This window comes from Gossypium hirsutum, chromosome A11 (genome assembly GCF_007990345.1).
Source record: "Gossypium hirsutum isolate 1008001.06 chromosome A11, Gossypium_hirsutum_v2.1, whole genome shotgun sequence".
In the NCBI taxonomy this organism is placed as follows: Eukaryota; Viridiplantae; Streptophyta; class Magnoliopsida; order Malvales; family Malvaceae; genus Gossypium; species Gossypium hirsutum.
Genome location: NC_053434.1, coordinates 8,772,846 through 8,840,645, shown reverse-complemented (window position 1 = coordinate 8,840,645; position 67,800 = coordinate 8,772,846). Strand labels below are relative to the sequence as shown.

The following is a 67,800-nucleotide window of genomic DNA, read 5'->3' as shown; positions in this document are numbered from 1 at the left end:
CAGTTACGTACGAGGAAGGATTAGCACCCTCGACACGCCCAAAATTGGTACTTGATTGATTATTTAGTGTCTTAATGTCGAAAATTAAAGATTTGGACAGAGTTCAAAACGCGATCTTCCTTTTATTGGCTTTTAAAACATTTAGGTAAGTCAAATGTGTATAAAGACCATCTCACCTCAAGGTAAAACATTACATCCAGTACGTTAGAACACAACATTTTTTACCCTCAATTGTGAGCTTGCCTTTAAAACGTGCGTTTTAGCTTTAAGAGGATATTCGAATTCTTTAAATACTGAACATTGCATTTATTTTGAAAATTTTTTAGAGTGAACTGGTAAGAGGATATTCGAATATTCAAGACAAACAAAAAAAGCGAAACCCAGTACGTTAGGGCACGGTTTTTCAAATTCTTTAAATATCGAACATTGCCTTTATTTTGAAAAATTTTGAGAGAAGATCAATGAATAAATGAATTAAGGACATAGATTTTTTTAAAAATGATGATAATAGACAACATGAAAATAATAATATGAGAATAATGCTAACCATATATAAATAATAAAAATAATAATAATAGTAATTAATAGAAATAATTAATAAAACAACAGTAATAATAAATACAATAATGTAATAAACATTGTGCTAATAGTATTAACAATAATATTAAAAACATGATGATAATAACAAAAAATATGTTGACGATAACATTAAATATGGGGGATAATAGTAAAAAAATTGGAATAACAATGTTAAATTAGTAATAGTGAGAAATAGTAAATAATAATAATTTGATATAAAAATGGTAACCGATAATAAACAATGGTATAAAAAAAATAATATAATAAGTCTATGTATAATAGAAGTTTATATTTAAAATAATTAATTTCGCTTAAAAATATATATATTTACATAATAAATATATAATAATAAATAAATAATATAATAATATGAAACATAACTCAAATTAATTAAATTAATAGAAAAAAAACAAATATAAAAATAATGAGAATAAAGCTCAAATTAATTAATTTAACAGTAAAATAACAAAAATAAAAAAGGGGTTAAATTGAATTAAAAATGAAACTTTGGGGCCAAATCAGAAAGGAAATAAAATTAGAGGTAAACTCCCTCTCTTTTCCCTTCTTTCGTTTGTGTAAAGAAAAAATGTGAACGCCAAAGTAAACAAAATTGAATAATATAAAAAGTTACCTTAAAAATCTGATTTGTATTCTCTTTGATTTCGTATGTGTATTCTCTAAAAAATTCCCCAAAAATCCTCTCCAAATCCTCTCCAAATCCCCCTCATACAATAGTTTTTTCATAGCTTTTATAGCTAAATTTTACAACTTATAACAAGTAAGGTGATGGAGGTAGTGGGGGTGCTGGAGTTAGTGGACGGTTTAGTAGGGTGTGGGGGTGATGGAGGTAGTGGATGGTTTAGTAAGGTGATGGAATTAGTAGTCGGTTTAGTGGGGTGTTTAATTTGAACTGGTTTGATTGGGCCCGGGCAGAAATTTAGTCCTACAAAATATTCATAATAATTTTCTATTTTTTTTAAATTTATATTTTTTCTTTTTCTTTTTAATGCAAATTACTGTTGTGCATTAAATGACGTTTAATCAAATATGAGAAAGAAAAATCAAAATCGCATTAAATTTACTCGTTGAAAGGGAAACATTGATGTTCAAACAAAACACTTGAACATCAACATTAAAAATAGTTTTTTATTGTTGCTTCTCCTTTTATTCTTCTATTTGTTTCTTATATACTGCCATCGCTTCACTTGCTTTCGAATTTCTCACTTATTTTCATCCGGCTCAGTAACCAAAGCATGTCGGTATTTTTTTTTTAAATCCCACTTGTGTTGTCAAAGAGAATGTCAATATAAAAAAATTAATTTTTTTTAAAATTTTAAATTGATGCCGACCACTTCAACATCTATATCTATTAAAATATAATTTATTTTTCTTTTTTTAATCATGAAATATCTATATTTTTTAAAGATATACATATACGAGTGCCGACAAATATAGAGTCGATATTAAAAAATTATCTTTTATTAAATGAGACAATTATTAGGGCATGATGGAGGGTGGTGCCAGCGATGAGATAAGTGACATCAAGGTGCATTGTAGATTTTAGATATTTTTGTGAGTGATTTTGCATCTAAGTTAATTTTGTAAATAGTAAAAATTTAGGGGCCACTTTAAAAAAAAAAGTCGTCAGACAACCAACAAGTAGAAAGGTTTTCCATCCCGCTAAACTAGCATGCATGCGGTCGATAATTGGTTGAAAATAAAAACATATTTAAAAGTTGAAGATATTGTTAAAAACTTAAAAATGTTCAGCTTTTACTTATTTTTTGCAAAAATATTACTAAAATATTTAAGTGTTATATGAACACACATGCAAGTTTATTGTATAAATTTAAAATAAATAAATAAATAAATCCTATATTTTCTTTTCAATGAAATTAACTTTATTAATTGTGTATAATTATGTTAAATACGATAACTTTTTTGTTTTTAATAGATTTTGAGACTAATTTTAATTTTTGAATTTGTTTCACGATTTAATTTTTCTAAGTAAAAAGTGTTTTGATTTCATTATAATTCATGCTAAATGGATTTTTTTTATCCTATTTGTTTTTAATAGATTTTGAGACCAATTTTATTTTTTGAATTTGTTTCAAATTTTATTTTTTAAATAAATATTTTTTACTAATAAATAAAAAGTTGATAAGTTAAATTGTGAAATAAATTAAAATTTTTAAGTGTATTCTATGCTAATTAGATTTTTATTATAATTATGAATATTTATAGGTTTTTTTACTTAAATAATATAAAAAATTAATTACGAAAAAGGTATAAAAAAATAGATTAAGTATTAAAACAGGCATTTGTTATAGTGTTCTAGCAGTGCCGCATAATATATTGGTGGCACTAGAATAAAATGTGATAACTTGAAATATTCAAGGACCTGATATGTAAATTTATCATTATAATTGGTAGTTGAAAAAAGGCTTTAGGAGTGTTGCTTAACAGTGTGGCGGCATTGCATATTAAAAGGTTAAATTGATTCATAAACCCTATTGTTTATTATTTTCTTTTATTCTCCTTTAACACCAAAAATAGAAAGGTTTCTTACCAATTAGTCCAAAAAAAAAATTCTACCAAAAAATATTTTTATAGTTACTTTCTTTTATTCCCTTTTAACACCAATAATTATAATTTTATTATCAATTTGATTTACAAACATGATATAAAATTATAATTATAATTATAAAAGCTTTAGAAAAATCTTATTGTGTATAACTTATAATTATTAGTTAAATTTATAGTTTTCAAATATAATGTGAGTGAAAGAAAACTAATATGAATACCGTTAACTATTATGTCAGATATAATTTGAACAAAAAAATATTTTTTGAAAAATAAATAAAATTTATTTCCAGTTAGAATCGACTTTTTTACAAAAATGTTTTTTGGACTAATTGATAAGAGACCTCTCTATTTTTGGTGTTAAAGGAGAATAAAAATAATAATAAACAATAAGGGTTTATGGAGAAATTTACCTTTTTTAATGTTGTGAGGCAACACCTTAAAGCCTAATTTTTTGCAGCCATCAATTAAAATGATAAATTTACATAGTAGGTTCCTGAATATTTTAGATCATCACATTTCAGTCTGATGCCGCCAATGTGTTAGGCGACACCGTCAGAATACTGTAACAAATACTTATTTTCGTAATTAATCTATTTTCATACCTTTTTCATAATTAATTATTATTTTTTATATTATTCGGGTAAAAAACCCATATTTATAAGATTGGGTTTCTAAAAAAATTTAATATAAATAAATTTCATAGATAAAAATTCAATAGATTCCATAAACACATTCTTATTTATGTTTAATATGGGAAATTGCATATAACATAAAATGATTTAAATTTATATATAATATCAATCATTAAATTAAATTTATACAAAACATCAAATAATTTTAATATATTTTAATTTAGACAAGAATTGCATCAAATGCAAATATTAAGTTTATAACCATTTTGATAAACAACTTAATTGAATCAAATAATTTGTTTTAGTAAAAAAAAATATAGGGTTCAATTGTATAATTTATCCTCAAATTTTCTTTTGAATTGATGGTTTAACGTACCATGTCAGCTTACTGTTACACCGTTAACGACAATTAATGCTAAATTACAACACAATAATATAAGTGACTAAAACGTAACATTTTAAATATAAATGACTAAAATGTAACATGAGACAAATAAAAGTGACTATTTTAATAGTTTACCCGCTTTTTAATTTTTTTTGTGGTGAACTTTCTTGATTTTTTTTTTTCGTTTGCTTTTACATTTTTAAAAGAAATATGAAATAAGCATTTTTCAAAGTTGTTTAGTTGATCATTTGCCTTGAGAAGTGAAAGTGTTTTTGTGTGTCTGTTGTTTAAAGGGCGTTGAATTCTCTATTTCTATTATACAATTCTTACTCATGAATGTGATGTCTTAGGTAGATTCTCATACATATCAACTCATACCTTATTGTAGAATTAACACATATTCTCAAAGTGGAGGTTCGCTTGCATGAAGGTGTGAACCTATCCTGTACGAGTTCATGAGAGGATGTGAACTCCCATATGCAAACTCTGTAGGTTATAGGTCAGTCCCATTCGGGTAATCGAGTAGCAGATCAGTAATGACGAATACCATAAAAAAAACTATTGATGATATTGTTTTAAATTTAAACCATTGAATTTATGAAGTTTGCCCCTTTTATTTTGAAGTAATTGAATTTTTTTTTAATTTTAGGTAAAAAATATTTTTCAGTCTCTTTTAATATTAATATTAAGTAAATTGATATGTTTAGAAAAATTAAAATAATTTAATCTTATCATACAATTGATAAAAGATATTTGCATGGTAATTAATTGTCTTTATTTGTTCAAATTATTTAAAAAAATTTAAAACAACCAACTTAAAGAAAAAAAAATTACCTTAATTTTTATAATAATTTATTAATTTTGATTAATATAAAATTTTTATAAACAGGACAATTAATTTGGGGTTGTTGCTTTATAAATAAGTTTATTGGAGCTTGAAAATCAAAGCTTAAATCAACTGAATTATATTTTATGAAAGGAGTTTATTCCCATCCAGCTCGGATGAACTTCAAAAGATTTGACTTTACAGTTTTGGTATTGTTTTTTTTCTTTCCTTAAATATTTTGGTATCACTTGAGGCATGGACCCTTCATTACCCCAAAACTTGGAGGAATATTCCACTTCTTCGACGACTATAAAATTTGACCGCCCCCTCCTATTACTCCGTGGTCCAATCCCGGCCGGAACTTCCAACGACCCATCATCTAGTCCATACATCCTTGCCTTCAAAGACCTTCCTTCTTGGGCCGCCGCTTACAAATCCTACGAATCCAAAATCATATCTCAATGCGAGGAAGGTGCACGAATTGGGTGCGCCATCACTGTGTTAACATTAATGGGAGACAACATTAATGGCAAACAATACAAAGTGGTGCAAGTTTAGCACCCTAAAGTTGACTTTGAAAAAGTGGCATGGGATAATTTTTTTTTGGTCCTTGAGATAATGGGCTATTTATTGTTTGGTCCTTAAACCTCAACTATAAATAGGCCTTCTCATTTCTCATTTCAATTCATCCCAACCAATCTTTCTCTCTTAGTTTTCTCTCTTCTCCCATTTGAGAATTCTTAAGGAATTCTATTTGTTTGTAATATTTTGGAGATAGTAAAGTTATCATCTGGTGTTAGTGCCCGAGGACGTAGGTATAATTTACCGAACCTCGTTAAAACTCTTATGTTCTTTTTGTCCTATTTTTCTTTCAATATTTGAGGGTATAATAGTAGTATTTAATTGTGCTATTAAATTACTATAGAAGGGATATTCTGACTAAGGAAAGACTTGGTATTTAAGAGATCCATGTGATCCACCTCTCTTCCCTGGGAATTGAACTTTGTGTGATTTTTTAGTACAATAATTTACACGCTTCCGACCCTATTGGAACAACAAGTGGTATCAAGAGCCGAAGGTTAATCGTAGTATGCTCTGTGGTTGCAGTTTAAACTGATCTTCCACATCAGAAAAGATTTCCTTAGGTATATTGAAAGATTATGGAGAAAACGGTCGGTGTAGGAGCTTCAACATCGTCCATGTGGACAAGACCGACAATTGCAAATGCAAGATTGGCCGTGGAGATCTTTGATGGCACGGGTCATTTTGGTATGTGGCAAAGTGAGGTTCTAGATGCCCTTTTTCAACAGGGTCTAGACATTGCCATTGATGAAGAGAAACCAGATGATGTACAGGAGAAAGATTGGAAGGCGATCAATCGGTTGGCATGTGGCACAATTCGATCATGCCTTTCTCGAGAGCAGAGGTATGCTTTTTCAAAAGAGACTTCTGCAAATAAGTTGTGGGTGGCACTTGAAGAAAAATTTTTGAAGAAAAACAGTCAAAATAAGCTCCACTTGAAGAAAAGACTGTTTCGCTTCACTTACGTCCCAAGTACCACAATGAATGATCACATCACCAAATTTAATCAGTTAGTCACTGATTTGCTGAATATGGATGAGACATTCAAAGATGAAGATTTGGATTTGATGCTGTTGAGGTCACTTCCTGAGGAGTTTGAGTTCCTAGAAACTACTCTACTTCATGGCAGGAGTGATATATCTCTGAGCGAAGTCTGTACGGCCTTATACAGTTATGAACAGAGAAAGAAGGACAAACAGAAAAACTCAATCAGAGATACAGAAGCTTTAGTAGTCCGAGGTCGTTCATACACTCGGAAGAAAACTCAAAAGGGGAGATCAAAGTCAAAGTCCAGACTCGGGAAAGATGAATGTGCTTTTTGCCATGAGAAAGGCCACTGGAAGAAAAATTGTCCAAAGCTGAAGAATAAGGGAAAAGCTGCTGTAGATGTTTGTGTTGCTAAGCATGATACTAGTGACTCTGAACTATCACTGGTTGCATCATCATCGTCGTTCCATTCAGATGAGTGGATATTGGATTCGGGTTGTACCTATCATATGTCCCCTAACCGGGAGTGGTTCTCTGATTTAGTAGAACTAAATGGAGGAGTTGTTTATATGGGCAATGACAATGCCTGTAAAACTGTTGGGATAGGTTCAATCCAATTAAAGAATCAAGATGGATCAACCAGAGTTCTGACTGATGTTCGGTACGTGCCCAGTTTGAAGAAAAATCTCATCTCATTGGGAGCCTTGGAATCCAATGGTTCAGTTGTTACTATGAGAGATGGGATTTTGAAAGTGACATCTGGCGCACTTGTGATATTGAAGGGCATCAGGAAAAATAACTTGTATTACTACCAAGGTAGTACAGTTATTGGAGCAGTCGCTACAGCTTCCGGTAACAAAGAATTGGACTCAATGCAGTTGTGGCATATGAAGTTGGGACATGCCAGCGAAAAATCCTTGCAAATTCTGGCAAAGCAAGGATTGTTGAAAGGTGCAAAGGCTTGCAAATTAAAATTTTGGGAGCATTGTGTTCTGGGAAAGAAAAAGAGAGTGAAATTCAGTACTGCTATCCATAATACAAAAGGTATTTTGGAATATGTTCACTCAGATGTGTGGGGGCCTTCCAAAACACCTTCATTGGGAGGAAAACACTACTTTGTTACTTTTGTTGATGACTTTTCCAGAAGAGTTTGGGTGTATACCATGAGAACTAAGGATGAAGTGCTTAGAGTTTTTCTTAAATGGAAAACTATGATCGAAAACCAGACTGGCAAGAAAATCAAGCGGCTTAGGACGGACAACGGAGGGGAATATAAAAGTGATCCATTCTTCGATGTGTGCCAAGAGTATGGTATTGTTCGACACTTCACAGTTAGGGATACACCACAACAGAATGGATTGGCAGAGCGTATGAATCGAACATTGCTGGAGAAAGTTCGATGTATGTTGTCCAATGCTGGGTTGGGCAAGCAATTTTGGGCTGAGGCTGTGACATACGCTAGCCATCTTGTTAATCGTTTGCCATCATCTGCATTAGAAAGAAAAACTCCTATTGAGGTATGGTCTGGAAAACCGGCTACAGATTATGATTCCTTACATGTGTTTGGAACCACTGCATATTACCATGTGAAGGAGTCAAAGTTAGATCCGAGGGCAAAGAAAGCTCTCTTTGTGGGAATCACTTCTGGAGTGAAGGGATTTCGTCTTTAGTGCTTAAGCACAAAGAAAATGATCTGTAGCAGAGATGTTACCTTTGATGAATCTGCCACATTGAAAAAGGTAGCAGATAAAGATATTCAGACGAGCAATACTCCACAGCAGGTGGAGTGTACTCCAAAACAGGTGGAGTTTGAGCATATGGGGATTTGCCCAGTTAATAAGTTTAATTCTCCAGCCACAATGGAGGAATTAGAGGTTGAAGAGGTTCTGACCCAAGAACCACTAAGTACACCAGAACCAGTTGCAGTTGCAAGGCCACGGAGAGAAATTCGTAAACCTGCTCGATTTACTGATATGGTGGCCTACGCCCTTCCCGTTGTTGATGATATTCCTATCACTTATCAAGAAGCAATGTAAAGCTTAGAAAGTGATAAATGGAAAAGCGCCATGGATGAAGAAATGCAGTCTCTCTGGAAGAACAATACTTGGGAGTTGGCGCAATTACCGAAAGGTAAAAGGGCAATCGGATGCAAGTGGGTATTCGCAAAGAAAGATGGATCTCCTAGCAAGAAGGATATTCGCTACAAGACAAGATTGGTAGCTAAAGGCTACGCTCAGAAGGAGGGAATTGACTACAATGATGTATTTTCCCCTGTTGTGAAGCATTCCTCCATTAGAATTTTGTTGGCCTTGGTAGCACAGTTGAATTTGGAGCTAGCTCAACTTGATGTTAAGACGGCTTTCTTGCATGGTGAGTTAGAAGAGGAGATCTATATGACTCAGCCAGAAGGATACACAGATGCTGGTGGTAGAAATTGGGTTTGTAAGCTGAACAAATCGCTATATGGATTGAAGCAATCCCCGAGGCAGTGGTACAAGCGATTTGATAGCTTTATGAGAAGGCAGAAGTACACAAGAAGCAAATATGACAATTGTGTATATTTGCAGAAGCTGCATGACGGATCTTTCATTTATCTACTCTTGTATGTTGATGATATGTTAATCGTTTCGAAGAGCCAAAATGAGATAGATAAGCTGAAGGCTAAGTTGAATCAAGAGTTCGAGATGAAAGATCTAGGTGAGGCCAAGAAGATTCTCGGCATGGAGATAAGTAGAGATAGACCGAGAGGCAAGCTCTGTTTAAATCAGAAGCAATATCTGAAAAAGGTATTACAATGTTTTGGTGTAAATGAAAACACAAAACATGTAAGTACCCCACTTGCTTCTCATTTGAAACTTAGTGCTCAATTATCTCCGAAGACTGAAGATGAAAGAGAATATATGGCGAAAGTCCCATATGCTAATGCAGTTGGGAGTTTGATGTATGCGATGGTGTGTACGAGGCCTGACATTTCACAAGCTGTTGGAGTTGTGAGCAGGTATATGCATGATCCTGGAAAAGGACATTGGCAAGCTGTGAAATGGATTCTACGGTATCTTCGAAAAACCGTAGATGTTGGTTTAATTTTTGAACAGGATGAAGCACTTGGTCAGTTTGTAGTTGGATATGTTGATTCCGACTTTGCTGGTGATTTAGATAAACGTCGTTCAACTACGGGGTATCTGTTTACTCTTGCGAAAGCCCCAGTGAGTTGGAAGTCTACCTTACAGTCTACAGTAGCTGTGTCTACTACAGAGGCAGAATATATGGCAGTTACAGAAGCTGTTAAGGAGGCTATTTGGCTTAATGGATTGTTGAAAGACTTAGGAGTTGTTCAAAGTCACATAAGTTTATAATGTGACAGTCAGAGCGCTATTCATTTAGCGAAAAATAAAGTCTATCATTCAAGAACCAAGCATATCGACGTAAGATATCACTTTGTGCGGGAAGTCTTTGAAAAAGGAAAAATTCTACTTCAGAAGATTCCAACAGCAGATAATCCCGTAGATATGATGACCAAGGTGGTAACAACAATCAAGTTTAATCATTGTTTGAACTTGATTAACATCCTGAGAATTTGAGCACCTTCAGGTGTATGGCGCTCGAGAGTGCATTTGTAGGCACTACAAAAGATAGCTTTATCGAATTTGGGGAGTTGAAGGAAGTGTGTGAAGATGTGATTATCCTAATCAAATCTTCAAGGTGGAGATTGTTAACATTAATGGGAAACAACATTAATGGCAAACAATACAAAGTGGTGCAAGTTTAGCACCCTAAAGTTGACTTTGAAAAAGTGGCATGGGATAATTTTTTTTTGGTCCTTGAGATAATGGGCTATTTATTGTTTGGTCCTTAAACCTCAACTATAAATAGGCCTTCTCATTTCTCATTTCAATTCATCCCAACCAATCTTTCTCTCTTAGTTTTCTCTCTTCTCCCATTTGAGAATTCTTAAGGAATTCTATTTGTTTGTAATATTTTGGAGATAGTAAAGTTATCATCTGGTGTTAGTGCCCGAGGACGTAGGTATAATTTACCGAACCTCGTTAAAACTCTTATGTTCTTTTTGTCCTATTTTTCTTTCAATATTTGAGGGTATAATAGTAGTATTTAATTGTGCTATTAAATTACTATAGAAGGGATATTCTGACTAAGGAAAGACTTGGTATTAAGAGATCCATGTGATCCACCTCTCTTCCCTGGGAATTGAACTTTGTGTGATTTTTTAGTACAATAATTTACACGCTTCCGACCCTATTGGAACAACACACTGCTTCCAACAAGTGCAAACCCCCTTGGTGGCAGTCCTTGATTGGTTGGAAATCAATGGACTTAAAGGAAAGAGAGCGCTGCGAAGATATTGAATTAGAAGCTTGTTTGGTTGCTGCTAAAGAAAAATGCATCGGCTTCGCCAAGGAAAAGTGTACAATGCCGTTTCTAAATGCGAGAATTGCGGTGGGGGAGAAGGAGTTAATGAATAAACGGGTTGAGAGGATGGTACACGCAGCGTCGTTGCCGGAGGAAAGCAAATGGGTTTATTTTATCAGGTCAGATAATTTGGGAGGATCCTAAGGAAGGGTGACTAATTACAGAGCTAGTCAGTATTTGGGCACCGATTCTCAACTTCAAACGTGAACCATCACATGGTTCCGGAATTTCTGTCGGTTTTTTTATTTTTTATTTTGAAGCAGTGGTAATTCTAAAGTGGACAATTAGGTGGTAATAAGCAAAACATCAAGCTAAGGTATGTTAAAACTTTGTTTGTTGACAACTTGTACGAGGTTTTTTCACTTTTGGGTCGAACATTGGCTTTGAATTTCTGGGTAGAATTTAGAAACATCTTATATTAGAAATGCATACACAATGCGTTAACTTTTGTGTCTTTTTTTGGTCATGTAATGAAAGAGACCTTTAAAAGAATTTTGGATACAACATTCAACAGAAATAAGAATAAAATACTCCAATTTTCAAAATGGTGAATTGTATTCAAAAGATGGGTTCTTTCAGCAGAATAGAAGCAATGGCCATCCTTTGACTCTGCCCATATAGCATCTTAACTTTCTCATTTTTCCCTCCATATTATGATCCGAAGAGTGCACAACAAATTTCAGCAGTAGCTTCCATCTGCATGCTTTTCACAAATACATAATACTTTTCTAAGTACTTGAGTTTTGCATGCATATTAGTGACCATTGTTATGGATGTTTTTTTGGAGAAAATTTTTTTAGGGGTTGAAATTAAATTGTATTTTTTATTATAGTAAAAATGTAATTTTATCATTTTAATAGTCTATAAGTATTAAATTTAATTTTTATCTTTTTTTAGGCATCCAATAATTTTACTTTTACTAGTTTAAAATTTTAAAAATTTTAAAAATTTTAAAGGGCTTAAATGAAAATTTTTTCATTTTAGAGGGACCAAGCCCTTGCCAACCCTCCTAGTTATGCCCCTTAAAATAATGTTCTGTAAGTTGAAATAAATATATTATATTTAACATGCATTTTAACTTTTAACCACAAGTTCTGATAGTAATTGAGAATATTAAAAGTTAACAAATTACATTTTTTCATGGGACTTTTTATCACACTTTTCAAAATCACTTATTATAAAAGGATTTTTGAAAATCACATTTCAACACCACAATAACAATGAAGAACTAGCAATAACAGTGGCAACAACGCAATAGATTAAATATAAAGAACTAGTAAGATATAAATGGCATGTCATTAGGAAAGTGACTAAGTACGCAAACGATAGTAACATTACGGTGCAAGTGTTAGTGGCACTTCAATGTATCTTATTGACATTTTCGTATATCCTATTATGTTTTATTAAGTTTACAATCGGACAATTGAGTTAAAAAGGTAAGGGAACATTAAAGTGGCAATGGTAAGTGGCTTGTATTTTGTTGAATTGATGCCATATTATAATTTTTATTGAAACAAAATTGTGCATGATGATAAAGATTAATGATAGTATTATATAAACACGTTTATATATGTGTGTATGTATGTGTGAATAAATTTTAAATATATTGTTTAATTCTTGATATGTTTATTAAGCTCTTGTGAGCTTAACGCGTACCTTTCAAATTAATTTTGGGTATTAGTTTGGCATATACATTAGGAATATGTTGGATGTATTATGGATGAATTTGATGGAAGCATTGATGCCTTGATTCATTTTGTTGATTTTGTAAATGGAACTGGAATGATTTGAAATTGAATTGAAAATTCAAGGTTGAAATTTTGTATCCTTGAATGGCTTGTTGGTTATTAGGATTACTATGAACCATGTATGCAATTATAGGCGTGCAGGTTTTTGGGGTGCAAGATTGAGGCCACGTTGTCGGGTTGTTGAAGTCGTGATGAGCTCAAGTCAGAGAGTCACGGCACGATGAAAAATATCTTGAGGTCGCGATGTGAAAAATCGTATAGTCTCGATGAGCTCTTGATGGCTTGGACTTTACTCTTTGGTCCTGAATCAATTTTTGGTCACTTAGAAAGCTTTCGAAAGTTTGTTTTAAGCTCAGTTAAGTTAGTAAATCATATTATACATGCATTATGGATGGTTAATTGATATGTTTATTATAGTTGTTTTGGCAACGAATGTGACATCCCAATATCTTTACCTGACAATCGGGTCGAGTAAGGGGTGTTATAAATTTGGTCTTCTCATCATTATCACCGCAAGCAGGCTGAGATTTTGTTGTATGTTGGACATGTGGCAAAATTTTATCTCTGTTTATGGGTTAAAAATTTCCGCTGTTAGTGTTTAAAGTTAAAGAATCGTGTTTTTTGAAAAGTTGAATTTTGCTTTTAGTTCATGTATTATACATGAGTTGTGGATTTAGTTGCTATACTTTACTTTGATTATTAGTGCATGTAATTTTTGCGTTTTGAAATTTTAGTCTTATCCTAAGTGGAAGCAATTAAATTTGTTTAGTCAAATTTTGCTATTAGTCTCGTACTTCATGGATTCTTTGCTCTCCGATTTGCTCATTTTTACTTTTTTATATTTTTTGAATTTTGAAATTTCAATCATGATTTAAACAATAACCATTAAATCTAGTAACTAATTTATGTGACTTTTTTGTGAGTAACATGTGAAAATATCAAGTCAACATGATTTATATATTTGATAAAATGTTTCTTGCACAAGATTTGGAAGTAGCTGAATTTAACAGCTATAGTTTTGATTAGGACTCATTTCAAATTTAAGAAAGTATAAGGACTAAAAAAGATAAAATTAAAGTACAAAAACTAAATCCACAATTTACACGTAGTACAAGCACTAAAGTGACATTTGGTATTTTCCTATGTTGAGATTTGAATAGAATATAACTGCTAAAAATGTTCTTACTAAGTGAACATATGTTGAGATTTGGATAGAATATAATTGCTAAGAATGCTATCACTAAGTGAACATTACAATGTTTGATATCTATACGATAGTGTTAATTAAAATCTAAAAAAAATTATAAAATTAATTGGTTCACAAACATTTTTAATAATTTTCAAACTACTATATCAAATAAAGTAAAAATGTTACTAATTTCAACCATTTTCAATGATATTTAATAACAAAAGTTAGTTTATCATGAATAAATGTGTAATTTAATCGATTCATTAGTGCGAACCTTCGTCCTTTCATGTATGTAACAGTGACCAATAACTGAACACCTTCGGCATCTATGACATGTACAATTTATTTTATGATCGGCAGTCCAAAACAGAGTAACTCACTGAACCACCTGGTTTTTATGCAAATACTACACAAAGTCGCATCAACTTGTTGAATTAAATTACTTCTTCAAAGAGTAGAGGATTGATCACTCATAAAAGGGCTTATATATTAGTAACACCAAAATGGCTTTGATCGGTACAATTTCTAACAGGGACCAATATTTCTGTAAAAAAAAGAGGGGGAGGGGGGGGAGGGGAATCGGAGCTTGAAATAAGAATGGACATCATAAATACTGAAATTTGGACTCTGAACTTGTAACAGAATAAATCAAGTTAAATAAATCTCAATTTCAACAGATAACCTTCTTGGGCACGTCTTCATTACGGGCTGCTTAAGATAAGTTTCAGCATCTGAACTACAAGGAAAAGGGTTAAATCCAACTCATGGAGCCTGTGCTGCTAACGCTTCATCTTTCACGTGAATAGATCTTTGCCTCTCTATTGGTACCTGTTACCACTTTTCTCTAATAGGTATTGCAACAAGGGCACTTAAAAAAGGTGTCAGCTATCACAGAGACAATAATACCTGCAAGGTGCAGATACGAAAACTATTGCATTGATTGAACCTAAGAAAAAGACCGATATACAACGAGGGCTCAATGAACCTACACTACTTTAATGGTATGATCTAATTGCAATTGTACAGGCCGTGATGAGCCATAAAATACAACTCAGTGCTTGGAGTCAATGGCAACAAAATATTTTTTCATTACCTGAGATACTCTAGAATGTCATAGAAGGCTTGGTCTCCTTTTACCTGCGTCTGTTCTCAATTTCTTCACGGGATTGGCCCAACCAACACTCCCACCACAACCTTTTGAGGGATGACCAGGCTGATTGGGCAAACCTTGCTGATGGCTACTCTGTTGGGTAAGACTTGCATCCTTGGAGACTGATCCTGGACCCTGACTCCTCATGTTGTGGCCTATACTCGGGGGAGAAACAGGGCCAACTGATCCACTCCTAGGCTTTGCTATAGACTTTTCCCTTTCTTTCCTCTTTTTCTTGCAAATAACCAGCTCCCCTGGATGAGTTAGAGGAGAATCATCCTGCTGATGTTCCTTGATAATACCACTTCCTTTCCCAAGTCTCGATTCCTTTTGGGGCATGTGCACTCTAACCCTTGTTTCCTCACCAGCATGAGGGAATCCACGTTGCAATGTCTTTTGAGTTAGGTCTGGATCAGATTCCACCTCATTTATTGGCTTCTGCCTCTTGCTAACTGCTACCTGTCTTGCAGAAGGACCAGAGGTCGAGGTAGATACTGGGCTAGAGAAAGAAAGAGCATTTCTAGCTTCGCGGAAATCGTTATCTGGAAATACAATCTTCAACAAGTCAAAAAACAGATCATGTACTTTCCTGGCTTCAGATCTGACCTGCAAATCCCAATTACATTTCCATAGTAAGTATACAGATCAGGACATTAATGAGAGCATTACAGAAACAGATACGAGTTCAATTGGTAGTAAGGAGATTGGAAAATTTTGCATAGTGATAAAAGCTTCAAGCGCACAAACATAAAAATCTCTTTGAAAAGCTTCCAAAGTAATTGCTTCCAGAAAGACTATCCATGGCAAAAATCACGCAAAGGCAAGTTTGTGTTCTAACATGCAAAGATACTGAAGGCCAAAGTTAATTAGAAATCATACCTCATGTGAAAACCCATAAAATTGCATTGCACTTTTTAATACTAACTGCACATCAAAAACAAGCTCTGTAACTCCACTGTACTCTAATCTGTCAACACGCTGATCAATCTTCCGCAAATCCAAATGATTACTTCCACTTCCACCCATGTAGCCTGAATTTTCAATCCTCTTCCACAAATCTGTTAAAAGTGGTATAATCTGTTGGCCCTCCTTATCTATTCTCCTCCGAAGCTTGCTAATCACATTTTTGCACTGGAAATATGAGAATTTTCTAGTCAATTAATTGATTAACAAATATCACAAGATAGCATGCAGTACATGAGCAATTAAATAGAGTATCAAGTCAAAGGTGAACCATTTCATAAAAGTTTAAAGGGAAGATATTTTGACATACAAGCGTCTAATTACTCCACGTATGCAACCTTGAAAATTCTCAATGACCTCAAGACCAAATAAAATGAAAACTGATTCTAAAAAGCTCAAACACAGATGGACACGGCAAACAACCAGGTGGGACAAATGATAGAACATATTATTAAGGAGGATCATAGCTATAGCAACTGATCAGAGCCTACTACAAGCAACAGCAACTTATCACTCAAAGGAATCGAGAGACAGTTAAAACTTTAAGGTAAAAAACAGATCACATTCCAGACACTAGCATTTTAGTCAGTTCAAGTATACCTTTCTTTGGATGCCATCAGACATCTTCACACCAAAATTTGACGATCCACTTGTATTAACCAGTTTACCGTCCCAACTTTCTCTGGTGGGTTCACAAGCATTTTCTGCAGGAGAGGCCATGTTCACTCTACCAGATTTCGGTGACGCATGCAACTTAGTTGTATTAGCTATTTTTCTTGGAGGCAAGTTCCTCCTCGTTTTAGAAGATGAATCATTTGGATCAAGCCTGAAAGCATTCCGCTCACGAGTTGGTTTTGTCTCAGTATCAATCCTTAGTTGTGATTGGTACTTTTGGTCCAGCTGTGAAGGCAACAAAGATGATTCTCCATGTAGGAGATGAGGCACTTCAATGACAGATTTCTCATCTGCCCTTTCCACGGTAAGACGGGGTCGAACCCGAATACTACGCTTTCGTTTTATCTTGGGTTGGACAACTTGTTCATCTTCACCTTCTTCACGATCATGAATCCAACTTTCAGATAGCTGGTGGTCCATGTGAGAATCTCCAGATAAAGCAATTTCACCTTCCTCAAGTTCATCATGCTGCCAAAATTAACATATTGTCAGAATGGCAGAAATCAACAAATGCCATAATTACAAATCATTATAGGAAACGAAGCATACCAGTTTTTTCGCAACAGAACCTGGTCTAGCATCTAACGCGGAGAGAGATCCAAATTTCTGAGGAGAAACAGGAGACACCATCTGCATTGGCCTTCGACTGTCCAATGATGATCCTGAAGAACCACCTTCTTCAAGTATGCGATTGTTTCTAATGTGTTCTGAAGCCTGGGCATACTCATTTCCATTATCACCTAGTGGGCCATCTTCTTCAGACTGGTCCTTATTTAGAGGGGGTGCACCAACAGCACCACTAAATTCTTCATCTTCAAATTCTCCAGTTTCTCCCTCTTCATCATGTACAGAATAACCATTTCTCTCATCAGAACTTGCTTCAGAGTATTCCCCATTGTCATCATCTATTTCCTTATAGTTTGGATGCTTTTTCCCCTTGGGTCGCCCCCTTTTTCTCTCTGACTCCATTTCATTTGAGACACCAACAACACCAGCAGTAAATAAAATGTTCTTGGACGGCTTTTTTGATAAAGTAGCCACAGTAGCATTCACTTCTTTTGTACTGGCTCGAAGCCACTTAGGTACCTCTTCATGGCAAGTCATCTCATCTGTCCAATCCAGTTCTTCATCCATTTGATCAAACAACTCAACTTCTTCTTCACTTCTTGCTATCATGCGATTTACCTGGTGCAAAGAAGGAACATCATGGACAGTTTCTTGATACCTCTCCTCATCATGCAATAATGTTTCTAAAGTCATACGTCTCTCTTCATGAGTCGTTCTCTGGTCAAAACGTCCGGCATTGATTACTTCATCAGCCATGTCAATTTTATACTGCTGAATGTTATTCCTTATGAGGCTCTCAATAGATCCCATATATCTATCCTTACCTGCAAAATCATCCTCAAAATCAACTGTACCTCCATTCCTTAGTTCATCCTCCTTCTGCTGACTAGAGATTTTGTCAACAACTGCTTCCATGTAAATGACTTTGACTTCCCTTGTTTGTCCAATTCGGTGGGCTCTAGCGACTGCCTGTTCCTCATTTTTAGGATTTGGATCAGGATCATATATAACAACAGTGTCAGCAGATTGAAGATTTAGACCACGTCCAGCTGCACGAATACTTAGTAAGAATATGAAGCATTCAGAGTCAGGGCCATTGAAGTCAACAATAGCTGATTCACGATCTTCCAAGCTAGTTGTTCCATCAATACGTCTGTAGACAAGCCTCCTCCACTGCAAGTATTCCTCCAAGATATCCAGAAGCTTTGTCATCGTACTAAAGAGTAATACACGATGCCCAGTTCTTTGCAGTTTTATTAGGATCCTGTCTAGGATCCACAATTTTCCACAAGACCTCACAAGGAAATTTTTGGATAAGTCATTGAAATAGGGGTAATTAAGCAAAGGATGATTGCAAGTCTTCCGAAGCTCCATACACCGGTTATTTAAAGTTTTGTACACCCTTGCCTGGTATAGTGGATTTTTTGAAACCCTGATCTTCTCATCTTCAGGATCAGCTCGAAGTGTTCCAGTTGACTTTATCCAATCATAAATGGCACTCTGAAAAGCTGACATTCTGCATTTTAAAACTATTGAAACCTGCAATCAGCCAATGAAATAACACCATTACAAATAGCAGTATGATAACGAAATAACATCATTACAAACAGCAGTATGATAAGTGATTATTAAAATAGAACTGCAACAACAGCAAACCTTTGGAGGGAGGGAACCTTCCACATCTTCAACACGACGTCTAAGCATAAAAGGCTCCAGGATTTGATGAAGTCGGTGGATGATGATAACCTTCTTCTCCGTCTCAAGCCAATCATCCTCTGCATTATGCGTAGGGCCTTCCTTTTGAAATGGTTGTGAAAACCAATCATGAAATGCCTTGCGATTATCAAACACTTCAGGAAGGAGAAGATTTAACAGTGACCAGAGTTCTTTCAAGTCATTCTGTGGCATAAAAGAACCTTAATGTTCAACTCATCAAATAAAAAATCATAGAAACAGACACAAACATACATAATAAAGTGAGCCTGAAGAGCCTGCATGTATATGCATGTGTAAAATTTTCAATTTCCAAACATATCAAAGAGGGGCCTTAACTAACCTGTAAGGGTGTCCCAGTAAGAAGTAACCGCCTCTGGCAGCGGTATCTATCAAGATCACGAGCTAAAACAGATTCTCTATCTTTCATTCGCTGTGCTTCATCAATTATAATGTACTTCCAATCGATTTTAGAAAGTTTTGATCGATCATACATGATGAATTCATAAGTTGTCACGAGGACATTAAATTTCATTGCCAGAACCTCCTATGAAACACGCAAACCAAAAGAAAGTTTAAACAAAATTCGACCCTTGAAAGAACAACACAAACTTATATTTCTTACTTGAGAAAATAATTTTGAACGCTGATCTTTTCCTCCAACATAATATATGCATGACACAGACGGCAGCCAATTATGCAGCTCACTCTGCAAAATAGGATTCAGTTAGTTCTGTTTAACGATATTGGGAAAATGTCAAACCTATCAACATAAAGCAAAAAGATAAAAACACTAACCTTCCAATTTACCAGAACAGCATTTGGAACAATTATAAGATGTGGACCATAGTTTCCTTTGCATTCCATTAAATAAGCAATCAATGACATAACCTGCACAATAAGGAAAAACCTAAGAAGTTAACAACAGCCCTACTGTATAATATAAGCATCTACCAAAAATACAAATGCAACTCTAATTAATCCTAACACCTTCTCCAACTCCCAAATAACATATGAAACTGCAGTGTTGCTACAACTACAATTTTTTAAAATCAAAATACCTGAACAGTCTTTCCAAGGCCCATCTCATCAGCTAAGATACCATTTAGTTTATTATTATACAAAGAAAGCATCCATTGTAAACCAACCTACAAAATAAAATACACAGATGAAATGAAAATATTAGCTAGCTAGATTAAATAGTAGCAAATTGAACGGGACAAAAACCAACAAGATGGGAGAGAAACTCAAGATTTTAAATATAACAAGCAACCTACAAGCTGATAATCTCGTAATGTTCCAGCTCGTAGCATTGATGGTTGCCTTATGACTCTTTCATTCACGGCATGAGCAAGATTATAGTACCTATCGATGAGCACAAGAAATGACAAATAACTAATATTGCCAGAAATTCAGTGGCCTTTGAGAAAAAAAAAACATGTCCTAAGGATAAACCAAAAATAAATGCTAAATCTAAATAGACCATATGATATGATAGTTATTGAACTAAAGAACATGAGAGAAGTTAATGCATAAGCCCCATCTAACTGTCACAAAATTTACATCCCATCCCACTCATGCTTTAATGACTGAAGCCCCCCTTCTGCCTTATCAAAAATGAAATGTACTGTAATAGAATTAAAAAAATTACTTACTTGCTAACAGATGAACCATCCCTGGGTGCATTCATTTCCATAAACCGATTTCTTATCATTACTTCCTCTCCAGCACAAGCTGCTGCAGCCCTAACTTCTTCTTCTGATAGACCCTTTTGTCAAGAAGTAGAAAATGAGAAAATAAGTGAACTGGAATCTACCTAAACATACAGATAGGGGAAGTATGTGTAATATTCTATTAGCTCATAACTCAGTCCAAACATTTTAAAGGAACTCGGAAGGGGAAAAATCCTAAAAAAACAAACAGAGGGGCTACAAGAGAGGGAGGGTTCAAGATATCCTGCCTGCAACCGTGCAGCAACAGCAGCAGCATTTGCTGCCTCCTCCACTTCTTGCTGATTCTTGGCTGCAGTTATCTTACTTCCCAGTTTATGAAGATACTCTTCAGTCTGCGTCAGGAATGATGAAAGAACTTCATATCTCTCTGCAGCATCACCAGGGATGTTTGTCTGCTGCTCAATCAACATCTCTCTGTACCTTTCAACATCATTATTCTTCAAGGCCTCCATCCTCTTGTTCCTGTCATCATCTTTTCTCTTTGAAAACTCCCGTAACATTCTTTCATGGTACTTAGCAACTCCCCTATTGCGAGCAGTTCTTGCATCACGGATGGCCCAGTGAGCCTCCAAGAGCTTCTTACGCCACTGACAGATGGATTTCAATTGTTTCTCTCTCAAGGCCTTCTGAGTGGCTTGTACTTGTCTGGCCAACTCCATACGCTGACGTTCACACAGGCGGACAAATTTTCTGTATGGTCTGTCAGGCATCGCCATTATCTCTTGTTGCTGCTGATCAACTTCATCTCTTAAACGTGCCTGCAGATCTACAAGTCGAAGCTTTCTTTCTTCAATCTGCAGTCGCAGAACAAGATCTGGCCTAATCCTTTTCCTTTCCAAATTTACTGCTAGTAAGCCACCAATCTTCCTTAAATTTTCTGATCGTTTCTTGCTAAGGACTTCCATCCCTTCCTCAAAGAGAAGATCTTTGACATCATATGCCAGTGTTAGATTATTATTATTGTTAGGCATTGCTGAGCCGTAAGAGTCATGCTTCCTAGTGAAAAAGGGAAAATCAAATAGTGGTCCATGATACTTTCTGGCAGGGCCAAGATCTTTCTGGGGCGCTGAGTTTGCTTCCACAGGTTTCTTAATTTGCCCTCCATCAGATGCAGCAACTTGTGGTGCGACAGACTTTCCTCTCTCCACACTAGAATCATTTCTAACTGGAATTTTTGGAAGACCAGGTTCCACTTCTTGGTCAGACTTGGCAGGAAAGACAGAACTTTTCTGCTCTTCTTTTGCGGCAGGTAACGCGGATGAAAAATCCTTGGCAGTGGCTGACACACCTTGCATATCAGCTGTTGATGCAGTTGCTTTTTCATCTCCTGCATAAGCTTCCTCTTTAATAACATTCTGTCCATCAGTAGATGGCCCAGCCTGCAAAACCTTTTCATTAGATTCCAAATGCTTCCCTTTATCTTCTATACTCTTTCCACCATTTCTGTCCTGATTATTTCCACCTAGCGGAGGAAACTGCAGCTGCTGCTGCTCAAGTGCTGGGGGTATAATGGCTTGAAGAAGTTCTTGTGGAAGTGTACCTTCTCCTTTCTGTCAATGACCACCAAAATCAGCATAATCCATTCAATTTTTATTAGTGAACTCCAAGCAATTGGTACAAAGGTGAAACATATAAATGGTCAGAGAGGCAATGATAGGGTGGGGAGAGAGGTGTTAGTATACCTTCAGGCGCCTAAATGCTAGTATTTGTGCTTTGAGAACATGAAGTTGTTGTTTAGTGAAACCAAAACGTTGCTGTGCCATCTTGCTAGGTGCTCCCCCTTGCGATGGTGTGTTGTTAACTGACCCCCCATTATTAGGAGCAGCAGGCTGTGGAGAAGGTCGACTTAACTGTTTGATATTCTGCATTTGCAGTGTTTCTGTGCCACCTAATGAAGTTTTTGCTGGAAAAGATGGATCAATGCTCTGGTTAATATTTGCAGATGATTGTGGAGGATGCATAGGAGGCATCCCATTCCCGTGCACTACTGTCTGTCTGGGAGGCAATTGGTTATCACGGCCATTAATAGCTAACTGCTGCATTGGTATGTTCTTAGCATCACCAACTGCCCCAGCACTGGAAGTTGAGCAAAAAGGGCTAGGTATAACTGTCGGCCTGGCTTTTGCAGGACCAGACTGGGCAGATATATCATTAGATGAATTACCACAGGGAGAACTCTCACTTAGAACTGATGGAGAAGAGACTTGCGGCTTGGACACAGGCACAGGTGCCATATTGCTTTCATTTGTCTTTTTCTGGGCAGCCATCCTTGACTGCATGAGTGGAATGAGCTGTGCCATCAAGTTGGCATTTGCAGGCTGTGACAGATCAATATTACGCTCACGTGCCCATGCCTGCAACTGTGCAGCCATAACGAGTTGATTGTTTCCTGAGTTTTGAACGGTTTGCTGAGCTTGTGCCTGCATTGTCCTCAAAACATTTCCAGGCATTGATTTTCCACCAACTGTAGCCTGGGCAGGTGCCTTGAGTTCATTTCTTTGCTCAGAAGCTGACTCTGGTCCTTGCTCTATCTGCTTTTCAACACAATCAAGCTGCTCGGATGTGTTCTTAGAGGATGATGCCTGAACCTGCTTAGCTACTTGCATGGAAATAAGTTCCTGCATTTTCAAGTTTCCAATTCGCGTGTCCTGATCCTTAAGAGATGCAGAGCCCAACATTGCCATCTTAGCCTGCTGCTGTGCTAAAAGTGTCTTTTGATGCTGAGCAGCCTGGTAAGCATACTGATAATATGCTTGCTGAACAGGGTTCAACATTTGTTGATCCACACCTTGACTCCTTTGCTGGCTGTCCTGAGCAGAAGCATGCGGTTGAGCCAGGTCAAAAAACTTCCTGGACTGTTGAGACGGTTGCATGGAGCCTGGAGATGAAGGAACATTGTTCCCACCCATCATACCTTGAAGACCACGGGCTTGATATGCTAGGATGGCTTCATTTCCTTCAGGTTTTCTAAATAGTTGTTGTTGTAATGACTGCAAGAACAAATTTTAACGCAAAAAGATAAAGCATGAACTTCTCAAACAAATGCTTAATCTTAAACTAGCATCCAATTGCATTGAGGAAACGAAAGGAATCGAACAATATCACAGTATGTTGTTCAAAAGTAAACTTCACATCCTATGACAGGATAACAAAGTCATAGTGGTAAGCATATCATGGAATGTGGAGCCACTAGGTAAGTTCACCATATAAACAAGAGTGCAAGGACAAACCACCCATGCTTTAATTAGGGTATGACATCCTTAAAAACTAAAAAGGTAAAGAAGAAAGAATAGTAGTCTCAGCAGGCTACCTGCTATGACTAAAGCATCTAGGAGTTAGGGCCATGGACATTTAATACAGACCAAAAAGGTAATCCATGGAACGGCATAAAATTCAGTTTTGGGAATATCCTATATGACCACTGAATAACCCAGGGAAATAACAAAATTCCTGATGAATAACTATGCACATCAGGAGAGACTATCAGGTTATCTAAACACAAATGAGATGGATTCATGATGGTCACATAGATCCTAATTGATTGAAGAGCTTAAAGAAAAGCTCCATATCACTATCTAGTACTCTCTTTCTTCTTCTTTTTGCGGTAGCCGAATGTAGTGTGGAGAGAGGGTTGAGTAAACTAGATACTTCAAACAAAGAATCATATATTCTTTTATCAGTTTTCTCAAACGGAAAGATAGAAAATTTTCAGGTGCACTTAAATATAGGGGTATACAAAAGAAATTCTGCCCCAAAGTTTGAATTCAGAGGCTTTTGTTCCTCTTCGAAAGACCTAAGAGCGGAGTACGGTTGAACCCCTTGACACTTGGAACTCAAGAGCTTAATACCACTAAATAAAACCTTCTCTGAACCCCCCCCCCCCAAAAAAAAATAATAATTACTGATAATTAACTAATCGACTTTGTGTACTACCGCAATTACATCTGAAATTGCTTCTATTATACCAAATTAAAATTCCCAATACCCGCCACACTCACCAATTCATCACAGCCCCTCGCGAAAAGATACTGAGTTCCTAAAATCACGGGTTAATTCAACCAAATGTCTATTACATTGACTGAAATTTCGTAAACCCTATACCTGCCTAGACGCTATTTGCTGCTGCTGCTGTTGTTGTTGTTGTTGTTGTTGTTGCTGCTGTTGCTGCTGCACCGAATCATATCCGAACTGAGGGGCTGAAACGGCCGATGACGAGGAAGAGGGCGAAGCTGCAGACGATGTGGACGCGGTCCGCCCTACCGGACCCACCCCAGGGTTCCGGCTGGGCCCACCTCCGCCACCACCACCAGATTGCATAAAAAATAACTCCAATTTTTTTAACTATAGTTCCCCGCAAAAACCAAATTATTACCACAAAAATTCAAGAAAAAAAAAAACCCACCAATATCACAACTCAAATCCCTCCAAAAAAAACATTATTAATTTTAATAAAACCCCTTTTTCCCTCCGATCCCAATGTTCAAAAGAAAATTAACAATAAAAAAATTAACTAAAAACAAAAAGGAAATAGTTGAAATTTGTTTTTGTTTCTCTCTCTAGAAATCCGGAATTTTCGGTCTAATTGAAAGGTAGATCTTGATGAGTTAAGTGAGAACACGAATTTGACGGAAACGAAAATTAAAAATTTTAAAAAAAATTCGATGATTCGACTCTCTGCCCTCTCACAACTGATCTCGTCCTCTCTCAGTTTTCACGCAATTTTGCAAATTCTTTTTCCCTCTGGAGGTTTAAAAGAAATTTTCGTTTTTTCTTTTTTGCAGATTTCCTTTTTTCCTTTTCTCCCCTATTCTTAGTAAAATGAGGGATGAAGGGACCTATTGCGTTTTGCCTTTCATTTATGCTCTCTGATTTGCGTTTTGCCTTCGGTGCTTATTGCTGGCTATAGGTGAGGTCCACTAGGACCTGGTGATTTGCCTACGGTTAGAAATTTACGGAAAAGGGTACAATATGTAAATTTAACCCCGCGTTTTAATGATTTTAGGTTTTATTTACCGGATATACCCCCCTACAAAGCTCAAAATTACACGCGGAATTTGACTTCACTCTCAACAAATACTAAATTAGTAATCTCATAAAGTATTCAACCAATAAATGCCTTACACGTGGCCACTACGTTTTGATTCTTTTTTCTTTCTCTGTAGTTAGTACATAAAATAGTTCTCTCTCCTTGCTTCGTGCATAAAATAGTTTTACCAGACCCAACATTTCAATATATACTTGATGACAAAATTCATGGAGCTAAAGTTATTTTACTCATGTGGATGCACCAATATATGCGATGAATTTACTTAAAGACAATATTTATCGTGTCATGAGAATTTTAGCTATTGAAGATTAAGTTTAGTATAACTAGTTTTGGCTAATTTTTTTATATTTACCAAAAAAAAGTTAATTTACTTAATTTAATGTTTTTTTTTACAATATAATGAGTAGAATGATGATCATTTCAAACACATAATTATTCTTTTAATAAATTTATCAATCACTCAATTTGAGTTATTTCACTATCAATTTTTAACTTTTAAGTTGTTTTAAATAGAAAATTATTCAGATTCTCTTAAGGTTTGATATAAACATGTAGTCACTTATTAGTAAATTTATCAATCACTTGATTCAGGTTACCTCAAACTTACGCAACTTGATTTTAACCTTATATCACTTTAATTGAAAACGTATTCAAATTCTCTTAAGATTTAATATGAACATGTAGTCATTTTTTTAATAAATTTATCAACCCCTCAATTCAGGTTATCTCAAACTTACGAAATTAAATTTTAACCATAGGTTACTCTAACTGAAAAAGTATTTAAATTCTCTTAGGATTTAATATGAACACATAGTCAATCTTTTAGTAAATTTATCAATCATCACTCGATTTAGGTTGCCTCAAACTTACGCAATCAAATTTTAATCTCAAGTTGCTTTAATTGAAAAAATATTCAAATTCTCTTAAGATTTAATATAAACACGTAGCCACTTTTTTAGTAAATTTATCAATTATTTGTTTGGGGTTGCCTCAAACTTACGCAATCAAATTATAACTTTAGGTTACTTTAATTGAAAAAGTATTCAAATTCTCTTAGAATTTGGTATGAACGCGTAGTCACTCATTTAGTAAATTCATCTATCACTCGATTCAGGTTACCTCAAACTTACGCAATTAAATTTAGATTCTTTTAATATTTGATAAAAGCACTTTAATTTCCACCAAAGGTTTATTTATAAAATAAAATGACAAATTTATCTTTATTGATTACTTATTTATTCTATTTTTTTGTTGTTTTAAATATTTATATTTAATAAATATTAATTAAAATAATTAAAATATATAATTTATTATAAAAATATTTTAATTATTATTAAATTAAATTATAAATTTCATTGTACTCTAGTAATTTTTTGAATGTAACATTATATTCTAATATAATCATAACTATTTGCCAAACATAATATATCATGTTCAATTAATATATGTGTCGGAACCATTTTTATTTTGAAAAATGGAGGTCGACTTTAAAACGAAAATGGAGTCACCACCAATCCTTTTTGTTTAGGTGTGATCGAGTCACCTTGTGATCAATCATTTTAAAAAAGCATTTTGGTTTATTAAAATAATATTTTTGGTCTACGAAAAAACTAGAAAACGGATTCAGGAGTCAGTTACGCACGAGGAAGGATTAGCACCCTCGCAACGCCTAAAATTTGTACCGTATTGATCAATTAACGTCCTAATGTTGAAAATTTGAAAATGATTTTACAATACAATTCCTTTAAAACGTTTGGATAACTTGATTTGGATATTGAGATTCTCTCGCTTAGAATGAATAAAATATCATATCAAGCACGATAGGACACAACATTTCAAACCCTCGATACAAGATCATCTTATAATTTCCAAAACTCATGCATTTGAAATTTCAAATGGATATTTGGCTATCTGGTCAAATGGTAAGTCGAAACCCAGCACGATTGGGCACGATTTCTCGAATTTTCAAACACAAAATATTGTCTCGTTTTAATTTAAGAGAATATGGAAGAAATTTCAAAAGGATATTCAGTTATTCAGTTGAACGAAAAAATCGAAACTCAGCACGATTGGGCACGACTTATCGAATTTCCAAACAAGAAATATTTTCTTATTTTTTAGAAACCCTTATCTCGGGATACAAAATGTCATATCTAGTGAGTTAGGACACAACACATCGAATTCCTGAGAAAAAGCTTTTATTTGAAACTTATACGTTTTGATTGAAAAAGGGTACCCGGTTACTTAGATTCAACGAGGAAATTAGAACCCAGTAAGTTAGGGCACAATCTTCTCGAAGATGCTAAATGCTGAGTATTGCCTTATTTTGAAAACTTTTGAATAAAAAGAAACTATTAAACGAAATGTATTTTTATTTTAAACAATAATTTGTGAATAAAATGTCGCGCTAATAAATTACAAAATACAAATACTAAAAAACAATTCATGAAAACTACAAGATGGACCAATTTTAAAACTAACATAGACAATCAAAAAAATGATAATAAAATAACATAGTTAATAACGCAAATAATAATAATACATTAATAAAAAATAATATGTTAATAATAATATTAATGGTAAAAATAGAAAATAAAAATAATATATATATAAGGATGATGAAAGTATGTAAGTAATAATAATAAAACAATAATAGTAATAATAATCATAGCAAATATAAAAAGAAAATATATGAGGTAATGAAAATATAGAATTAATTAACGGTAATAATAGTAATAACAGAATAATGCTAACAGTAACCATAAACATAGTAATAACGATTAAAATAATAATAACAACAACAAAATAGAAGATAATAATAATAATATATTAATAATAATAATAATAATAATATAGGAAAAAAATATTATATAAGAAGATATAAATAAATGATAAAATAAAATAAAGGAATATAAGGTTTTTAGGTAAATAAATAAATAGAATGAAAATATAATAATAGTAGTAATAACAATACAAAACTAGTTAATATAGAACCATGATAATAATAATAATAAAAATAATAAAATAATAAAAATAACAATATGTTACTAATAATAATAAAAAATAAATAATGGTAATAAATATATAAAATAATAATAATAATAATAATAATAACGCTCTTTCCCTCCCTTCTAAATCCGGCCATCGGTCCCCCACGAGTAGTCGTCGGCGCCACCGTACACGGCAGCCGGATCTCAAAAAAACTTTTTTTTGGTAATTTTAAAATAGGTAAGCTTCTTCCCTTTATTTTTACTTTCGTATAAAAAACAAAATAAAATTCAAAGGAAAAAAATAAACAAACAAAGAACTTAAAACGAGAATAGACAAAAAAAACACCTCTTTTGCTTTAATATTTGATTAATCACAAAAAAAAACATTTTACAATAGTTTTGAATGGCTTTTATAGCCAAATTTTACAACTGGTTCCTCTTTCTTTTCGCAAGCAAGTGGGGTGGTGGAGTTAGTGGTCGGTTTAGTAGGGTGCTAATTGGATGATTGGTATTTCGAGCTCTGCTTATTGGGCCCGGACAAAATTTGGGCTCTACAATATGTATTATAATTATAAAAAATATATTTAAATAATTATAATTATAATTAATCTTTATAAAGTTCGATATATTAGAATAAATTTATACAAAATCCACACATGGTGGGACAAATTAAAATCTATATCAGAATAAATTTATACAGAATCCACTAAGACATATTAAAATAATATGTATAAAGAACTCACACATAATTTTCATAGAATTAGACTCAAATATATTATTTCAAAGTTCTTGCAACCTCGAGTACCTTATCATTAAGGCCTCATTTGTTGTATGTTTATTTTTATTTAAAAAATTGCTACAAATGATAATTATATTTTGTTTGTGTTTTGTCTTTTATTTTTTGTTTTTTATTAGTATTTTTCTTACAAATACATATTAAATATTTTAATTTTAATTTAATTATATATATTTAATTTGAGATAAAATTATATTTTTATCACTTCTACGTGTAATTAATTCTTTTATTTTATAATTATAAATGGAAAGTTTTAAAAATTAAATAGAAAATACATATATAAATAAGTGATTTTTAAAATTTTAAGTTTTAAAATTACATATTAAATAAGTCTCAACCTAGGGGTGGAAACTTGTAAGATTTTAAAATCATTTAAATTTAATTATATAAATATACAAATATTAAAATATAAAATTATTTTAAATATTTTAACAATAAGAATGAATCGTAAAATAGACCTAATCGAATTCGGAATTTGGGGTGATGAATTGATATTGTTTTGAGTTATTGGGAATTTTTTAATTATTTGATAAATTAAAAAAAGGACAATAAAAAATTAAAGTGCATTGAAGATTTGAATTTATATTATTAAATTTATTTGATATGTTAATAACAATTTAAAAACAATAGTGATTATTATGTAATTTTTAAAATTTGAGTGATTACCGACAGTTATTATAGTTTACGTAATATTTTTTTTCCTTTAGATGAAATTAAATCGAAAAAAGCGTTAGAAGTGCTTAACATGTTGAATGTTGTATTATACTTGCAATTAAAGGTGGTAGGGAAAATATTTGTGATTGAAATATAAATGCATCGTTGGTGGTATGTTTACAGTCTACAGATACATTGCTTGTCTAGACCAAGATTTGATCTTCAAGACACACGTTCATGGTCGGGATGGAACAATTAAGGTAACCCATGTTTTGCTTGCAACGTGAAGGCACAATATATGACATCCTTAAAAGGTTACATCCAGACATTGTTTCCTGGAGAAGTTTTTATGAAGAATCTTTGTGTCGAATGTGTTTCTTGTTTCCTTATGGATATATTTTGAACTAGTATTTGTTTAGATTGTGGCATCCAAACATTAATGAATATATTTAGAGTTTTATTCATGGATTAAAACAGTGCACTTCCAATTATTATTGATTTCATTTCAAACAGAGTTAAACATGGAAACTGAAAAAATGGGTTCACAGCAGATTCATAATAAGAATAGATGCCAATGTTTCAGTTGAAACATTTGGTATTAACAGATAGAGCTTTTGTTTTCCCAAGGGAGCTTCCTAACATGTCCCCTGAAAAAGCATTTAGTCAACTGCAACCGGTTGCAAGTTTTCAGCTTCCTTCCTTAGTTCTTGGAACAGGACTGACGACAAGTATCGCTCCCCAAAACTTGGAAGAACTGTCTGAATTTTATTTTTTTACAGAACCAAAAAAGGAACACTAGGTAAGAACTTGTCTCAATCCCAAAGCTAAAGCCTTTGATTATCGACTTAGAATTGCTATTCAAAACATGCTAACACTACTGGCATCTTGAATAATGTTGGTAATTATATATAAGCTTGTGAGGAAGTGCTTACCACAATCAATTTGCCTTTGTTCTCAGGCATTCTTGCAAGTCTGAGTGCTGCAATAGCGTTGGCCCCGGATGATATTCCAACCTACATTCCACAAAAGTTGATACGAGATGAAAAGAATAATTTCGAGTTATCAGTCCTTAAGATCGATTTGTGAAGATTCTTCTAAAAAGTACGTTCACATTCCTAGAAGCCAACAAACAATACTAAATGGTCAGTAAAAGTTAATATTACTTATAGTTAGTCGTTTAGCATATTACTGACAGTAGTAAACACAAACAAGCTCTGTTTATCTCAAGTGAAATAGAATGTAATGTCATGATCTATAAACAGAAGCATCGACAAAAGCGAATCAAAACATGATTTTAGGTTATTACCAGAAGCCCCTCTTTTAGTGCCAATTCCCTTGCCATATTTACTGCATCTTCACTGCTGACCTGTCATAGGATATCCAAGCATAAACCCAAAAGGACTAGAAATTCAGCAAAAGATACTAGGTTCTTATTCGACACCCCTTCCTCCTCATTTTCAGAAGTATATTTCTCAGACTAATGAAAGAAAAAGGGTATCGTTTACCTCAAGAACTTTTCCATTACATCCATGTCTAATATATCTGGCTTGAACCCTACTCCATTACCAGTAATATGATGAGGACCTGTTGTGATTGATAAGATAAGAAAATGCAACTTCCATGACAAAGACTCGTGTTAAATGAAGTCATTATCTTTACTATCTCCAGTTTCCCGGGTAATTCCTTACTTAATCAGTTTACCGGGTTGATAAAAGAAATAGAAAAACCGGCAACACATAACCGCTTGACATTGCTCTAACTTAAATAATTCTGAAATTTCAATCATTGTAGAAATAATATAGCACAAAGTTTACCTGGTTTGCCACCATTCAGTACATTACTTTCAGCAGGCTCCACTCCATATATCTATCATTTAAAAAAAATCGTACATCAGTAATTAAATGAAACACAATAAAACAAGGTTATTGTTGTTACAAATTTTGAACTTGGAAGGAAATAGTAATTAATTTACCTTAACATTAGGATTTAGGGATTTGAGGTACTGTCCGACACCAGAAACAGTACCACCACTCCCTATTCCCATTACAAAGATGTCAACTTTACCAAGAGTATCTTCCCATATCTCAGGGCCTGTTGTTTCAAAATGCGCCTATTTTTCCAGTTCGAAATAACTCGATTTAGTAATTTATCTATATTTGGAAAGCAAGAGTTAAACACAGAGTTGACCAAGGTTGCAGTGTCAGTCCAAAGAACTAGACAAACTTATATCTAGTAATTATCAGCATATGGTTTAGAAAAGCTAACCCAAGTATAATTCTTAGTGAAGCAGAATTAAAATATGATATAAGAGTGTACCTGAGTATTGGCAGGATTTGAGAATTGTTGCAACATGAAAGCATTCGGTGTGGACTCCAAAAGTTCATTAGCCTTCTTCACAGTTCCTTCCATCCCTTTCGTGGGATCTGTGAGAACCAAACCAGCTCCAAATGCTCTCATGGTGACTCTTCTCTCCAAGCTTGTGTAAGAAGGCATAGTTAGAACCATCTTATAACCTTTCGTGGCTGCCATGAATGCCATACTTATCCCCATGTTACCTGATGTCGGCTCTATCAGAGTTGTCTAACATAAAGTTGAAAAATGTATTAGGGGGTAGAAATTAAAGCCACTCAACATCAAAGTTCAAATCATATAGGAATTCACAGTTTCCATCAACAATTTAATGATGCCCTTCGGCAAAAGCCGAACCTTTCCGGGAGAAATTAAGTTTTTCTTTTCTGCATCGGTAATCATGGAGAATGCTGGTCTGTTGATATAGAAGTGTGTATTAGTTTCGATTTGGCCTTGTATCACAAACTCTACTTCTCTAAAACTTCAAACTAATACTAAATCATAAAGTTCCAAATGCCATGAAGGGCTCGGAAGCAACTAGTCCCTGTCTTTAATGCTAGCAGTGGGCATCATCATCTCCTGCTTCACAACTATGTATGCACCACAGCCTTCAGTTACTTTATTAAGAAAAACAAGAGGTGTTCTTCCAATTAACTGAAACATGTAAGAACCAATTCTCATATAAAGGATGAACTTCATTTAAACAAGAATTTCAAATTTTTAAGAGATAAACAGGGAGACGACTATTCCTCTTATGAATTAAGCATGCTCTGGTGTTGACCATCCACATACCGATTTTTGGCAGAATCTTAAGATAATCGTCACTGAACATCTTATCATTTTCTTTTAGTTTTATTTCTTTTTTGCAAAGCCTAATTAATTAGCAGATTATACAGACTTTTGACTGTTAATCACAGCTTAGCCATCCTTGAACTTCCAATTTACCCCATGCATGCTCACTTCATTGAATGTCTTCACCAAGATAATCCTTGCACTTTTTACATTATGTTTCACTTTGAAATGAAAAAAAAAAAGATGATGGTACTTGGATTTTTTACATTTTTAAAGGAAATAAGACAGAATTTTATTAGCAGAGCTACTAATTCACTACTTCAAGTAAATAAATATTTAGAATGCAAAGCAAAACCAACAGATATAGGAATTGTTTAAACTTTAAAAGGCAATTCAGTGAAGTAACTATGTTCTACACGACAAACTTGCTAAACGATCTGTTTAAAAAGAAAAAAAAAATCCATTTTTAAGAATTGTTTAGAACAAAACAAATGGGAAAACCCAAAAGAGAAGAAGATTGCATAAAAAGAAATTAAAAATGATTAAGCATCCAACAACCTTCTCAGATCATGGGATATTGGGAATACGCTAATCTTTAATGAAAAAACAACCTTGAAAAGGTCAAAAACCAAAAGGAAGGGGGAAAAAACAAAAATAATTAATTGCAAACAATTGTGAATGAGACTACCTGGTAAACTTCGCTCTTAATTTTAGTATCAAGAAGATCTGTAGGAAGATCTCCAAGTCTTTGAGCAAAAGAAGGAGAATCAATGATGGGTTCGGTGGACACCAGCCTCCTTGTCATCATCAGCTCGTTGTATGTTAAACATCTTTTCGTAAGGAAGCTCATTAGAGCAGCCATTAATGGAAGTTTTGAAGAAACTCTGCTACACTAAATGCAGAACTGAGCTGCGAGGTATTTCTTCCCTTCAATTATCACCTTAAAATCATTTTTACTACTTTTTGTCAAATTTAGCACCCGAAACTCGCGCATCACTTGAAAAAATGCTTCGTCAGATGTATTTCTGTAAAACACAGTCTGATGCGGCTCGTTATACTGATGAGGTGCGCCCTGTTTACCATTTCAGGTTTTTAAGTCTTTTCAAAGACTCCTTAATGAATAACTTTCACATTTTGGGTTGGAAGTGAAGTTTGCACCACGAACTGCGTAGCCGAATTCATATATTGATCCATTGAAGTAAATAAGTAGTTGCTATGGTTTGTCTGAATACTGAGGTTATGCGACGCTATTTTTGTGTTTGATGGATTGCTTTGTTAATAATATATATCATGTGTTATATTATTTTCAGGATTTTAACTTGTCCACTATGAGTATTATGTAAAGTTTATTCTAATTTTCTATTAAAAATTGTTTTAAATTTATTTAATCATTATAATTTGTACCTAATTAATTAATTTATTATCCAATTCAGCCCATTAAAAAAATCCAGTTATCTCCAAATATATATACTATTGTGTGGTTGAAAGAAAATTACAGGATTGAATTTTTCAGCCACATAATACATGAATATTTAAAACAATTTTTAGTAGAAAAATTAAAACTAACTTTACCTAGTAAAATTCGGACTTCATTTATTTGATAAAATTGATAATGGAGAGAATTAAATTGATCTCGGATGGGAAAAGTAAAAAGAAGGAAAATAATCCGACCTGCCGGATTCGAACCAGCGACCTAAGGATAACAGCTTTCACAACTACAGTCCTCCGCTCTACCAACTGAGCTAAGGTCGGCTTATGTTTTCGAGTCACTTTAAATTTATTAATTCATTATAAAAGGAAGAGATCAATGAATAATATCAAGAAAACTGAAAAGCAATTCTGTTCGTAAAAAAAACAATCGTTATTATGTGAATTGAATTTTACAATTATGTTTTGATTTCTATATTTTTTAAATATAAAAATAAATATTTTACACATAAATTAGTGAAAAAAAAATACGAAGCGAACCAATTTGGATTGGTGATGATTTTCTAAAATGTTAAGGTCAAATTCAATCCGTTTATATTTTTGTTAAATTGATTTTTAATTTTTGGCTTAATAACAAATTTGGCCAATAATATTTACATATTTTGTTAAAATGACCTTAATTTAATTTTTAGTATTTTTTTACCATCAACCTTTATTATTTTTTCCAAATTGTTCTTTTAACAGATTTGAGAAAGTACAGTTAAAAAAGTTAACGGGATGACGTGGAATTTCATACATTTAATGAGTTGTGATTTATTACTTAGATAACCCAATAAAATAATTACATGTGAAAAATAATAAAAATAAATAAATAAATTATAAAGTTAAAAAAACTCTTAATTTAAAAAAATAAGCGTAATTATCTACAAAAAGTTTAAATTAATGCACATATTTAGTATTTTCGGTTTGATTTATTAATTATCTTTTTTAAAACCTCTTTGTAAACAAATGTATGCATTCATTTTAAAACCTTTTTTTAGATAATTAAGTTTATTTTCTTTAAATTAAGAGTTATTTTTTAATTTCATGTATGATTTATTTATTTTATTATTTTTCACATGTAATTATCTTATCGGGTTACCTAAGTAATAAATTACATGTCATTAAAAATATTCCACATCATCCACATTAAGTTTTATAATGGTACTTTAATTAAATCTGTTTGAAAAAGCAGTTTGAAAAAAAAAACCTAAGGTTAACGGCCAAAAAAAGACTCAAAAATATAATTAGGGTTATTTTGACAAAACATGTAAATGTTAGTGGCAAAATTTGTCATTAAAGGTTAATTTTTGAGCTAAATTTGACTATTAGCATTTAGAAAATGGTCAAATCATTTTTTAACAAAAATTTTGATTAAAATATTATTATTTAATGATCTTGTTGTGCCTAGTAGCAAAGCCAGGAGTGCAAGCAAGGGCCTTGGCCCCCTAAAATAAAAAAAAAATTATTTAGATCTTTTTATAATTTATAAAATTTTAAATTAGAAATGATAAAATTACACTTTGGCTCCTCAAAAATGATAAAAATTTGATTTAATCATTTAAAAACTATAAAGATATAGGCTATTAAAATGATGAAATTGCATTTTTACTATCGTAAAAATATACAATTTGATTTCGGTCGCCCAAAAAAGTTTTCTGACTTCACCCTTGGTCGTGCTAACTAGCATGGCAAGTGGCAATCCAAGTGTACTTCACACTTAACATGACATTTTTGTTTTATATGTAATGTCAACAAATAATTTAAAATTTAAAAAAATTAAAAATTAAAACAATCAAAATTCAAAAAATATATATAAGTTTATAAAATTTAAAAAAATTAACAAGAAATACATGTGGATTGCAATGCAAATTATCATATTTAAAAACTTAATACTTTAGTCACCATTTGTATTTAAAGAAAAAAACAATTCTAAACTCTTTCTAAAATAGTGATCATCAATCCAATCCAAATAATAAGACTTTTTTTTTTTTTGCACTGTTCGTTGAGACACTTGTAGCAGTCAAAACATGGCTTCATTCTTAAAAAGAAAGCAAGTCCATTCGGAGGCCCTTTTTCTTGGGTCTAAAGTCTAAACAAAGTGGGGGACTTTGAAACAGCCAAATTTATGAACATCTTTTATCCAGGAAAAGTTCTAAGTGGCTGTGATGTGAAGGTATATTTCAGTCTCCATAACCCATCCATTATCTTGGATGTTCTTCAAGTTCCTCACCGTTGTAAGGTTTATTGCTACTACCATATGACACATTTCCTTAACAACGAAGGATTTGAATTAGTTTTTGGCGATTTTGATCGACTACAATAATGGATTGGTTTACTGATATTAGTCATTGACGATTCATACAGAAACTTTGGATCTGGTTTTTAGAAGATTATGTGAAGGTCAAAAGGGGTTTAAAGTGATAATAAGACACAACTGATAATATCCTTAAAAAGTTATATTCAGACGATATCATGTCTTCGTACCAACAGCGTTGTTTCCTGGAGAAGTTTGTAATTTATGATTGGGTCCAATGTCTTTAGTTTGCTTATGGATTTGTTTAAAATGAATATTTAGAATTTAGTCATGGATAAAAGAGTCTGCTTCAATGCAAATTCCAATTATTACTGATTTCATTTCAGACAGAGTTAAACATTGAAACTAAAACAAATGGGTGCACAGCGGATTCATAATAACAATGGATACCAATGTTTCGGTGGAAACATTTGGTATTAACAGACAGGGCTTTTGTTTCCCGAGGGAGCTTCCTAACATGTCCCCTGAAAAGGCATTTAGTCGACTGCAACTGGCTGCATGTTTTCAGCTTCATTCCTTAGTTCTTGGAACAGGACCGATGACAAGTAACGCTCTCCAAAACTTGGATGAACAGTCTGATTTTTTTTTTCGGAACCAAAAAAAATAAAACTAGGTGAGAACTTGTATCAAAATTTCATCATATACTCTCAAAGCTAAAGCCTTTGATTATCGACTTAGAATTGCCTAGACAATAGAATAATTGCTATTCAAAGCACGCTTACGTTGTAAAGATCACATGAATATTGTACAAAGAACAATACTATATAACAGATAATTCTGGTAATTATGTATTCTCTTCATATGAGATTGTAAGAAAGTGCTTACCACAATCAATTTGCCTTTGTTCTCAGGCATTCTTGCAAGTCTGAGTGCTGCAACAGTGTTGGCCCCCGATGATATTCCAACCTGCGTTCCACAAAATTCAATATTAGTTTGAAAGAAATAATTCCGGTTTATCACTCGTTAAGATCGATTTACAGTGCTTCTAAGAAAATTCTTTCCTTTTCCTTTAAGCTAGCAAACAGTACTAAATGAAAAAAAGAAAAAAGAGTTATAGTGAATCATGTAGTAGATTACCGATAGTAAAGACAAACCAACCCTGTTCATCTCAAGTGAAATCATGAACAAGATTGTGATATCATGATGTATAAACAGAAGCCTCTACAAAAGCGAATCAAGACATGATTTTAGGTTATTACCATAAGCCCCTCTTTCAATGCCAATTCCCTTGCCATCTTTACTGCATCTTCACTGCTAACCTGCCATAAGATATATCCCAACATAAGCCTCGAAGAACTAGATATTCAACAAAAGATGCTAGATCCTTATTCTGCCACCCCTCCCTCCCCATTTCCTAAAATGTATTCCTCCTAGGAAAAGAACACATGGGTTTTTGTTTACCTCGAGAACTTTCTCCATTACATCCATGTCCAATATGTCTGGCTTGAACCCAACTCCGTTACCAGTAATATGATGAGGACCTGTTTTGATTAATAATATAAGAAAAGAATGCAACTTCTATGACAAAGACTTATGTTAAATGAAGTCATTATCTTTACTATATACCGTTTCCGGGGTAATTGTTTACTTCATCAGTTTACAGAGTTGATAAAAGATAAAAGAATTAGAAATTTCAAGAATAGTAGAAATAATATTAACAGCAAGTTTACCTGGTTTGCCACCATTTAATACATTACTTTCAGCAGGCTCCACTCCGTATATCTAACATTAAAAAAGAAATCATCAGCAATGAAATGAAACACAATGAACAAAGGTTATGGTTATTACAAAGAGTAAGGTAGGAAAGACATAGCAGTTAATTACCTGAACATTAGGATTTTGGGATTTGAGGTACTGTCCAACACCAGAAACAGTACCACCACTCCCTATTCCCATTACGAAGATGTCAACTTTACCAAGAGTATCCTCCCATATCTCAGGACCTGTTGTTTCAAAATGCACCTATTTTTCCAGTTCGAAATAACTCGATTAAGTAATTTATCTATATTTGGAACGCAAGAGTTAAAATGACAGAGTTGACAAAGGTTGCAGTGTCGGTCCAAAGAACCAGACAAACTTACATGTAATATAGTAATAAATTATCAGCAAAATTCATTGTTCAAACCATCAAGGTTTAGAAAAGCTAACCCAAGCATAATTCTTAAAATTGTAATAAAGCAGAAGAGAAAGATGATTTAAGAGTGGACCTGAGTGTTGGCAGGATTTGAAAATTGTTGCAACATGAAAGCATTCGGTGTGGACTCCAAGAGGTCATAAGCCTTTTTCACTGTTCCACCCATCCCTTTCGTGGGATCCGTGAGAATTAAATCAGCTCCAAATGCTCTCATGGTGACCCTTCTCTCTATGCTTGTGTAAGAAGGCATGGTTAGAACCATTTTATAACCTTTCATGGCTGCCATGAATGCCATACTTATCCCCATGTTACCGGATGTCGGCTCTATGAGAGTTGTCTGACATAAAGTCAAAAAATGTGTTAGGGGGTAGAAATTAAAGCCACTCAACTCCAAAGTTCAAATCGTATAGAATTTCACAGTTTGCATCAACAAGTCAACGAACCTTTCCAGGAGAGATTAAGTTTTTCTTTTCTGCATCATTGATCATGGCAAATGCTGGTCTGTTGACATAGAAGTTTTGAATTAGTTTCGATTTGGCCTTAAATCACATGTCCTACATCTCTAAAACTTCAAACTAGTACTTAACCACAATAATTATGAATGCCACAAATGAAGGGCTTGGAAGAAACTAATACCTGTCTTTAATGCTAGAAGTGGGTTGCATCATCTCCTGTTTCACAGCGATATACGCTCCGCAGCCTTCGGTTACTTTATTAAGAAAGACAAGGGGTGTTCTTCCAATTAGCTGAAACATGAAGAACCAATTCTTAGATAAAAAGACAAGAAATTCAAATTTTTAAAAGATTAAAAGGGAGACAACATTGCAAAATTACTCTCTTTATCAATTGAGCATGCTCTGGTCATGACCCTCCACATACTGATTAGAGAGTATATTTTTGCAGAATCTTAAGATAATCATCACTGAACATCTTATCATTTTCTTTTAGTTTTATCTTCTTCATTGCAAAGCCTAATTACCTAGCAGATTATGCAGAGTTTTCGCTGTTAAATGTTTTTTTTTAACCAAAGTTTACTCCATGTTCATTTTACTATACATAAAAATTAATTACTTTTGACAGTTAAATGGCAATCGTAGCTTACCAATCCTTAAACTTCCATCTCCCCCCCCCCCCAACAAGATAATCCTTTTACCTTTTACATTATTTTTGGTGTTGAAATGAAAAAAAAATACTTTGCTTCTTTATTTTTTATTTTACATGTTTAATGGCAATAAGACGGAAGTTTATAGCAGAGCAGCTAATTTTACAACCAAATAAATAGATATTTAGAAATGTAAAGCAAATGCAACAGATACAAGGGATTATCTTCAGCTAAAAGGCAATTCAGTGAAGTAAACCATGTTGTACACGTGAAACTTGCTAAACGATCTGTTTAAACTTTAAAAGGAAAAAGATATTCGTCAAGAACAGACCAAAAGGGAAAACCCAAAAGAGAAGAAGATTTAATAAAAAGAAATTAAAAAATAATTAAGCATCTAACAACCTACTCAGATTATGAGATGCTGGGATAATACTAATCTTTTAACGATAAAACAACCTTGGAAAGGCAAAGAGTGAAAAGAAAATTAAATAACCAATTAATTAATTGCAAACAAAAGTTAATGAGAGGTAGAGAGACTACCTGCGAAACCTCCCTCTTAATTTTAGTACCAGGGAGATCCTTGGGAAGATCTCTGAGTCTTTGAGCAAAAGAAGAGGAATCAATTATGGGTTCGGTGGAGATCAGCCTCCTTGTCATCATCAGCTCGTTGCATGTTAAACATCTTTTCCTAAGGAAGCTCCTTAGTGCAGCCATTAATGGAGGTTTTTTGAAAATCCTGGCTACACTAAACACAGAAGTGAATTGTGAGACGCAGAGTGCGTGAGTTGCAAAATTGCAATATCTTTTTATTAAATTGTGAATGGTCTAAAGCAAAGACAGGGACCCGTTATAGAGGCTTCCAAACAGTGTATAATGAGTGAACCCCATGAATTTTTATTGATCTGAATTATGAAATTTTATGCATTGGTGGATATATAATTACCTATTCCTTAATATATTATGTAAATTTTAAATTATCCTAATTCGCTCGTCGTATATTCAAAAATCATAGAGATGCCGACTGACTATGATTAAATTGATGCCTAATTATGTGCAATTTTTTTAATAAAATAATTAACTATTTCTGAAGGGCACTGCCAATTGCCAAATTATTACAGTACTGCATATAATTTTATTAATTGAATAAGATATTAGCAGACCAGACCTATGTCTAGATGCATTGATTTTCATTTTTCTTTATCTTTTTTTTTTTATGGAATTTGAGATGCATTGATTTTAGTACCAAACACATGAAAGAATATTTTTTTTCTTAACTAAAAATCACATGGACTTTTTAGCTTAGACAAGCAAACTTGAATTGCCTAAATGAAATCAACTTCCAATAATCCTTTTTCTTTCATCAATTTCCAGTACATACTCCATAAGTAATAGTTCCAAACTGAGTTTACGTATTCCTTCGAATTTTTATTTTTTAACATTAATGTTCCACATATATATATAAATATAAATATAAATGTATGTATTAGATCCGACTTTTGGAGTTTAAAATTTTTTCTCGCCTTGTATTAAATAATTTCTAATTTTACTATATTAAAAAGCCAAAAAAAATTGGTATAGTTGATGTCTTTATCACTTTTGCAAATTAAAATCTATCATATTCGGGCTAAGAGTGATATTCAGATAAAATGCTCTCAGCAATAACGATTCAAGGACTCGAACTTGTTTTACTGATCTTTAATAAATTTAAACTTGAAATTTAATATCAACTTTAACCTTAACTTAAACACAAGTCATTTGACACTTAATATATAAACTAGATTATATTAAAAAGAAGCTTTTTCATAAAATAAATATATTTAAAATTAAGACAACAATATCCTTTCGGAATATTGTATGTTTTAGTAAATTATTTTGATGATTTTATATAAATTATTAAAAAATTATATTGTAAATAAATGATATTTTTAATTTTTTTTTAATTGAGTTGATGTGCAGGTAACCCATAACACTAATTTAGTCAAGAATTTTATATATAATATAAATTCAAAAACGATTTCTTTAACTAATTGAGCTTTACATATAGTATAGATTTACAAATAGTTACTTTCGCTAATTAAATGATAATTAATATGACGGGACTCTATCCGAAAAAAGAAATGATTTTTTTTTAAATAAGAAAGTGGGGATTGATGAGAGTATATAAGAAACCAATGGGCCGGGAGTGGCACAGAAGGAAAATGAGGCTGCATGCACGTTGTACATGAAGGGATATATGAGTTTGCATGATTCAATATGATACCGAAAGGGACAGAAAAGCAATCAGAAATTGTGGATTCTGGTAAATGGATGTATGATGTATGGATCATGTGACGTCAACGAGTGGGTGGCTATCGGTATTTAGGCCTTCAGCTGATGAGGCTGCGACTCTTCGATCGAGCAGCAGCCGGCAGACTATTCAAAAAGGTTTTTTATCTCTTTTGGGAAGACCACGGGTCAAAAGTTCTTTACATATACCGTATATTCAAAGCTTTGATTTTGTTGTGCTGGAAGGCTGATAAAATTATGGATGGAGCTACGAATACCAATCCTGGAATTCGACTACACCTATTTATCGGTTAGGTTATTTATCCAGGTTCAAAGACTCGTTTGAAATTTAAGAAGGTTTAAATAAAAATATTATGTCTAAAAAATAGGTTTAGATAAAAAAATTAAGTTAATTTAAAATATGATTTGGACTCAATCTTGAACATTCAAGGCCTAAGCTCAGCCCGGCCCGTTTTAAATTTATAATACTTTATATTATGTTATTTTTATATATTATGTAATTTATAACACATTAAAAAAATAAACTCATACTAAATATATAATACAACTTTAATGTAAACATTAAAATATTGTTAAGATGAGTAAATAAAATAATTTAATAAATAAAATATGTATACAATTATTAAATATTAAAATAATATAATATAAATATTTTAAAAAATAAAAATAATATAGGCGGGCTTAAAATGGCATTGGGTTAGTTTTTTGCAAATATGAATAGATCTGGATAAAATTTAAGACCCAAATTTCAAATCAGGGTTAACAATCATAAAATATGTTAATATTATGCTTAGACCCGATCCCAACTCGGCCCATAAGCACTTTTACATTGGACTAACAGACAACCCACAAAGACATTTACCAAATTTAGAAATTCTGTCGGTTAGTCCATAAGAGGCGGATCCAACGCAAGTTGATTTTTTTTACAACTCACGTACTATTGATAAAAGTAAGCCTTTTTTTATCTAAATAATACAAAAAATAAAATTAATAACTGAAATGGCATGCCCATGAGATTATTTACCAAAATGGTATGCTTGTTATAGTGTTTTGCCGTTGCCGCTTGACATATTAGCGACATCGGACTAAAATGTGATGACCTAAAATATTAAGGGACTTAATATGCAAATTTTCTATTTTCAGTGGTGGTTGAAAAAAGGGTTAAAGGGTGCCCCTTAAATATGGCTAATTCCCTTGTAAACCCTCATTGTTTATTATTTTCTTTTTATTCCCCTTCAACTCACTACATTGTGTTTGACTACTCATCATATAATATAGTGCTAGATTGTATATTGTTGAACTTGGCACCTACATTGCAGGAAATAATTTGATTATTTTCAATGCTTAAGAACCGATGAAAATATAGATAGAAGGCTAATATTATATGATGAGTGGTCTAGCACAATATAGTAAGTTGAAGGGGATTAAAAAAGAAAATAATAAACAATGAGGGTTTACAAGGCAATTAACTCTATTTAAGGTTTGATGCCGCTACACTAGCAGGTAGAGGTGTTCATGGGCTGGGCTGGATTGGGCCCAACCAAAATATTTTAAGTTATCACATTTCAGTCCGGTGTTGCCAATATGTCAAATGACATAAATAAAATACTATGGCAAACATACAATTTTAGTAAATAATCTCATGAGCATGTCATTTCAGTTATTACTTTTATTTTTTGTATTATTTAAATAAATAAAAACCCTTATTCACACACACCATAATCCATAAGCATATAACTTTTCTATTCAAATTTATGACGTGAATTATAAGATGAACATCTTTAATTAAGGGGTGAATAGTGAGAAATTGAGAGATTCTCTTTTTATTTGATTATAATTATATCCATTGAGGTTTATAATTTTATATTTGCTAATATTGTTAATTATAATAATAAAATTTTCTTTTATCCCAAAATGTATATAATCGATATAAATTATATTTTAATTTTGAGTCTCCTAATATAAATTTTTTTTACTCTTACCTTGTTTCTCTGATGAGTATATATTAATTCTTGTTGCCATGATTATATGCATCAATAAAATATATAAATCTCAATCTTTCTGATTTAATATATTTTTATTAAAATATCATTAAAAACTTTTATTTAACAACTAAAAGTAAATATACGATAACAAAATTAATGATTAATAACGTTATAAAATACTGGAATATAATATATTTAAACTTTAAACTTTTGGTCCTATTCATAGATTGAGCAACAATTTTTCTTTCCTCCATTTTGACATAAGCTAGTGGAATATTCTTTTTTTTTTTTTAAATTGTACAATATCAGCATTTCATTACGGGCGAAGTTAAAAAACTTTTTAGGGTTTTGAAATTAAGTTTATATTTTAACAATAATAAAAATATAATTTTATAATTTATATTTTTATAATTTTTAAAATATTAAATTAAATTTTTATTATTTTAAGAAGTTAAAAAGTATAAAATTATCGTCACTAATTTAAAATTTTACATATTATAACGGTGTTAAAAGAGAATTTTTCCATAGTCAGTCCCCTTTGCTCCCGCTCAATCCCATCCATATCAAATCTTTAATTTTTATTATTATTAAGAGTAATAATGTGTTTGATGATGTTATTAACTTGTTATTGTTTGGATTCAACACGAGCGCGAAGGGAGAGAGGAACAGGCAAGGCCTAAAACAAAAAATCGTGCTTTTAGTTTTTGAATATTTATAAAAGTTTAAGTAAATAAATGATAAAATTATAGTTTTATTTTTAAAAAATAGAAAATTTTGGTTTAGTTTTTTTTGTTTAAAAATTATAAAGATATATGCCAATACAATAATGAAATTACATTTTAACTCTTATAAAAATATATAATTTAATTTCAATCCCTAAAAAAATACTTTACTTCGCACTTGAATCTATCTGATAATTTAATATTTTTTGTAATAAAGAACTAGCTTGATATAACTTATCTAAATTTCTAATTGGTAAGAGTTCTACACATTGTAGTCATTCCAGACTTTGTGGTGCTGTCCTTTGTCCTCTTAAAATGGTAAAAATGCCTTTTAATTCCTTTAAAATTTATAAAATTATAAGTTAGTATAATTATAAAATTGTATTTTGCTCCCAAAATTCATGGTTGATCTCTATCCCCTCAAAGGTAATTTTTTAACTTCACCGTTGATTTTCATATCAGATTAATGTTATTATCTGTGTATGTAATAAATTAACGTAAAATGATGCTAATTTAAGGATGTTGTTGATGATTTGTAAAAATGAGGTCAAATCAATATTTCATGTATAAAATTGCACAAAATTAATTTGAATCAAAATTCATATATAATTTTAATATTTATTCCTATTTATGTACTATGTGTATAATATAACTATTAGAATATACCCCATACTTTGCCCATACCTTTCCCATACCTACCCATACTTTGGAAAGGTCAAAGTTATGGGCACCAAATATTTATTTAGTGTTGGGCATGGGAAAATAGCAATTTTTGGTCCCTAAGTGAATAGTGACTTTGCAAGGTGGCCCTTGAATCTCAACTATAAATAGGCTAACCATTGCTCATTCTCATCATCCCACATTTGCCATTCTCTACTTAAGGCATTGTTCTCTCTCCCTATTTGTAAAGTTTCACTTGTATTTTTGGAGTGAAATATATTTGGTAGTGCCCGAGGACGTAGGCAAGATTTGCCGAACCTCGTTAAAATTCTGGTGTTCTTTACTATTTAATGTTCATATTTTGTGAGTGTGATTGTAGTGATTTATTGTGCTATTAAATTACGATAGAGGGATATTCTGGCTAGGAAAGACTTGGTACTTAAGTGATCCTCGTGATCCACCTCTCTTTCCTGGGAATTGAACTTAGTGTGATTTTTTAGTACAATAATTTTACTCTTTCACACGCTTCCGCGCAACAATTGGTATCAGAGCCAGATTCGTACTTGGGGAATACGACCGTTTACGGTACTATTCACGTATATGACACTATTCACGTATATGGCACTATTCACGTATACGGTACTATTCACATATACGGAACTATTCACGTATACGGTACTGTTCACGTATACAGTAGTTGGGATTGAGGAGAAAAATGGCAGCAGCATCGTCATCAGCAAGGACTACTGTGACAAATGCAAAATTTGAAGTAGAGAAATTTGACGGTACCAATAATTTTGGTATGTGGCAATGTGAGATCCTGGATGTCTTATGTCAGCAAGAGCTAGATATAGCCCTTGAAGAAAAACCTGACAAGATGGATGACAAGGAGTGGGCCAAGATCAATAGACAGGCGTGTGGTACAATCCGCCTATGTTTGGCCAAAGAGCAGAAGTACTCTGTCATGAGGGAGACATCAGCGAAGAAGTTATGGGATACACTGGAAGAAAAGTTTCTAACGAAAAGTCTTGAAAATAGGCTTTATATGAAAAAGAAACTTTATCGATTCACGTATGCACCCGGTATGTCGATGAATGACCATGTGAACTCATTCAATAAAATTTTAGCAGACTTGCTAATTTTGGATGAGAAATTTGAAGATGAAGACAAGGCATTATTGTTGTTGAATTCCCTTCCTGATGAATATGATCATCTTACCACCACATTGCTTCATGGGAAGGACACGATCACATTTGATGCAGTCTGTAGTGCGTTGTATAGATCTGAGACTCGAAAGAAAGATAAAAGAGATCACAGAGATACAACCGCAAAAGTCTTAACAGTAAGAGGTCGTTCACACAGCAGCAAATCTGGTAGAAGAGGAAAGTCCAAAGGGAGACCCGCCAAAGATGAATGTGCCTTTTGCCGTGAAAAAGGGCATTGGAAAAAGAATTGTCCTAAGCTACAAAAGGGCAAGGCTATTTCTAATGCATGTGTAGCGGAGCATGATGAGGAGTCAGACTTTAGCTTGGTTGGCATGGCAATGGCATGTCAAACGGATGAGTGGATATTGGATTCGGGATGTACTTACCATATGTGTCCTAATAAGGACTGGTTTTCTAGTCTTGAAGAACTAGAAGGTGGAGTTGTTTTTATGGGCAATGATAGTGCCTGTAAGACAATGGGTGTAGGTACAATCAAATTGAAGAACCATGACGGCTCAATCCAAGTTCTGACAGATGTTCGCTATGTACCCAGCTTGAAGAAAAATCTCATCTCATTAGGGGCCCTAGAATCTAAAGGGCTCACAATCACTTTGAGAGATGGATTACTAAAGGTAGTAGCTGGGGTATTGACGGTGATGAAAGGCACTAGAAGAAATAACTTGTACTATTTAAATGGAAGTACAGTTATTGGATCAACATCAACAGCTTCTGCGAAAGATGCAGATTCAAAGGCTACCAGGTTATGGCATAGGCGATTGGGACATGCTGGTGAAAAAGCTTTGCAGACTTTGGCGAAGCAAGGCTTGTTGAAAGGTGCAAATTCTTGCAAATTGGAATTCTGTGAACATTGTGTTCTGGGCAAGCAGACGAGGGTAAAATTTGGTTCAGCAATTCACAATACGAAAGGAATTCTGGACTATGTTCACAGTGATGTGTGGGGACCTACCAAAGTGGCTTCTTTGGGAGGTATGCACTATTTTGTCACTTTTCTTGATGATTATTCAAGAAAAGTATGGGTGTATCTAATGAAAAGAAAAAATGAAGTTTTGGATGCATTTCTGAAGTGGAAGAAGATGGTGGAGACTCAGACAGGTCGAAAGGTCAAACGACTTCGATCAGATAATGGTACTGAGTACAAAAATGATCCATTTCTACAAGTATGTCAAGATGAGGGCATTGTGCGACACTTCACTGTTCGAGATACACCACAGCAGAATGGGGTGGCAGAACGCATGAATCAGACTATACTGGAGAAAGTTCGATGTATGTTGTCCAATGCTGGATTGGGCAAGGAATTTTGGGCTGAGGCAGTTACATATGCGTGCCATCTAATTAACCGATTGCCATCAGCTGCAATAAATGGAAAAACTCCTATGGAGATGTGGACTGGTAAACCTGCTACTGATTATGATTCTTTACATGTTTTTGGTTCCACTGCATATTATCATGTAAAAGAATCTAAGTTAGACCCAAGAGCAAAGAAAGCATTATTCATGGGTATAACTGGTGGTGTAAAAGGATACCGTCTCTGGTGTCCTGATACAAGGAAGATTGTTTTCAGTAGAGATGTAACTTTTGATGAATCAACCATGATGAAGAACGAGGATTCACAAAAGGATGACAAAACCAGTAGTACTTTGCAGCAGGTGGAGTTTGAAAAGGTTAATGATGATCAAGCTAATATTGAAAGAACAAATGATGAAGAAGTTTCGACCCAAGAACTTCTACAGCAACAAGATTCAATTGCATATAGGAGGCCAAGAAGAGAGATTCGTAAGCCTGCTCGCTTTGACGATATGGTGGCCTATGCACTTCCAATTGCAGATGATGATGTTCCTTCCACTTACACAGAAGCAATAAGTAACTCTGATGGTGTAAAGTGGAAGCAAACTATGAATGAAGAAATGCAGTCTCTTCATAAAAATAGGACTTGGGAGTTGGTGAGACTGCCCAAGGGAAAGAAGGTAATTGGATGCAAATGGGTATATGTAAAGAAGGAAGGATTTCCTGGTAAAAATGAAATTCGATACAAGGCTAGATTGGTAGCAAAGGGTTACGCTCAGAAAGAAGGAATAGACTACAATGAAGTGTTTTCTCCAGTTGTGAAGCATTCGTCTATTCGGATTTTGCTAGCCTTGGTTGCGCAATATGATCTTGAACTAGTTCAGCTTGATGTGAAGACAGCATTTTTACACGGTGATTTGGAAGAGGAAATCTATATGACTCAGCCTGATGGATTCAATGTTGCTGATAAAGAAAATTGGGTTTGCAAACTGACAAAGTCGCTTTATGGATTGAAACAATCTCCGAGGCAGTGGTACAAGCGATTTGATCAGTTCATGAAAGGGCAAAGGTACACAAGAAGTAAATTTGATCATTGCGTATATTTCAGAAGCTACAAGAAGGAACTTTCATATACTTGCTCTTATATGTTGATGATATGCTGATAGCATCTAAGAGCAAAGTTGAGATTGAGAGATTGAAGACTCAACTCAATCTCGAGTTTGAGATGAAAGATCTAGGTGAAGCTAAGAAGATTCTTGGCATGGAAATATGTAGAGATAGAGCTCATGGCAGAGTTAGCTTGTCTCAGAAGAAGTATTTGAAGAAAGTACTACAGCAGTTTGGCATGAACGAGCAGACCAAACCTGTAAGTACCCCGTTGGCTTCTCATTTCAAGCTTTCTGCACAACTATCTCCTTCGACGAATATGGAACGAGAATACATGTTGCAAGTTCCGTATTCTAATGCAGTGGGTAGCTTGATGTATGCAATGGTGTGTACAAGACCCGACATTTCACAGGCAGTTAGTATAGTGAGCAGGTATATGCATAATCCTGGAAAAGGACATTGGCAAGCTGTGAAATGGATTCTACGGTATATTCAGAAGACCGTAGATGTTGGATTACTGTTCAAGCAGGATAATACACTTGGTAAAGGTGTTATTGGGTACGTTGATTCTGACTATGCCGGTGATTTGGACAAGCGAAGATCAACCACCGGTTATGTGTTTACACTTGCTGGAGGACCAATAAGTTGGAAGTCTACACTACAGTCTACAGTTGCGTTGTCAACCACAGAAGCCGAGTACATGGCTGTAACAGAGGCTGTAAAGGAGGCTATTTGGTTACAAGGTATGGCTAAAACCTTGGGGTTGGTTCAGGAGCATATTAACGTGTATTGTGATAGTCAAAGTGCTATTCATTTAGCAAAGAATCAAGTCTATCATGCACGTACAAAACATATCGACGTACGATTCCATTTTGTGCGGGAAATTATTGAAGAGGGGAAAATTTGTCTTCAGAAGATCAAGACTGCAGATAATCCCGCAGATATGATGACCAAGGTGGTAACATCAACCAAGTTCGAACATTGTTTGAACTTGATTAATATCCTGCAAGTTTAACAGTTGAAGAAGGCACTATCAAGTATTGTTGTCAAAAGCAGAAAGAATTGTGTGAAGATAAGATTATCCTAATCAAATCTTCAAGGTGGAGATTATTAGAATATACCCCATACTTTGCCCATACCTTTCCCATACCTACCCATACTTTGGAAAGGTCAAAGTTATGGGCACCAAATATTTATTTAGTGTTGGGCATGGGAAAATAGCAATTTTTGGTCCCTAAGTGAATAGTGACTTTGCAAGGTGGCCCTTGAATCTCAACTATAAATAGGCTAACCATTGCTCATTCTCATCATCCCACATTTGCCATTCTCTACTTAAGGCATTGTTCTCTCTCCCTATTTGTAAAGTTTCACTTGTATTTTTGGAGTGAAATATATTTGGTAGTGCCCGAGGACGTAGGCAAGATTTGCCGAACCTCGTTAAAATTCTGGTGTTCTTTACTATTTAATGTTCATATTTTGTGAGTGTGATTGTAGTGATTTATTGTGCTATTAAATTACGATAGAGGGATATTCTGGCTAGGAAAGACTTGGTACTTAAGTGATCCTCGTGATCCACCTCTCTTTCCTGGGAATTGAACTTAGTGTGATTTTTTAGTACAATAATTTTACTCTTTCACACGCTTCCGCGCAACAATAACCCTATATTTTCATGATAAAACCCATAAGATCATTAGTTTCATCCATCACGAAAATTCCATTCATATTTATCGAGTATTAAAAATTTTTAGCAAGGCTCAGTTAGTCATATATCTGTGATCAAATAAGGTTAGAATCAAATAAGGTTAGAAGTATATTTAATTTTGAAAATTAAATTTCAATATTAGCAATGGTTCACATAATTTCATTTCAAATTATTGGGATGAAAATTCCTTTGCCAAGTAAAGAGACGTGTAATCAATTAGTTTTCACATCCATTCGGCTTCGACGGAAGGGTGAGGATGAAAAAGACCGGCCCAGCTTGTTTAGTCGCTTTACGGAGAAGACCAGGGGTACCATTAACCCAATATGTAATTTTTCCTTTTGGAGGCTCCTTAATACACCCAAGAAAGAAAACGATTGCTGTATTTTTATATATGAAGGCCCCTATTTATAACAAAATAGATAATTTATGGAGTTCAAGCAAGGTTTGGATAGAACAAGGTTGTAGTCTTCTAAGTTACGGTTGATGCTATGTTTCCCCAATCCCTATGGGTCCCTTGAAAAGAAGCTTAACGTTGACGTTAATACATATCTGAAATAAGAAGAAGAATTATAGAAATAGATGTTATGACAAATTATTTAGTAAAGTATATTAATTTCAAGGTAAATTCAATTGATTTTAAAGTATTTTTAAATGCTAAAAACGTACATACATTTAAAATAAAATTCGTATTAATTAAGACCTAATTTAAGAATGTTTCTCAAAAATATTTTTATTGAGAAGAAGCTAAAATTTTTAACTTCTAAAAAAATGTTTTTGAATTAATATTTAACTTAAAAAATATTTTTTCTTTCCAAAAATAATTTATTTAGGAATGTTTTTATCCTAAACATATTTTTAAAAAACATTCTTAAACTAAGCCTAAATTTTAGTAATACGGGGGAAGCAACTACAGCAAATACAACATTTTTGTTGAAATTATTTGTTATCCTATCTATTTCCATAAAATTTATTCTACTTTGGACTTAAAAGACGACTTTTGTTAGTCAAAACTTCAAAACAAGATGATTTGTGTGTTATTCATTGTTATATATTTATATGAATTTTAATTTGTTAGTTATTAATTGATAAAACATACTTAAAACAAGAAGGAATCTAGTGTGAAGCGCGTTCTTTCTTTTTGATGTTTTAGATTTGGTTCCAACTCTAAGCTGATTTATATGGCAATTAGTCGTTAGATTTTTCCACTTTGGCGTCTTGTAATTTGGGGGGACCACAATTGTGGACCATGAACAATAGTGGAGTGAAGTTAAAGTAAAACAAACAAAACCCACCCTTCAACAAAAGTCGGTGCAAAACTGCAAATGGTTGATTTTAGGTTAAAATATGTAATAAGTTAGTGTAATTTTTAAAAATTAAAATTTTAGTTTTTATATTTTAATTTTTTATTAATTTTTTGTAATATTTTTTAAATTGAAAAATACTCACTCGATAGTCATGCAATTAAAAAATAATTTTGTAATTAACTTGAATTTAACAAAAGAAAATTAACAGTGTTTTTAATTAGACTTGAATTGTAAAATCTGAAAAATAAAAAAGTTAAATTCCATGAAATAAAAGTATAGAGATTAAATTCTTTGAAATTAAATAAGTTATTTTGATTAACATGAAATCGATTCGGTTAGTTTAAGTAAGATTTATATCAATCGATTAAATTTAGAAGTGATGGATTAAACTACAAAAACAAACCGAATCAATCCACAAAAGAAGATTACTCTCCTCTCTCTACCAACAATCTCATTGATTTTAAGGGTCCCTTTGAATAGAGGGTGCGTTTACTTGTAATTAGTATAAAAATAACATTGACGGTAAAAATTAGATACTATAGCGATAGTATAACATGAGAAAAAAACACTAAACTCATTTCACTGAAATTAAACATTCAAATGAAGCCAGAGCAGGCAGTGCTTTTTTATGTCGCTTCAGTTAAATTTGCCCATTATGTAGACCTCTTGGACAGATTATTGGGCCTATCTCCATCTCTACGAGCCCATAAAAGATTACGAATTACCAAAAATAACTTTGCAATTGTTTATGGAGGAGAGACGTTAAAAAATTCTAGCGACTACTCGTATCTAGCCTTGTGTAAGTAAAGCCCTGGGTAGGTAGTTCCTCTTCCTATAAGCAAATAAATAAAATTTGATTAATTTAAATAACCTACTTTGACTATCATGAATAGAGAGGGATAAGAGAATTTCAGAACGTACCCACATAGACATTAATTTGAAAATTGCCATGGAAACTCTCCTCTTAGACTAGCTTACTTTACATTTAAAAAGAAAAAACTAAATTACTGAAATAATTTTATAAATATCTTATTTTTATTTTTTTATAAAAGAAGAGAACTTAGTACGGACTAGTCAATTGACCTATAAAACTGAAAATTTAGTTCTGCAACATGAAGAATAGCCGATTGAATCATATCTGTGGACTCCTCAAGAAATTGCAGGCCTACAAAAGCATCTTTTAGAGACTTCGTCATAATATCAGCTGCTGCTGTGCGAGGAATATGCTGGAGTCTGACAGTCCATCGTCTAACTAGCAGTTGTCGCTGTTAAGCTTTTGAATCATATTAACAGTTTCCAAGCTATCACTTTTCACTATCAATTGGGTTAATCCTTGCTGCCACGCGATGTCTAAGCCATCCATTACCACTCATAGTTCCGAGTGCAGCACCGAACAAATGCCAATGTTCCTACAAAGCAAGTCACCCATTAATAGAGACGATCAATAATCAATATACGAAGTCTGCAAAAATTATACAAGTTTTCACTCTCTTAACAATAGCAGCAAAAGGAAGATTCACATTAATAGAGACGATCTGATATGAAATAAAGGCTGCTTAATTTGGGATGGAATTTGTATATATACAGGATTCCGTATAACGACAATGGGACACATTATGATGGAAATAAACCTTCCATAAAATTCCAAGCCAATTGAATGAGCTGATAAGACGGTGACTAGCACCTTCTAGTCCAAAAACCACTAAGCAACAACCAACAATCAACCATGCCATTATAGCAGCTATTGAAAGGAGAGGGTTTTCTTAACCCAGTATTATAAAAAAAAAATTTATACACGAAAATAGATTGTCAGTCAAATTAATTATAAAAATAGTATACTTTTTGGGGTCATGCCTACCTGACAGGCACAACCCGTTATTTTATTATTAACTTTTTTTTATTTTAAAAATTTATTATTATATTATTTTTAATATTTATATTAATATATGGATAAAAATACGGATTTTACACGGATAAAAAATACCCGAAACGGATCAAGCCTGTCAGGTAGGTAAGACTAGTCGTGCCTGACAGGAAGGCACAACACCCTGCACATTTCCCTTTTTTTTCTTTGCATTTTACAAAAAATTAGTCTTATATCACTTTTGGTCCCTCTACTAGGCCTAAAATTAAAATTCTATTTTTATACTTGAATTTCTACAATAATATTTGGTCCTATTTTTTATAATTTTTTTCTAAATAATTTATATTGTTAATTACTCTGATAAAATTTTTGACGTGTTTAGTTTAACAGAACAATGATATGTTAAACTGTAATAAGTTTAAATAATAAAATTTCAAACAAAAATGTATTCCAACTTAACATATCATTGTTTTGTTAAACTAATATTTTGTTTAAAAAAACACGTCAAAAATTTTATCAGAGTAATTAACAAAAATTTTAATACAATTTTGTTAGAAATTTTATTATTTAAATCTTATTCCAACTTAACATATCATTGTTTTGTTAAACTAATAAAAAATTTTATCAAAGTAATTAACAAAAATTTTAATACAATTTTGTTAGAAATTTTATTATTTAAAACTTATTCTAACTTAACATATCATTTTAAAAAAACACGTCAAAAATTTTAACAAATTACAATATTAATTATTTGAAAAAAAATTATAAAAAAATAGGACCAAATATTATTGTAGAAATTCAAGTATAAAAATAGAAATTTAATTTTAGGCCTAGTAGAGGGACCAAAAGTGATATAAGACTAATTTTTTTGTAAAATGAAATGTGCAGGGTGTTGTGCCTGTCTGACAGGCTCGACCCGTTTCGAATATTTTTTATCCGTGTAAAACCCGTATTTTTATCTATATATTGATATAAATATTAAAAATAATATAATAATAATTTTTTAAAACAAAAAATTATTAATAAAATAATGAGTTGTGCCTGTCAGATAGGCACGACCCTAAAAAGTATATGATTTTCGTAATTAATCTGACTGATAACTCATTTTTGTGTATAATTTTTTTTTTATAATATCGGAGTAAAAAACTCGAAATGAGATGAAGCATTAAGAATGGCTAAAAGAGTAGGTACAGCAGTAAGACTTGCAAAATATTCTACCATAGAGATATTAGATAAAAGAAAGGCAGTACTGCATCTGATCTCAACAATAGAATCTTCTACCATTGAATCCTCACCCTCGACCATCTCAACTTTGGCAGCCAGGTAATTTTTTTGAAAACCCTAATCTATTAAATCTATATCTATGTAAACTGAAAACGGCTCGAATGAGTTGATGTTTTAATGCGTTTTGCAGAGTTGGGCACTGTGCAGGAAACAACGTAATTGGATTTAATCCTGCAATGAAAAGGTGAGTTTTTGAGACATCAGAAATTTTGGATTCTTGGATGCTCTCTGCTTTTTCGTCAATGAGAAACACTGAGTAATAACGGGAACTGTAAGGAAATTTAGCAAAAATAGCAATAAGAGAAGGAGATGATGCATAGCTTTTATACTTGGGAGTTGTCATTTGGTTTGTAAGTGGGAGAGAATTGGTTGATACTTCTTGTCTTTGCCCAGCAAGTTAGACATGTCCGTGTAAGGGCTAATTCGTTAGCCTTGCAATATTTGCATGTTGGAGGTTGAAAAAGAAGCAAAAACAGATTCAGCAAAGATGGAAAAGGAAAACTAGACCACTGAGGGTATTCGGAAAGTAATGGGGAAAAGGAAAATGACGAAAATAATGATTCCGTCTCATTTAATTGATTTTTGTTTTCACCTTTTTCTTGAAAAACAAGATTTATAATTAAATATAAAAATTTTAATTAAGTTATATTTTAATATAAAAATAATTCATATTAATAGATAGTCGAATTATAATGAATCATTGTTGGTTCGATTATAAATTGCAATAATTAATACGCCATTAAAATTTTTAGCACTCAAGTTAATTGAGGATTTTTCACTTGGTAATCCTCAAGAATCGTGAATATTGATTATTTTTACATTTGTCAAATTTACCGTTGACTTTCTCAGATCCCTACATTCTTGGCATCATTTTTTTTTCTCAGTATTCATCTAATCTTCAAAGTCCCCTTCATTCACTCGTTGGATTTTTTTCGCTACTAGCGATTGTTTTATCATCGTCGACGCATCAATTTATCACCACTATCTTTAAGACATATTTCTTTGATGTGATGATAATTCCTACAATTAAAATACATGTTAGGTAGAGTTTTGTTGCTAAAAGTAAACAAATTTATTATGATATCAACTCCATAAAAAAAGTTTTTTTTATTAAGTATTTTTTGTTAAAAAAAATTTAATTATAAGACAAAATCACATAAAAGAGAGAAAAAATACATACTGAAATTTATATAATACGAAAATAAACCACTGTTTAAAACTCATAACAAATGGAAACTAAAAAGATCGACCCTTAAAAACAGACTAAACTTGTTGTCTAAAACAAATACCTAACATTATCCCAGGCATAGTATCTTGATCCCTCGATATTGAAAAGACCTACATTGAAAGCACTTGAGCCACTTTTCCCAAAGTCCTCTTCTTTGCTAAGAACTAAAACTTTGCTTTGGGACATGAACCGATCCCCGACGAGAAAACCGAATACCAAGCCTCAGATCCACCTCACCAAAGCTCTCCGATTTCTTTGCGACCCCCCATCAACTCCTCAGCGATTGTCTATATCAACTCGCCATTCCACCGTCGCTTAGGGTTTCTCAACTGCGTTCAACCCCGACGGTCATTTTCAACTGCTTATGCTACAAAATTCGGCACTCTTCCTAATAGATAAGTAATCCTCTCCCTTCTTAAACCTTCCATAGTCAAACAATGCGCCAGTTTGTTGCCCATTCAGGGTATGTACTTAAAATCACATTTCCTAAAGCTTAAGCTTAAAATTTATTTTGAAAATTGAATATATGTATTAAATACTAGAATTATTATATGAATTTTAATTAATCAAATTAATCGTTTGATATGCATTCACTAATATCAACATGTAGTAAGTACATTATTTTTAAAATAAAATTTTAAAAAGTAAAGTAAATAAGATAGTCTGATTTCTAAATGTAAATTCATTATTTGTAAAAATAAAATAGATTTGCATATTTATTATTTGAATCAAAATAATTCATCTATAAAAATAAAATAAATTGTGATAATAAATTTTCAGAAATCAATATCCACATTAATTTATAACTTATATACAAATAATAATAATTAAAATATTGAATTCATAAAAAAGTAAATACAAGTAAATAGTTTTTTTAGAACGCATAATAATTTATATGGTCTTCTAATTTTATAAAAAAATTATTTTAGTTCTTCAATTAATTTTGTATTTTTAGTTTTTAAACTTGTATTTTTTGTCAAATTATCTCAAAATGAATGGAAAAATTAATATTTTTTAACTTTACTAACGTTGTATATATGTGAATTTTCAAAAATTCAAGAAAATATATATACAAACTATTTTAAAAAATTAAAAATTATTTATAAATTTATAAATTTGATAACAATTATTTTTTAATAATATTTTTTAAATTTTAAAAAAGTAATTAAATGCTATCGTGTCATTTATATAACCATTCATATACATATTATATTAGCAAAATTAATAAACTTAATTTTTCTATTGATTTGATAAAGATATAAATTAAATAACTTTTTTTGATAAAATTAGAGATAAATTTTTATGAAAAAGTTATGTAGATGCCATTTTCTATCTAGGGACTGGGGGCTGTGGCTTTGTATCGTGTATGCGACTATGCGCACGCAATGAACGAAGTTCAACTCTGCACGCAAACTACATCACTTCTTCCTACCATTTCCCTTCTGTACGGATAACGAGAAGATTTATCTTAGGCGACGTTATTTTACCTACTACTGCCGGTAACCCTATCCTGTCCACTTTATAGCAGTTTCCTTTTCCTCCGGTTTCATAATCCTTTTAATTTCCCTTTACAAAGACTCTCGAGATCTATAAAAGTTCACCCAGATTCCCATATTCACTTCTCGAAACAGTTAATTCATCGTTTCTGTCTCCGATTGATCTGGTGCTCCTACCTTTTAGATCTCTCCCTGTAAGTTTTGCTCTCAAGTCTTTTAAGTTTTCGTCTTCCTTCTTCTTCTTCTTTTTTTTCTCTTTTATCCTTTTAAATTTGACAAAATCAGAACTGTTAATTATTGATCTGATTATCTTTCTATTATCTATTGACGGTGACTAGTCTTCTCTTCTTGTTGTTTTTTATTTTAATTTTTTTATACTTTTTCTGTTTAATCATTTCTTGTAATCATCTCATGGCTATGCTACGGTTGATACGGTTTTCTGATCTCTTTTTCCTTTGATTAATTTCTCATGTATAGTTGGATATCTACATGATTCATTAAGTAAGTCGATTTTGGTTATATTGATTTGAATTGTTGGTTGGAACTTGATATGGATTTGGTGGAACTTATTTAATGGTTTTCTTTTAACAGGCATATGGAAAAAAAATCCTGGAACTGTTAAGGTTTATTTAATAAGTATATATAACATGGTATTGATGTTTCCCTGAATCGATTGATCTGCTTGTTGGAAAATTTCACGGATGCGATTATTATTAATAATTTATTAAAAAAATTGGCCTGCCATGGTGGTTTCAGTAAATTTTCTTGTGTGAGGGAAAGATAAATTTGGCAAGTACTTTGTATTCTCTTTGATTGAGGAAAATAGATCACTTAAAATGTTATTTTCATATTATTTCTCTGTCAAACTTGGTATGTTCATGTTGATAAACATGAAATTGCTTTGAGTTCTTTTAATTTTGTTAATTTGTGGTTTTATAGTTTTATTCGGTTGCTATTTCATGGTTGACTGCTTTTACCATTATCTTCCTCTAAGCTCCCGCTCTCTTTGTCAATAAGGAAAACAAGTTTATGGAATCCTTTATTTTTGTTTTCATTGTTTGTTAAAGTAATTAATATGATGCCTATGAACTCTAGGAAGCATTAAATCTTGAGAATGGATGATAATGGTGAAAAAGAGGAAAATATCCCACGTGGGAATGAATGGGAAGTTGTGTCCCTAACTGCATCTGCATATGCTGCCGCTCCTGGTCCAAAAGAAGTTGAAACAAAGGATGATAACAAGGGTGATTCATATGAAGTAGGGGAAGCAGAAACTTCTCATGCTTTATTCATGTCTGGTCACTTTGTCTTCCCCCCTAGCGAGCATGAGAATTTGCTGTTGGAACCCGAGAATAGTAGTGAACGTGTAGGCAAGGACGTGGTCCATGAATTAGGTGTTGTAGAAGAAGGTGGTAGATCTAGGACAAAGGAAGAAGAAGAAGATTGGTCTTTGAGAGGGTTGAATGTGCATGAAGAATTTTCAGGTATGCAATTTTTTGATAAAAAACATGGTACAGAGTTTGATGAAGGAACAACACTGCAAGGACTGGATTTGATTGACAAGGACCAGAGTTTGTATAGTGCTGCGACATTTGGTTCTTTCCATAGCGAGGAAGCACTTGGTGGAACAACCACCTTTGGTGAGGATGCCACTGTTTCTGAACTTATTGAAGCTTCTGAGCAAGGCTTAGGTTTTCCTTCAGATATCCCTCAATCCCCAAAGCCTCAAGATGATAAATGTGATGCCTCTGACCTCCCATGCGAAGCTTGGTGGAAGAGAAGAGCAGTTTCATTGTATGTTCATGCAAAAGAGACAAATGCATTTTGGTCCGTTTTCATTGCTGCAGCTGTGATGGGCCTTGTGATTCTTGGGCAGCGTTGGCAACAAGAGAGGTGGCAGGCATTGCAGCTTAAGTGGCAGCTCAGCATCAACAATGAGGTAGATTTATTGATTGCTAATTGATGTATATTTTTACTTTCCTTTGTATTTGTGTCAAATAAATACCCGAACTTGGTTACGAGGATATGACCTTTTTAAGACCCATGAAATACATGGACAAACTTAGAAAATATTAAATATACCTGTTTCGGGTATGTACCTGCAGCCAACACTCACACTTGAGCCTGAATTACATAGCTGTCAAGTATTTACTTTGTGAAGAGCCTCCAAATAGATGGTTGTGTACAGAGGCAAAGCTAAGGGGGATGGCAGGGGCATTGGCTCCCCCTAAAAATGAAAAATTTTATTTTAGTCCCTCTAAAAATAATAAATTGCAAATTAGTTTGTGGTAAAATTGCACTTTGGCCCCCCTTAAATTTGAAAAAAATTCTATTTAGTCCCTTCAAAATTAATGAAATTATAAATTAATACGCTGTAAAATTACATTTGAATCTTAAAAATTTTATAATTCAATTCCGACCCTCCTAAAAAAATTTCTAGCTTCACCCTTGGTTGTGTAACCTTTTGTAGAAGGAAAGCCTATTGCTTGGGTAGACGAGATAGTGAGTAACAAAAGAAAAGAAAGAAAATAAGATCCTACTATTTTATCTGTTCTTTGCTGTATGTTAATATTAATTGGTTTAGAAAAGATATGCTTGCCAACTGTTTATTCTACAATATCGAAGTTTATGAGACTTGTTAACTGTTTATTCTAAAATTGAATTCTTGGATGTTGGAATAGCTGTTTGTTGTAGGCGGCTGTCTTAGAGCTAAACTGTTATAGTATTTGTGCATATTGAGTGTGCTTCTTAATTTTCTTTCCCTTTGCTTCTTCCCTCTTCTCTTTCTCTCATCTGTGATTGACTTGACCGTGCCTTTGGGATATTATTGACCTTGCTTTTTCATCCTTTGGGTTTTTGACAGAAGACTGGTAGGGTGCTCGATTCCATAAATCGTCTTAAAGAAGTCATCGTTGGTGGCCACCGTCGAGGTTCTTTTGTGAGGGGCACCTTCCCTAGCGACAGCTAAAACTTGTGATGATGATGATAAAAAAAAGCATAGTAAGAGAGAAGTGAGATGGAGATTGTTTGGGTGTTAATGTGTTGGTTTGATGTTTGATTAACTTATTTGTCTTAATCTCTCATGATAAGCTACATAGCTGCTGCATGTTGAAAGAGTATGCAATTTATGTTTATATTGTTACCATTGTCTGCGATTAGAAAAGCTATGTTAGGTCTCGCTTCTCACGTTAGTTACCACTGGAATTATTATCTGCTAATCTCATATTAGAAAGTTGGCAATACGCCCCCGCTTGAGGACCCCCCTCATTTTACCTGCCATGAAAGCTAGTAAAAATTAGACCCAAAAAAAAAATGCTAGTAAAAAAGCTACACTTCTATAGATTTTCATTTTCTGATGTGTTTCTAATAAATAAGCAAAAGAAGATAATATTCGATTTTTCATCCATGATTAGTATTTTGGTACTATTTATAGTGCCAATAATTGCATACCTTCATTAATAATGTTGTTCAGTTGTATTTCCCATTTAATTATATTGTCAAATTCAAAACCTGAATTCTTTTCTCTTAAATCAAGGTATGCTTCAATTCAGACACTAATTTCTTTTAAGATTACTCTTTCTAATAATAATGTTTTTAATGGTTGAACATTTACTATTGCACTCAATACATGTCCTGTACAAAGAGAAGTTTCCTGTACTTGGGTTTGGTCGAATTAGGTTAGGTCAGCTCAATGCACGCCCCAAAATAAATTAACTAGGTTTAATCGGTGTAATAACTTAATTTAGGTAAAAAAATATTTCTTAAACTTTTATATAAATATCAAATGAAATTTTAGTCAAAATAATAAATTTGAATTTTTAAAATTCAAGATGTAAATTCTATTTTAAATTGATTTTATATTAAAATATGAAAAAAAGGTACACTTATAATAATATAATTTAACTTATAAAAAGCATGATTTTATTAATCATTTTTCAATTAAGTTGGTACGTGGTTGACCTGTAACTCCAACTTAATAAAAGATTTTAAAAAGGCAGAATTGCAAAAAAAAACCCTTAACTTTGGGGACTTTTGGATATACCCTAACCATTTTTTCTGAAATAGGCTCCCAACGTAACGGATTTTTCAGACATCAACCCAATTGAAACGGTAACCGTCAACTTTCCGTTAGTCAACAGCCGGTCAAAAAATTTGGTCTACGTAGCGTTCCTGTTGACTAATGACATGGCAAAAAATTAAACAAATTTAATAACCATAAAACAAAAAAAACCTAAATCCTCAAACCCCCAAATTCAAAATTGTCCTTCTAATTTCTAAAATCCTCAAATCGTGAAATTCCCTAAATCCTTAACCTCTAAAATCTTCATCGAATCCCTAACAATCTTCAAATCCCTAAATCTTGAAATACCTAAATCATTAGCTTTTTGAAATCTTCTTGAAATCCCTAAAATTTTTACAAATCAAATCTTTGAATCCCTAAAATTATTAGGAACGAAAAAGCTTCAACAATCATGAAAGTGTCCGCAACCCAAATCGAAAGGTAGGTGCTTTCTTATTTGGTTTGTTGGGAAAATAAATTCCAATTTTTGTTTGATTTGTTGGTTATTTGTGATTTACTATTGCAATTTTAGTGCGACAATGTAGGGTTTGTTTTGTCGATTTTTTATGCGATAGTGGTCCCAATGTTGTTGATAAAATTGTTGTAAAAATTGTAGATGGTTAATTGTGATTTATTGTTGCAATTTCAATGCCAAAACTATTGGTTTGTTTTGTCTATTTTTTATGCGACAGTGGTCTCGATGATGTTGATTTCTGTTACCCAATCAAAAAGATGTTAAAATTGTAGACATGTGTTACTGTTTTGTATAGTAGTCAAAGAAGTGGTCCCGATATAGGTAGTGAGCTTTGTTTTATTGTTTTTTTTTTATGTTTTTTGCTTAGAAAAATGTTTGTTCATTCAAAACAAATTGTTTTTGCTCAGAAAAGATGTTAAAATTGTATACTTCTGTTACTACTTTATTTTTTTTAATGTTTTTTTGCTTACAATGTGTTACTGTTTTTTGTAGATGTCATCAGATAATGAATATTATATTCTTTTGCATGTTGGTGGGCACTTTGTAAAGGACCCATATGTTAGATATGTAGGTGGGAAAGTGATTAGGCTTAAAGAGGACTCAGACACAATATCTTATTTTGAATTATGTAAAATAGTCAAAATTGGGTTAGGGTTTAGCACTGTCATGTTAATTATTTTCATGAGCCTGGTACAGTAGGGTTACAAAATAATCTAAGGGTGATTTACAATGACACTTCCACCATAACTATGTTGGAATTTTGGGTCAAGTTTAAGGAGATTGAGTTATATGTTGAACATGAGGTTGATAACCCTATAATTGTAGATGAAATTATTCTATTGGCTACTGGGGAGTGTGATGTTGAAGGGTTAGAAGTTCATGGGGAGGGTGATGATGAAGGGGTAGAATCTGATGGTGAAAGTGATCTAGAAAAGGTAGAATCTGGTGGGGAGGGTGATGTAGGAGAGGTACAAGTTGATGGAGACCGTGTGTCTGCTACTGGTATTGAGGTAGATGAGGATATTGGTATAGAAAGTGGTGGACATATTAGTTTAGGGTCTACTGTTGGAAAGGATAGTGATAGTGAAGTTGCTGCTAATGAATATACTGGTGATTTTGCAACATCAGATGGAGTGGATAATGTTGTTGATGAATGTGTTGGTGATTTTGCAATATCAGATGGAGTGGATAATGTTGTTGATGAATATGCTAGTGATTTTGCAGCATCTGATGGACTGGATAATGTTGCTGCTGCACGTAGTGGAGAAGAGAAGGATGGAAATCAGACTGAGGTATAGGACTCAGATGAACACGGAAGCTTGGTTGAGTCCGATGAAGATGAAGAACATGAAGATGGTGAGAGAAGGAGGAGCAAGTTTCCCTTATACAATGATAAGTTAAAATTTAGCCTGGGAATGTTGTTTAATGATGGCAAACAGTTTAAGAGTGCAATTCGAAAGTACTCTAAAGAATGTAGAAGACAATTAAAGTTTATTAAAAATGAACCGAAAAGGTTTGTTATGAGGTGCATTGCTTCCCCTAACTGTCCATGGAGAATTAGGGCTAGCTACAGTCCTGTTACGAAATGCTTGTAAATAAAGACGTTTCAGGATAACACCATTGTTCGGTTAGTTTTAAGATCAAAATAGTGACTATTGATATGATTGCCCAACATTTTGAAGTAAATATCAAAGATCATCCTAAGTTAAAGCTAAGGGAAATTCAAAGAAGATGTGCTTTTGAGATGCTTGTAAATGTGACCGTTGACTGTTGTTATAGAGTAAAGAAAATAGTGAATGAGAAAATGGCTGGAAATCATAAGGAGGAATTTGACTTGCTATGGGACTATGCTCATGAGTTAAGGTCAAAGATGCCAGGAAGCACAATAAAAATGATTGTTCAAAGGGTGACAGCTAGAGGTGATCATGGACCGGGCCGGGCCGGGCCAAGATAAAATTTTAGGCCCGTCTACTAGGCCCGGGTCCGGCTCGGCCCGAAATATAGGCCTAAAATTTTATCCAAGCCCGGCCCGAAATAAAATTACTAAGCCCGGCCCGGCCCGGCCCATATTAAATTTTTTTCTTATTTTATTAAATAAAAAAATTAAAAATATAATAAATCAAATATATTTAAAAACATAAAAACAAATATTAAAACAAATAAAAATAATACTAAAACAATTCTTAAAACAATACACAAATTAACAATATAATAAAAATAGTTATATTAAAAATTTAAAATATTTTTAAAAAATAAAAAATAAAAATATTAATATATAATTCGGGCCGGGCCGGGCCGGGCCCAGGCCAAAAAACTCTTACCCGAGGCCCCGCCCGTTTTTTAAACAGGCCTCGTTTTTTTGCTCAAGCCCATTTTTCGAGCCTATATTTTTACCCAAACCCTCACATTTTCGGGCGGGCCTTCGGGCCGAGCTGGGCCGTCTGGCCCATGATCAGCTCTAGTGATAGCAGACTACCTTCCACATTTTAAGGGGTATTATGTGTGCTTTGATGCACTAAAAAGAGACTAGAAAGCGGGGTGTAGGCTAAGAGTGAATTTCTCACAACTGTTGGAAGAGACGCAAACAACCAAATGTTTCCTATTGCGTGGGCTATGGTTGAAGTGGAGTGCACTGATTCATGGGGCTAGAATCTCAGTCTTCAATCAACTAATTTGGGTTTGGAAGATGGGTATGGGTACACAATTATCAGTAACCAACAAAAGGTTAGTAAATATGCAATTTTAAGCTTGGTATTATTTTTTTAATATGTTATTTGTATTTAACTAAAATTTTCTAACAATCTATCACGTTCATCAATTTGAATTAAGGCCTTGAGATTGCAATTTCTAACATACTGCCAAGGGTGGAGCATAGGAATTATGCGAGGCACGTGTTTGCAAATTGGTCAGAGAGGAAATTAGGGAAATTTTATGAGTGTGATTTTTGGCAGATTGTGAAGTGCACGACCGTGAGGGAGTGGGAGGATCTATGTTCAGCATTGGAGAAGAAAGATAAGGATGCTTACGATAATTTGATGAAAAAGTTTCCAAAGATGTGGACTAGGGCGTTTTTGGGGACTACTTGTAAATCAGATATAGTTGACAACAATTTGTGTGAAGCATTCAATTCAAGCATTGTCGAAGCTAGGTTCAAAAACATTATCAAAATGCTTGAGGATATTAGGACCAAGATGATGACTAGAATAGTAAAAAAAAAAGGAAGTTATGTAATGGATGGAAGCAAAATTATGGTCCATTGCTGAAAGCTAAGTTTGATGCCAACGAGAAGGACTGTGTAGAGTGGCAACTGATATGGAATGGTGAAAATGGATGTGAGTTGAGGAAAGGAAGTTATCAGTATACAGGGGATCTAAGTCAAAGGATATATAGTTGTAGAAGTTGGCAAATTAGTGGGATTCCATGTTCCTATGCATGTGCTGCCATGTATCACTTAGGGCTTCAATCAGATGAATATCTGCATGAATATTATCACATTGATACCTATAAATGGGCCACATGATTGGGAAAAAACTGGTATTCAGCCAATGCTACCTCCTATTGAAAGGAAGATGCTTGGGAGGCCCAAAAAAAAATAGAAGGATGGCCAAAGATGAACCCAAAAAATTGAAGCTTGGTCACTTGATTAGGAAAGGTTTACTCGTGACATGTACTCAATGTGGCCAACATGGCCATAACAAGCGGTCTTCTACAAATTCGAAACAGGTACAGTGTTGTTTTCTAATTATAAATATTAAGTAAAGTTTTTATTTTAAATTTTTTATTTTATTTTGTCTGACCAATGATTATGGTCAATTTTTTTGCAACAAGATGCACAACCAACTAAACAAAAGGGGAAATCTTCCATTAAAAGGTCAACTACCTTAGATAAATATAAAGGAAATCTTCCATTTTTTGCAGTAAGTTTCTTCTTTTTACTATTGATATGAGTTATTTTATGTAACACCCCTCGCCCGTGTCCCTCGCCGGAACAGGGTTCGAGGTGTTACCCGACTTAAACTCAGTCAATCACACAAAAACCGTGCCAAAAAATTTCAATCAATTTAAATCTTTTCTTTTCACATGCAATCTGTCCTATATATGGGCTTACGAGGCCCAAAACATCACTAGCCAACATAGGCCAATTCACATGGCCAAAACACTTTATCAATACAAGCCACCACCTTTGGCTAACTTATAGTATCACATACTCAACATTAAAACCCTATACATGCCATAGACTCGAAATACTAGGATTTACTTACACTAATAGCGTGAGCTCGACAGTGTGATAATATCTCCGGCGAACTCCAACCCGAGCAAATAACTGGAGCCAACAATCTACAAAACAGAGGAATGTAACAACGGAGTAAGCTTTTATAAGCTTAGTAAGTTTTAAGCAATGCAAACAAATAAACGCAATTATACTTCGATTATTCAATTTCTCAAGAGGCCATATTCTAGGTATATTGCCATCTGGCCGAATACACACAAATACATAATGCACGTTCAGCATTCTTATCATACTTAATCTGAATTCATATAACATAATTAACTCAAATACTTTCACATACTTTCACACCCTGACCCGATGTATCATGATCATAGATATAGTTATAACATTTATTCACGTATGTATCACATTACACACTAATGATTCACTTCAAATCAAACTCACATATGAGGACATAATGTGTACCTGGCCCACTTAACGTATTGAATGTATTCA

The 67,800-nt window shown here is 33.2% G+C and overlaps 4 protein-coding genes and 1 non-coding gene across 8 annotated transcripts; 1 reads left to right on the top strand and 4 right to left on the bottom strand.

Moving 5' to 3' along the window:
• Positions 1–14,862: 14,862 nt before the first annotated feature.
• On the bottom strand, positions 14,863–25,602 carry LOC107923790 (ATP-dependent helicase BRM). The gene is made up of 14 exons (XM_041080949.1): positions 24,845–25,602; positions 22,426–23,733; positions 20,971–22,293; positions 20,666–20,778; positions 20,288–20,375; positions 20,072–20,158; positions 19,809–19,901; positions 19,636–19,719; positions 19,354–19,557; positions 18,954–19,196; positions 17,280–18,836; positions 16,656–17,198; positions 15,972–16,223; positions 14,863–15,698 (listed from the first exon to the last, which is right to left on the bottom strand). The coding sequence occupies exons 1-14, from the start codon at positions 25,058–25,060 to the stop codon at positions 15,054–15,056; spliced, it is 6,756 nt and encodes a 2,251-aa protein (XP_040936883.1). The 5' UTR covers positions 25,061–25,602; the 3' UTR covers positions 14,863–15,053.
• Positions 25,603–31,549: 5,947 nt separating this feature from the next.
• Positions 31,550–41,315, bottom strand: LOC107924412 (bifunctional L-3-cyanoalanine synthase/cysteine synthase 1, mitochondrial). 3 transcript variants are annotated; one of them, XM_016854853.2, is made up of 10 exons: positions 40,932–41,315; positions 39,926–40,035; positions 39,733–39,790; positions 39,363–39,626; positions 38,980–39,117; positions 38,826–38,877; positions 38,557–38,636; positions 38,355–38,414; positions 37,981–38,061; positions 37,444–37,730 (listed from the first exon to the last, which is right to left on the bottom strand). In XM_016854853.2, the coding sequence occupies exons 1-10, from the start codon at positions 41,103–41,105 to the stop codon at positions 37,632–37,634; spliced, it is 1,116 nt and encodes a 371-aa protein (XP_016710342.1). In that variant the 5' UTR covers positions 41,106–41,315; the 3' UTR covers positions 37,444–37,631. The 3 variants fall into 3 exon arrangements, with proteins under 3 accessions (XP_040936880.1, XP_040936881.1, XP_016710342.1); XM_041080946.1 differs by lacking the exons at positions 37,444–37,730; positions 37,981–38,061; positions 38,355–38,414; positions 38,557–38,636 and adding exons at positions 31,550–31,596; positions 31,736–31,814 and having other exon boundaries at positions 40,932–41,312; XM_041080947.1 differs by lacking the exons at positions 37,444–37,730; positions 37,981–38,061; positions 38,355–38,414; positions 38,557–38,636 and adding an exon at positions 31,717–31,814 and having other exon boundaries at positions 40,932–41,312.
• On the bottom strand, positions 32,818–34,622 carry LOC121209718 (L-3-cyanoalanine synthase 1, mitochondrial). Its single transcript, XM_041080948.1, has 2 exons — positions 34,060–34,622; positions 32,818–33,233 (listed from the first exon to the last, which is right to left on the bottom strand). The coding sequence occupies exons 1-2, from the start codon at positions 34,231–34,233 to the stop codon at positions 33,117–33,119; spliced, it is 291 nt and encodes a 96-aa protein (XP_040936882.1). The 5' UTR covers positions 34,234–34,622; the 3' UTR covers positions 32,818–33,116.
• TRNAY-GUA (transfer RNA tyrosine (anticodon GUA)) lies at positions 35,037–35,123 on the bottom strand. The gene is given in 2 exon segments: positions 35,037–35,072; positions 35,087–35,123. It is a non-coding gene; the product is annotated as a tRNA-Tyr (tRNA).
• Positions 41,316–58,369: 17,054 nt separating the features above from the next.
• On the top strand, positions 58,370–61,681 carry LOC107924258 (ATG8-interacting protein 1). 2 transcript variants are annotated; one of them, XM_016854621.2, is made up of 3 exons: positions 58,370–58,733; positions 59,635–60,478; positions 61,406–61,681. In XM_016854621.2, the coding sequence occupies exons 2-3, from the start codon at positions 59,654–59,656 to the stop codon at positions 61,505–61,507; spliced, it is 927 nt and encodes a 308-aa protein (XP_016710110.1). In that variant the 5' UTR covers positions 58,370–58,733; positions 59,635–59,653; the 3' UTR covers positions 61,508–61,681. The 2 variants fall into 2 exon arrangements, with proteins under 2 accessions (XP_016710110.1, XP_016710109.1); XM_016854620.2 differs by having other exon boundaries at positions 58,384–58,733; positions 61,403–61,681.
• Positions 61,682–67,800: the final 6,119 nt, after the last annotated feature.

Coding starts and splice junctions, on each gene's coding strand:
- LOC107924258 (XM_016854620.2), top strand. CDS start 59,654: ATGGATGATAATGGTGAAAAAGAGGAAAATATCCCACGTGGGAATGAA. Junction 60,479..61,402: donor AGCTCAGCATCAACAATGAG/GTAGATTTATTG, acceptor GGTTTTTGACAG/AAGACTGGTAGGGTGCTCGA.
- LOC107923790 (XM_041080949.1), bottom strand. CDS start 25,060: ATGCAATCTGGTGGTGGTGGCGGAGGTGGGCCCAGCCGGAACCCTGGG. Junction 19,197..19,353: donor TTACTGGGACACCCTTACAG/GTTAGTTAAGGC, acceptor TTTATGCCACAG/AATGACTTGAAAGAACTCTG. Junction 16,224..16,655: donor CTGATGGCATCCAAAGAAAG/GTATACTTGAAC, acceptor TCATATTTCCAG/TGCAAAAATGTGATTAGCAA.
- LOC107924412 (XM_016854853.2), bottom strand. CDS start 41,105: ATGGCTGCACTAAGGAGCTTCCTTAGGAAAAGATGTTTAACATGCAAC. Junction 39,627..39,732: donor ACTTAATCTCTCCTGGAAAG/GTTCGTTGACTT, acceptor ACTTTATGTCAG/ACAACTCTCATAGAGCCGAC. Junction 37,731..37,980: donor ACAAAGGCAAATTGATTGTG/GTAAGCACTTTC, acceptor AAAAAAAATCAG/ACTGTTCATCCAAGTTTTGG.
- LOC121209718 (XM_041080948.1), bottom strand. CDS start 34,233: ATGGCTGCTCTAATGAGCTTCCTTACGAAAAGATGTTTAACATACAAC. Junction 33,234..34,059: donor TTAAGAGCGAAGTTTACCAG/GTAGTCTCATTC, acceptor TACATGTTTCAG/TTAATTGGAAGAACACCTCT.